We start from the raw sequence: 72,089 nt of genomic DNA on the forward strand, positions 1-72,089 counted from the left end.
ATAAGGTACACCCTTATTTTTGTCTCCAAACGTTTGTGCAGAAAAATATGCATTATACACGGCAACATACAGCAAATCCCTAAACTCCTTGGGACTCAGTTTCTCTCTCTGTGAAATGGGATAGATAGTTTATTCATTTCAGTGAGTCAGTCTAGCAAGAGTAAGAGGATTTCTCACAGCCATTTATGCTCAAAATTAAAGTAAGAATCCGAGTTTTTTGAAGTCGAGATAACAAACCACAGTATGGCTCATTTAGGTGTTTCAGAAACTATTTCACATACTTCTGGTTCCAAAGTGATTAGTTTACCTGGCAATGAACTTCTCACCCCATGCAGTAAATTCCTGCTCATGTCAGAAGTGTGTTGATCACAGAACAAATACATTTAGGTTTTAGAAAGTATCAGACTGTAGTTCGTCAGAAGGTTTTCAGTTTCTTTAAAGGCAATATACTACTGCCTTTACCAATATACCACTGGTAATGTACCATTGTAGGCTTTCAGTCTCTTTAAAGTGCAATGTACCACTGTGGACAAAGTGACACTTTCTATGAGAATTGCAGCATCGAGACTGAAGAGCTTAGACAGTATCTCTAAGAGAGGCTTGAGATACCCCCTGGGAAAAAGGACCAATAGTCATAACACAGAAAGTGAACATTCCATTATTTTCCAGGGGAGGGACAATTGATATATATATATATATATATATATATATATATATATATATATAGGAACAAAATAAAGAGTTTCATAAGACCATCAATTTCTTTTTGGAAAATATTTCAGAATGTTTGACATTCACACATCTGTATTTGTAATATGAGGTATTTTTTAGGTTACTAGAGCATAAATAAATTTCACACATTCACCAGTAAAGACAATTGAACTGTCATAAGCTTGGACATGGATTTTACAAAGCGTAAAACTTGTAGTTGTTTGGGAAACGTACAAATTGAGAAGAAACTTATTAGTTAGCGTAGATTTCACTGATAAGAACTCTTTGAAGGCTGGAAGAAACAGAATGTTCTAATTAAAACAACACAGAATTTAAAAGGTTAATTTCCCTGGGATGATTTTAGAGTGTTTCACCATGAGCTGGAACTGAAACAAAAAGGTTAAAGCCCACTTTTCCAATCATTTGAAAAATCACTCTGTCACTTTTATGATGAGCTGGTTAAACGTTAAAATGTCCACATTCTCATTTACTAACTTAAAAATATTGATAAGTAATTAGTACAATTTCCCATCAACTCACCTTAAACATTCATGAGAATAATGAGTATGGTCTGGTCGTCCCTGGTTGTTGTGGGGGTGGGGATCCCAGGACCCCTGTGGATACCCAACTCCACGGATGCTCCAGTCCCTCATAAAGTGGCATGGTATTTGCATATAACCTATGCGCGTCGTCTCATAGACTGTAAATGGTCCTAGATGACTTATAATACCTAATTCAAGGTAAACGCTATGTCAATAGTTCTTACACTGTTTTGCTTAGGGAATAACAACTAGGAAAAAAGTCGGTACGTGTTTGCTGCAGACACAATGACAATAAACCTAACTATAGAGCACGTGTAAGCAACAACACATCATCATGTGTTTTGATTAATTTACTGCTGTTTGAAGGTGAGGTTGCAGAGCCCGTGGATATGGAAGGCTTACTGTAGACGTGATTTTCTGTCGTTTGTGGCTGATGGTCCTTCTTTAGATGTGGTGTTGGTATGGATATGTGTTTTATCTCTGGTCTGAGTTCCCTCAAAGGTTTTTACCTCTTTCCAACAGTGGTGAGGCGCGCTAGAGGTCTTTAACAGCTATTTCGTGATGTACTTTAAAACTATTTGCCCTACCAAGTCTGTGCAACACAAGCATTTGTCACAAGTTGTATGGAATCGGACATCTAACTAACCAACACGTGGTATCTTGAACCATTTGTTTTGAGTTCATCCATTTACTCAACATTACACTTTGCTGAAATGTTTTGAGTATCTACTGGGTTTCAGGCACTGTGCTAGGTGCTCAGATACAGTGGTGAGCAAACAAGTCTCTAATCTCATGTCTAATGAGGGACACATGTTAATCGAAAAGTGACCCCGAATCACTGAGATGTTCACTGTGCTAGATGATGTTGAAATGTGTAAAAATAAAATAGCAGAAGGTATTGAATACCTGCTCTGTCTGGGTCCTAGTCGACCTTTTATTCCCAAGGACAATCAATTGGCTGGCTACCATTCCCTTCTGAAAGGTCAGTTTAATTATTATTTCCACCTCACATCAAGGCTTAATGTCACTGGTTATAATAGGGAAGGCCATCAGGTTTGAGGGACCAGGGGCAACTTTCCTGAGGAGTAACTGCTTAACGGAGAGCCGAAGAATAAATCTGCAAGTGCCACGGATGCGGCAGAAGGCCAAGAGCTTCGGGCACAGGGCATGGCCCGAGCAAATGTGCGGTCTTCCTGAGAGGGCGCTGGCCCCGCGTGGCCGGGACTTGTTACGCAGTGCACGCCACCCCTGTCCAGACCCAGGCAGTGGCTGCATGCGTGTTCCACACCATCTGTGTTCAGCCCTCCCATACAAACATCAGGAGGGTAAAATGGAGACAGCGTCCAGGTAAATGGAGAGCAGCAAATTAAGAAAATTCCATTACAGTGGACTTGGCAAAAGAGATGACTTAGAAAAGGCTGTCCATTCTGTGATGAATAACATGCAGAAATGATGCATGTTGAAACATGTACCAAATGTGCCCCTGTCCACAACATACAGACACTGGGTTTGTAATAAAGATGAAAAGTGCCATTTTTAAAGAAAATATTCAAAAAAAGAAAATCTTCAATAGAAATTGAACTGCATCATCAAAGAAATAAAAGTACACACGAATTAAAAATCGTGCCTCGAGAACGAATAATGATGGACGTGGAGGTTTGCCACCCAGCTCTTCCCAGCAAGGACGTGCTCCTGCAGCTGCTGAAGGGCAGGTGACCAAGGTCTGTCCATCCGGGATTGCCTCAGTGGCAGAGAGCCATCTGTCTCTCCTGCAGCCCTCCCCAGGGACCAGCATCCACCAGCCAGCGAGAACAGGGCTATGACGGCCTGGCCATTTCGTCCTACACAGGGTGTCACTAATAAATCATGTTCCCTCCAGTGCTCCCCTTGACATTGGTCAGCACTGTCATTTGGAACTATGCCAGAGTGTGACTTTCCTCTGCTTGGACCTGTCTTTTTCCTCTACTTTCACACATGTGGATTCCACGAACACTTTCTAGAAATCAACCTTCACACTAAAGTCCGTCTCGGACTCTGCTTGCTTCTCAAGGAGTCCGACCCGAGACCAGGGCAAGCTATCCTGCAGGAGATGCTGAGTTAAGAGCATGTGATGGAGTGGGAAATGGCAGTGCTAAGGAAAGAAATAAAACACATTACATGGTAGTATTTAAACCACGCCAGAAGCAGCAATGTATAGAATTGACTTGCAAAAAATAGAGTCTGTTATGTGGAAGGCAATTATGAAAAAAACCTACACAATGCAATTGAAATGGGCCAAGGAGAAAGCAATTAAAGATAAAATGAACTATTTGGAAGTTAAGTGCTTATACAAAGATGGGGGTTAATGAACAAAATAACCAAAATAATTATGGAATAGAAAATAGTATTTTTTCTGAAATAGAGGGATATGTGAACCTTTAAGTGTGCATCATGTTGCCCTAGTTGGAGACTAAAATGTGGGTGCTCGTGCTTTAGTGGAGAGGTGATCTCGGGACACAAGAGAAGGAGAAGGGGAAGGGGTCAAACAAAAGGAAAAAGCCAGTAAAAAACGTGTGAAGGGTTTCTACGATAAACCCCTGGGTCAGGACTACAAGGTGTCACATGCCTCCGAATAATTCCACCGTAAAACACGGCACCGGGGCAGCTAGTACTGACTCCCATTCTCCTTAGTGAGGTTGATTGAGGGGCAGGGACTCTGGCCAGGCAGCCGAGAGAGAGCACGCCTGGTGCTGGAGAAAGCCTGCAGGAAGGCAAGAGGCAAATTCGGGTTTCCGGGTGGGAAACTGCAAGCATCCCGGGAACCATCTGCATCTACAGGTAAATTCAGGTGGACATAGAGGATACTGGACAAGGTATCATTGGCTTTTGAAAACAATAGTAAACAATGATCAAGATTGAGACAATTTAGTGAGGTTAATAAAGTTCAAGAATGAATAAAACTTGGACAAGCACACAGAGGAGAAATATTACAAATGGACAAACAGACCGCCATTTGCACAGGAAATGGCAGAAAACGAAGAGGTTTGCAGAGTGTTGTAGGGCCATAAATATGTCCCATAGAATGGCTATTCTATGGGACAGGATCAACCCACTCAAACCAGATCCCCATGGCTGATGGGACTCTGTGCCCTGGAGAGCTACCGGTGCCCCCTGGGTCCACGACGCTCATTATGGTTAATATTTTATCTCCTGCACATTGTATTCTCAATATTTGGTACAGAGAAGGCACATGGGAAAAACTTGTTAAATGAATTAACATGCAGGTGAAGACATTTAACATAAAATAGCATCGGTAATTCTATACACAAAGAGAAGGTAGCTCCAATAATTCTTTCTGTTTAGAAAAATATTTCACAAAAGTTATATATCCCCCAATGAAAGCAGAAATAATTCTATATGAGTGCATACACCTGGGAGAAAGCATGGCCTTCCTGTGTCTGACTCACCAAACGTGACCACCGCCAGGTCATGGCACAGTGACATATTTATGTCTACGTAGATGTGTAATGACTGACGCAAATGTGTGTGTGGGCTCACACGAACAGTAAGGTGCCTGTATGTCTCCAGTCTCTGAAACCCTAACTAGAAAATGAACAAAACTATAGTGCAAATACATGTTAGATTTCATAGATACATTGAATTAAACTGATATATGTGCAAATGTGTAAACATAAAAGTACTGCCAACTAAAGAATACAATAAATTCTAATGTCAAAGAGGAAATTATGACTGCTGTAGGCTTGTGTCTGGATAACAACAATAATGAAAACACTACAAATACTGTACATTAGAGCTGAAACTATATTCAGAGGAAAAATGTATAACAAAAATGTTTTACATTTTATGTAATAAAAATAAATTAATTAAACTTCCAGTAAGAGTTTTATTATAGAATAAAAAAGACTATGTATGGAAAACAAAATGAGGAAATACATAAAGATAAAGCTAAATTAACATATAAAATGATAAAATAATAGACTTGATAAATAAATCATGTAATTAAGAAAACAAATACATAATGTGCAATGAAAGAGGAACTATATAAACTTAAGAGTAAGTAAGAAAATAGCTACGGACACTGAGATTCTCATTGCAAATGGAAAGATTACACAGAATACACAATTTTCATAGGACACAGTAATCAAAACTCATGTTTTCCCTCCAAGTAGCCAAGAAGTGAGCATAGTGTGTGGAGTGCCCGATATCTTCCCTGGTAAATTATTTCAAGAAGATGGTGATTTTAATGACACTTATTCTATTCTGGAGCATTCTATATAAATATGCAAAGTTATGAGTCACGAGTAGGCTTATTACAATAGCAAAAATAGAAACACTACACTACATAGATGTCCTTCGAAAGGGCGTGGGTAACTAAGTCAAGACTCGTCTGCGTAGCATGCACATGGGATGAGGGAGTCGGGACATTATTCTGGAAGGGTACACCAAGAAAGCGTCTCCCACAGGGAATGATACAGTAGTGTATGATGCGCTGTGGATGATGAGGGCCACTAGTCCTCTGAAGCGTGGGCCAAGCTGGGCATGTCGGGGAGGTTGTGGCGTATGTGAAACTGGAGGCAAAATCCGAGTCAGACTGATGGCAAAGATGAAAAACTTGTGTGGATGGGTAAGCCCGGGACGAGCGATGCAGGCAAAAGAATAGGAAGTTAGGAGAATGGGTCTGCATCTTTAAAATCAAAACAAACACATAATCAAAGTAGGACTGATCCAATACCACGAAGGAAGCTGCACTGTGGAAAGCACTGCATTCAATTCACGCACTAAACAGGTAAATTAAACATGGATGCAGGAAAAAGCTTACTGCAAACTTCAATTCTCTGTCCCTAGAAAACTGGCTAAATCACTCACCAAGTATAATATTGGGAAATTAGCTCTTTTTTCATTGCCTTGGCTATTTGATGTCACTGTTTTAATTCTGGGTCCAGTTCGGTCCACATCTCAGGCTGCTGTGTTCTGGAATTGTTACTTTGTACAGAACTGAAAGTTCACTTCGAAAACTATATTCCTCTTTTTGTAGTTGTTTAACATTCCAATTTTTGTATTTATTTTTGTGTACTTCACAGGAAACATTATGAAAGTTGACGTTTCAGGAGGCTCAATGTTATTTAAATACGTATTCTTCAAAGCAACAGGCTTTCCCATTACAGTAGTCCTGAAAGTGGTAACATAAAGTCTCCTGGAGTTTGGCTAAAAGTTTTTGCCTAGGCTGAGTTCTTTTTGAGAAGTCTCCCTCGCCATTCACGAGTGATGGGTCTCTCTGTTTCCCGTGTACACGGTCAAAGACATGGTCCCCTATGAACTTCTGCTCTCACGGTGCCTTTTCAGCCCTGCGCTGCCCTGTTCTAAGCCCCTGTGGCTTGACTGCTTTAGTTCCGAGCTCAAGATCCAGACAGCGCCAGGGGCTGGAAATCAGCATCGTAGCTGGAGGACCCTCATGGGATGCATTCTACTCAGACTCACTGGCCATCCACCGTTGTCCGAGAAAGAAACTAGACTCAGTCCTCTCATTCATGAATTATTCAGCGAATAGTTATTAAAACCCATTACTCATCAAGCACTGAGACAGAAACGAGGGGATCACATATGAACAAGACATAGTTTTTGCCATCAGTGAGCTCACATAAATATGATAATTAAACCGGTAAGAGCCATAAGCTCTGGTGAGAACAATAAAAAAAAGGTTTTAGGAACAGGGAGGAGAGGAATCCTACAATGCGGGGAGGAGACTGGTGGGGATGACTTTCTGGGGCAGGTCACACAGCGTTGCCATGAGGAACTGAAGAGTTAAGTTAGCTGTGGGAAGATGGAGCACGTGTTGGGGCTGGTGGATGGCGATATGAAAGTTGAGACAATAGTGACCAGATCACCAGGTAGTTTCTGTACCCAAAGAAAATGGGGCGAGCTGCTTTGGACACCCAAATAACATGTTAGTGGGACTTGCTGATTTTTTAACTTAAGACCTGGAATTTCCTAAAATTACACTCCTGTATTTTAAGCAATTCAGAAGCAGTTCCGACATGGTGACACGGCTGAAAAACAAATCCTGCGCCTTAGAAATGTTTTTCTTTGGCTTGCCTTTTCACAGAGTCATTTACATGACCAACTTCATTTCCACCTTTAAAACCCTTTGGGCAGAAGAAGCTCTGAGGGCATTTAGAAAAGAGATGAAAGTAAATATTTCTTGGCACGACTCATTTTCTGTTAAGCGTTCAGCCATGCTCCGGAGCGAACAGAGTTAAAGACACGAAGGATCAAAGGCCTGAACATCAGGAAGCAGCCACGCAAACTCCAAAGCTGCCTTTCATTTTCGGAACATATTAACAGTGTCTTTGGTGACCTACAGAAAATTATGTTATGCTCTTGCTCTCAATTCGAAAGAAACTCTTCCTTGCACACCAGGGGCATTCATAATTTGCCGAATGCCTGCCTTGTGCTGCATGAAAAGAAAAATAAAGCCTAACGGATCGCAGAGGAAAGAGAATTCTTAAATGCCTGCACTTGGAAGCCATGTATTCACTTATTTGTTTACTCATGAATTCACCAATGGGCTCTGCGCTTATATTGTCATGGTGTAAGGCACTGCAGGCCCAGGTGGAAAAGACAGGCCTGATCCCTGCCTTCAGAGCCTACATTTTTGTGGAGGAGACACACAATAGTACGGAAGCCCATGAATAAATGCAGACTCTAATAAATGCCATGAAGCCAGCACACTGGCTGATAGGATATGGAATAACCTAGCGATGCCACTTTAGATAAGGCATAAGGGAAAGTCTCTCTTCACAAGCGACATTAAAGTTAAAGATTGACTCGTGGTTTTCTTAAAGTACCAGTTACAGTATGTAAAATGGGATAATAACAGACCCCATGTGATAGGACTTTTGAAAGCATCAGATAAGATAATACATGTAAAGAACAAGGTTCCTGCCTGATAGTTAGTTCTCAATAAATGTTATTATTCAAATAGATATTCTTGTTTATAAAATATACTCCTGCCCATTTTTAAAAATAAAAGTTGCTGGTGCTCACAGAGATATAGCCATGCTGTAATGTAAAGGCTGTGTATTTTAAAAATCTGCTTCTCTCCAGCATTCCAGGATATTGACATGAAATTAAGAAACAGCCAGCCCTGGCTGGGCAGCTCAGTTGGTTAGAGTGTTGTCTAGATACACCAGTGAATGCACAAGTAAGTGGAACAACGAATTGATCTCTCTCTCTCTCATCAATAAATACAAACACATAAAAAGAACTAACATACGGCTTCTGTAAAAAATTGTAAATTAATTTTTATCAGCTTATTTCAAGGCAAGAGCCACATGCGAGAAAGGGACAGAGAGAGGAGAGAGAGAGAGAGAGAGCGCGCGAGCCCAGGAAGCCGAGACAGCAGCACACTGTGTGTGGCTGTTCTGAATCTTCTCTGCTCTCCATCACCTCCCATGCTGGTCAGGGCTCCAAAAGCAAGGAGTTGCCTTCAAAAACCTGCTTTACCAAAGGCCCTGCATCTTCTCACAGAAAGGGGCAGCTGAAGGGTTTGCTGAGATATGTAACATGGGGGTTGCTAGAATTGGGGCTTTGGCAAGCGTGCTAAGGACCTGTGCTGAATCAGAAGTGGATGAGCAAGGCTGGCTCAAATGACCCTTAATGTTCGTGTCAGTCGTGTACGTGTGTCCGTGCCCCTCTGATCCTCCCCATCCACATGCTTTTCGTCGTCGCTGCTAGTGATAACGACGACAGCTGACATCTGTAGAAGACTTTACGGCGCGTAGAGTGCTGCTTGGTACAGTGTCGTGTGGGTCTGATAGTCACCCCCTGAAATGCTACCATTGCCCAGTAGTTTTGAAATGAGGGGTGATTTTCCTAAAAATGCCCAGGTAGTAAGGACAAAAAAAGGGACTGTTTTCGTGTCAAATTACTACCACTCTGGGGATGTAAATTCCCACTTTTGTCTTTTACTTTCACTTAGGGAGACAATGCATTTACTTACCATTGTCATCTTCTAAAGAGAAGGCTGGAGACATGATTGACAGGCCAGACACGCCTTCCTGCCATCTATGGTGGGCAGCCTGGTAGAACAGACTGTGATTAACACTCGACAGAATGCACTTGAGAGACCTGCTTACTACATAGTCAATTCTCTTCCTTGTTTTTCTTTTCTTCTTCTTTTTTTTCATCTTGGCTGCTGGGAGTTCTGAATACATTTCAAATTGGTTTCTGGCACAGCTATCATCTTGTCATAAATTTTCTTCTTTCCCTTTTTCCACTTTAACTTTCCTGTGGGCATGGCTGTAACTACGTCGATAACTACATCTCTATGTTGTTTCCACAACATTCACACATGCGTGTTTGTGGCAAGCTGCCTCTAGTCTAGTTCGGAAGCCATCAAAATGGAAATTATAAATATACAATAGAACTTGAAGCAACCAAGCAAGTTGTGACTCTTGGCATTAGAAAGTAGAGCTGTTTTTTTTTTTTTTTTTTTTTTTAGCATAGTAGCCTAGGTAAAAACGTGAACATATGTCAGTTGGGTTTTGCATTCATTTCATTCAGATCTCCCTATTACAGCCTGTTTGTTCATTCACAGACTCTAAAAAAAGCCACTTCTCTGTGTGAGCCCCTGTGACATTTCAATGAAGAAACTCGTGGACATGTGGGGGCAGAGCTTCTAGCTATTCATTCTTGTTTATATGAAATGTTTACATGATTCATTATTAATTTGTCAAAAACAGAATTACACTGTACACAAATTACTATTACTTTTGATGTACTTTGTTGGCAAAGCAGCAAATATATTATTATGTTTTAAAGTCAATTGTAAATCTGCAAATCAATGATTTTAATAACTTTTTAAATATATAAATAGCAAAAAGTTGAAGTATCTAATGTTAGACTGAAAGTCACAAAAGAATTCTTGTCTGTTAGCTTTGAGACTGGTGTGTGTGTGTAATATTTCTAGACACTGCACTATCAAAGCTTGCTGAGTGCATTACTGGAAAAGACTTTCTGGGTGGGAAGAATACCTCGTCTGTAGAGAGCATAGTTCATTGAACAAAAACCCTCCCCAGGTGAAGAATTTCCTATTGACTTTGCTTGTACTCCAAGGGTTTAGTTAAATAGTATGATCCTTTGCAACAGCATGGATGGACCGGGAGAGGACTATGATAAGTGAAATGAGCCAATCAGAGAGAGACAGGTACCATATGATTTCACTCACGTGTGGAATCTGATGAACGAAATAGACTCACAGACACAGAGAACAGACTGACAGCTATTAGATGGGAAGGAGTTTGGGGAGCTGGGTAAAAAAGGTGGAGGGATTCAGCAAAGAAAATAAACCTCATAGAAACAGACAACAGCACAGTGATGACCAGGGGGAAAGGGGGTGAGGGAGGTTGAAGAGGGTAAAGGAGGGATAAACAGTGATGGAAGGAGACTTGACTTGGGGTGGCGAACACACAGTATAATATGCAGATGGTATGTATAGAATTGTATGCCTGAAACCTCTATAATTTTATTAACCAATGTCACCCCTATAAACTCAGTAAGATTTCAAAAATGCTGGGTGTTATTTTCTTGTAACAGGACCCTTAAACAGATGAATGAGGGAACATATCCTAATTTTGGCTCTTGTGCTGCCAAGGTTCCATGAATTGGAATTTTAGAGGTTTTAGGAGCAGTGGAAGGTGACTCTTGGTTAACAAAACTACATTTAAGGAAAAACAAACAAACAAACAAACAAACAGCAACACTGAGAGTTTTTTAACTTAAGGTCTCATCTTCACTGTTGTCTCTGGGTGCACGTGTGGGTGGCTGTGAGTAGGAAAGGAGACCCGGCGTATTTGTGTCAAGAGCTGGCTAATGTGTGCGGACACCCAGAGAAACACGCGTCCTAGGTGTGGAAACAGCTATTAAACGGGAGCAACGTGGGAGGAGTAGCCAGTCCCAGAGAGAGGCAGTAAAGGTATGTCTTCCGATGGGTGCGAGGGTGAAGAACAATGACAAGGATGCCCTGAAAACTCACGCATGCTCACTTCTGCCTGCCCTTGGAGTCGCTGCTGCTTTCCTGGCAAGAAGGGATTTTTTAAAGAAAATGCGCATTTATGCTTCTGATATTTCTTTACGCTTTAGTCAGTGAGGAGCCAACCTAGAAAAGAAGACTCAAAAAATCTTAGTTTCAGTCACACACACGCACCACACACACACACACACACCAGTTACTGCATTTGAAATGGCAAAGTAAAAAAATCCATGCCCCTCCCCCCCAAAAAAAAGAGCAGGCACACCAAACCAAACAAAACCAAACCAAAACTGCACTTTGGGATTCAAGATATAGGCAGAAAATAACTACTTAGCTGTCGTTTAAATTTCATCTCTGCCGTATTGTGGAGCAGTGATACAGGAACTGAGCTGCTGGTAATACGCCCTTCCTTTTCCTCATTAGGGATTCAAATTCTATACGAAAGACCCTCATTTCCCAGATCGAACACTCTAGTCTGCGCAGTTTCCCTGAGCTGCCTAAGAGTCTAAGAGCTGCCGTGTGACAAAGAGTGCTCCATCCACCCCACTGTAACCCAAAGCACTCCAGTCCGGCGGGTGTCATCACCGCTTTCTCTTCAGACTGCCAGGGGGAGTGAGGCACTTGCCTTGGGCACGAACATTGACGGGACTGCCAAAGGACTCAGTTATTGACATAAATGCTGTTAAATGACAGGTCTTAAAAAGTAATTAAATAGGTGATCTGTGGTCAACATTTACATCTGTCCTGCAAATCAACTTTTATGGGAACTGTGGCTGGCATTAGGGGGAGGCTAGTGAGCGAAGGTACTATAAATATGAGGTTGGGTCATGCCTTTGTTCAAAAATTCAATACTTTGTTAAGCATGCATTTTAATAATTTTCATATTTGAGATATTACATTAAACTATTTCTTAATTACAGAGTTTTGGGCACCTCCTTAAATGTGTTGTTTTCCCCTCTATGAGGACCTCTCTTGTCTTACTCTGATTTGGTTTCTGATATTTTATTCCCAGATTGGAGAATAAAGTTTCTCTCAGATTGCATTTTGAACAAAATATATGCTCGATATTTCGTAAATCACAGTCTTAGAATATAATCGATGTTCCAGAAGGAAAGAAGGAAGGAAGCAAGGGAGGAGGAAGGGAGGTGGAGAGGGAGGAACCATTTCCTTAAGTCCTGGGGTGAAACGCCACCTCCCCCCCCCCCAACCNTTAATAATTTTCATATTTGAGATATTACATTAAACTATTTCTTAATTACAGAGTTTTGGGCACCTCCTTAAATGTGTTGTTTTCCCCTCTATGAGAACCTCTCTTGTCTTACTCTGATTTGGTTTCTGATATTTTATTCCCAGATTGGAGAATAAAGTTTCTCTCAGATTGCATTTTGAACAAAATATATGCTCAGTATTTCGTAAATCACAGTCTTAGAATATAATCGATGTTGCAGAAGGAAAGAAGGAAGGAAGCAAGGGAGGAGGAAGGGAGGAGGAAGGGAGGAGGAAGGGAGGTGGAGAGGGAGGAACCATTTCCTTAAGTCCTGGGGCGAAACGCCACCTCCCCCCCCCCAGCAGTTGGGATTCCCTTGTTCCGTTTATTTCTGACAACACTCAGTACGTGGGTTGTGTGTGTGGCCTAGAGCTTCGACCCGGCTCTGTCATCTAGTAACTATAGGATTTGGGAGTCGTAGTTTCAATTCCCTGACCTTCAGCGTCCTCTTCTGTGAAATCACTACAGCGTTTTGCGGCAGGAGGCAAAGTCAGTGCACGAAGTTCTCGGGCTCAGTTTCTGGCACACACGGCCTTCTTAACAAGTGTTGGCAATTGTTTTTCTTCGTGTTGTTGCCATTGTTGTGTTCAGTGCTAAAGGACAGCATTCAGTGATGTAAGATCAATTGCATGTTGCACAGTGTAGTATAGTATATACATCATCTCAAAGTACATCCAATGTTACATATTTAATATATTTATAATGCAGTTATGTGTTATATGCTATATTATCTTTTATGTATCTTTGTTTGATCAGTATGTGTCACTTCACCTAGCCTGTGTGTACTTAAAATCTGTTGCCTGCAACATCTTCCTTCATGTCTCAAGTTAATCTAAGCTTCATTCCTTTGGTACCGTATTTCCAGAAGGAACATATTCGTCATTTTCACATTTGCTATTTTTTTCAACCTTCACAACAACCTGATGAGACATATATTATTATCTGCATTTGCTAGTTGAAGAAACAGCGCTTAGAGAGTCTACATGACTTGTTCAAGGTCTCATGGCCACCACTAGAACTTTTGTTTGAATACAAGTTAACAGACTTCTGGTTCTGATTTTTTAAACTTGTTTTGTTTTAACTGCACACCTAGGGGTGTGAGCATATTATGGGACCTATTTATGGTTCAATTGATGATTATTTTCTTTCCTGAAAAGCTTGGTTAGGCATCACCAATGTTTCTGAGAAGAACTAGCTAATAGACCCAATCTAGATTAGATGCTACCATAATATCTAGGGGTGTTTTTTTTGTCATTTTAGTGCCTATCGGACACTGTGTGACCATCTGTCAATGTGTTTACCTGCCACCCAGACACTCTGGCCTTCTTGATATTATTAAATGCTCTTTATTTGCTTCTTATTTCCAGAACCTCATTTAATATGTTAATGAATAAATGAGTGTCCATGTATAAATCTAAGTATTCATTTCAGAAGGTCCTCCTGCCAAGATGAAAAAAACTAAACTATTTTGCCTAGCCATGCCTCAATCTGCTGATTAATCAGTAACATTTTTTTCTGGTATCGTCTGCAGTCTTACTTGCAAGTCAATCATTACATGAAATGAGTGAAACTGCTTATTAATTTCAACCTACTCCCCTGCTTCTAATTTTTACATATTGAAATTTCTCATATTTTTGATGTGTGAAGAAATTTCAAATGTGAATGAGTTTTCAGACCAAGCAAGGGAGTTCCGTTTCCTGTTTTCTTCTCCACAAGAAAGAAGACAGCAGAACCATGAAGGCAGCACCAAGGGGGGATGTGTTTTCTTGGCAATGTTATACCAACAGGTTGTTCAAGGTGATTTCATTAGTTTTCTATGAGAAGCTACATTATTATATTTTTCTATTGTGTTTAAACACATTTAGTGTCCTGTAAGTTTTTCCTACAATAAACAGCACTTGGTTTGAAGCAGTAATAGAACATTTGCTGTTATACTACTCTAAGTTTAACATTGGCTGGGAAGTTACCATCAACTTTTAGGAAGTCTTCTATTTGGTAGATATTTCATAACACCTTTTAGGTGGTGACAAGGGCTGTGTCAGGCCTTGGGGATGTATGGGTGAGTATGTCACTATCCTTCCTCAGACGCACCAGCGTCTGTCGAGGAAGACAGGCGTGTCACCAAGTCACCAGGCCCAATCTCAATACGTTCCTTCCTGGGTTCCTTTTGGTATCTACATGCTGAGGTAGAGAGTCCAGGGCAGTTCCAGTTACTTTCTCTGATGAAATTCTCTCTTGCCGCGATTATGGTTAGTGCCATTGGACATAACACTAAAGGAGTCAGTATGTAGAATTCACTGTGCAATCACACAGGGTTCCTGAGAGGAGATGCACTGACTTCCTAGGGTGAGGGCCGAAACAGGGTGCAGTTGGTGCATAAGCTTGGACGAGCAATTTGAAGGAGGATTTGGAGCCGCCAACATTCCACCACAAGGACTTGTTCTTGGTGTAACTTAAGTCGTCCTCTACTGGTGAGGTGCATATTTTGGGCAGCAGGAATAAACTGTGTCGCTGACAAGGACCTCTCTGGCCTTTCCCTAGGACAAATGTGATTTGAACAAGTTAGATTTCTTCCACGTTTGAAATCAAACAAGCCGGGGTACTCGGCCCTGTCTCTCATTCCCATACTGGACTGACTTGAAGACCAAACTAAAGGTGGCAATTAAGAGTTTCAGGTTTTATTACGCAACCCTTGCTGTGAAAATCATCTGTGCAGGAACTTCTCAAAAAAAGTTCACGTCTAAGTCACTGTGAGCAAAAACGGATCTTTCCCTCGGAACTGAAACTGTCTAAAGGACATTGAGACCGTCCACTTGGAACAGGGGATCTCCTGGTCCTGGATTACGGGTATCGGCGGCTGCACGGTCTGCCGCCCTCAGATGGTTGGGTTCCTGAGCTCTGATTCTTTGTGGCATATAAACCGACAGGACATTTGCCTAAGTAGACGAATCTGGTTTCTTCTATACAAACCTCCTGAGTACCTTTTTAAAGCTACATATCAGTTGGAAATCTGAGAAATAAGATATATGAATAGAAAATCAGTATGATGAGTATATACTTAATCTGATTAATCAGAAAAATTCAAATTAGGCTAATGATTTACCATTTTTACTATAGATTGATGAAAAATTTTCGATGGCAATAATAGGTTTAAAGAAACATCTAGAAAGCTGTACACTCATTTTATTCATTGCTGTAATGCAGTTTGGAAATACGTAACAAGGGCTGTAAATTTGTGTATATCTTTTAAGCTAGTAATTCCATTGGTGGGAATTATAAATAAGAATTTATGGATATGAACATAAGCTTAAGTAAAGGTTTTATTTTCAACATTTGCACTCAAAATTGTTAAAAACAAAACTGCATACATATTTTAAAATTAAAAATATTAAATTCAAGGTGATGTCAGTGATTTTCTTTGAGATGGAGCTCTATATACTTTTGGATTTTGTAAGATTCTACAAGGAAAATCAGTTGCTTTTATAATAATAAAAATATGTATATAAAAGATAAAACAAATACTAAGTATTCCCCACTGCCTATACCAATGACAAATTTGAAAGATATCTAACCTTGAAAGACTTGGATAGACACTTTCTGAGACAAAGTAAAAAAAGTAGACTTTGAATCATAACATTAGAAGGCAATTATAAAGGTGTCATTTTTCCGAATTATTGTCTAAATTATTAAACAACAAAATAAATGTCAACATTTCTGGATGTGAGTGGAGGGATATAGCCTTGAAAAAAAATCCCTCGTGCATTCTTTTATCTGTGGGGGAAAATAGGTGGGGAAATAAAGCTTATGCGTTTTGAAACAGAAGTGTGAGGAAGAATTCTTGGTTTCATATTGGAGACACTGTAACACCACAGCAGTTCACACAGGCTGATAATAGTGCTCAGAAAAATGTCTGACCCATTGATGGAAGAGCGTAGGAGCCTGGAGATTTGATGCACCTTTTTGTCAAGGGAGGGTTCACACTATTTTCTCTTTCAAATTCATCCCCACCTCTCCCTTCACGGCCACCACCGTCTTCACTCATGATCTTTCTCTGCTATGATGACGGTTCATGCCAAGTAGTAATTTGCAGTTATTCTGAGAGATGAATTTGAAGAAAGTCTTCTGAGGGTTCCAATCATTTAAAAATGGAGTCTCATGTAAAAAGTGCTTTGTTGCTGTCTTTTCATTGACTAGGACATGTCCTGAATGTGGCCACTTTGTAGAAAAACGTTCACCTTGTGGGAAAACAAAACCTTACTCTGATTGTAAGAGGTGAATGTCTTCCGTTTGTGTGAGAACGTGGACAGGAGGTACGTGAATTCTTGCAACCACGATTTCTGAGAGGGCTCTGAGTTGTACCTACTATGCCATATTGTGTGTCTTGCTTCATATTAAGTCAGTTGGGGAAGGGAATTACCTACTTGGAAAAAAAATCAATATTTAGGTCTATTGAACACTTTACATCAAGTATAATTTTAGATTTCCTTAAGAGCTACCTTGTGAAACATAAATAAAAAGGAAATCTCTCAGAAAAATGAGGGGAGTGTGAATTGGTTTCAGTGTGCAGGGGGTCTTTGCAGTACAAATGAAGTTTTAGGGGAAAAATGGGTACAAATGAGTAAAATCTCTATAAAGCACTAGAATCCTAATTTCAGAATGGGCTAATGATAGGCAAGGCCTTCACAAAAGAAAAGTTAAATATTATTATGCAAAATTATATAAAAATGTTAGCTTGGTCCTGTCCTTGAGGGGTCCCTGTTCCTCTTGCTCTCTGTCTATCTACTTAATCCTGGCCTTCCAGGCTGTCGCAAAGGTGACTTCATCCCTGCCAAGGACAGCTCCCTAAGGAGGCCTGGACGAGCTGGTGCTTTGTTTGTGCAATATCTGTTCTCGAGGTTTATTCGTGATGAAAAATGTAGCTGAAAATCCGTTACATGAATACATGTACACACTATAAAGAATGGTACCATTAATACTTTTCTATGTGTCTTCTCTTGCACATATACGGTCATTTTCTAGATTGAAGATGTTGGTATTATAGGGTGAACGGGCCTTCATCCTTAACTGGTATTGCCAAGGAAGTCTCCCAAGTGTTTGACCCGTTTTTCTCCCCAGAAGTATATATATGATTTAATTACTCTAAGTCCTGGACAACATTTAATATAATCCATGTCATAGGGCATAGTTGTTTAAATAATAGCAATCTTATGGAAGTGAAATTGTGTCTTTTTTCTTTTTAGTTTATATTTACTGATTTAGTCATTTAGACCCTGCTAATCGTGTACCGGCCCAGGCTTTCCCACCTTTCATAGCTATTTTGATATTTTTGTCCATTTGCAATTGAGATGTCTGTATCTTTATAAATGATTTTTAGAAGTTCTTCACATGTCCTGAGCCCTAATATTTTGTTATGTACATATTATTTTGTTCAAGCCTATGACTTTTCTGTTTTATCCACTCTGGTATCTTTTAAGGCAATGTCAGCTTTAATTTTAATTAAGTCAAATGTATTATTTATTCCTTTTTACTTTATACTTTTATTATCTCATATAAGCAATCATAAATTTTTTGGCATATCTCTTTGAAAGTCTTACACTTATAATCTTTCTTTTATATCTTTAATTCACCTAGGATTAATTTTTTAGTAGGGTATGAGTTAGAGATGGAATTTTATTTTATTTTTCATTTAGATAACCGGTTGTCTCAACACCTTTGAATTCTTTCTTCCAGTATCCGCAATATTTTCTATTTTTTAAGTTTCCTTTTTTATGTCAGCCTGCTTTTAGATTTTGTATTCTGCTTTCCTGGTCAAATGTTTCTATTCCTTCCCACTACTAAACCGACTCAATACCTTTACTAGAAATATTATAAAACTTCTTTTGCCTTGTTTTCTGCAGAATCGTCTTATTTATTTTTACTCACTGCTATATAAATGTAATAATGTATATAATTTGCATAATTTAATCATATTTTATATACTTTATATATTTTATTAATCTGTGGATTCTAAACTATATTATGAATTATTAATTATAAACTAATTAATATATTTATTAACTTATATAATTTTATATAAATTGAATTTGCTTTATAAGTTTCCTAAGAATCTCTATTAGAATTTTAAGTGTAATTATGTTGAATTTTTAGATAACTTTGTAAAAGGTAGTAAGTTTAGGTAGAAGTCTGTATTTAATAGTGTATTTCATAAATTTATACTTTATCACTCACCATTCCCTCCTATAGGATTTCTTTATCGTGTCTTGAATGCAGTCCCCTGTGAGCTTGAGAACACTGTGTACGCTCGTGGTATTAGGTGAATGACTCTATAGGTGTCTATTCTATCCAGTCCTTGAGTGTTGTTGAGTTCACCTATGTCCTACTGGCATTTGCCTGCTCCATCTGTTCATTTGTAAGAGAGGGGTTTGATGTCTCCAGTTATGATAGTGAGTTAATCTCTTTCCTCTTGCAGTTCTCCTGGTGTTTGCCTCATGCAGTTTGACACTGTGTTTTTAAGAGTATACACCTTAAGGATTGTTTGTTACTTCATCTTTGGTAGACTTGCAATTTTTTTCCCTTGGTATCCAGACATACTGTACTACCTTAAACAACTGCTATAAATTGAACTCTAAAAATGTGAGATCGAGTTTTAAGGGGAGAGAGAGAGTCCTAAAGTGCTATGATTAGGTTCAGTCTTTTTAGTGAGCCTGTACACCTGCACTGTGAACTTCATAATGTTTCTCAGTGTTTTTTCCTCCTTGAGCTGAGAGGGCGGCTAGAGTGGGCTGTCGTTGGGTGTCTCTTTTCTCCCAGCCTAGTAAGTCTCTGAACCTACCCAGTAGGTTAGGGTCTGGTTAACTAGTTTCTCCTGATCGTGGGCTTGTTCAGAGGAGAATGATGTGGTGTATTTCAAAATGGTTCGTTTTTCTCTCCCCCTGCGGAAGCGCTGGTTGATTTTCTCTAATATTTACTGTGAGAGCCTGGCTGAGCTCTTGGAAGTCATTTTCATGAAACTGTGGCTTGACTTTTTTACTGTTATTTTGCTATAGATTATTTTGTGATTACAAGAGGATTTTATTTTTCATGTTTGTGTGTTCATTCTTTTTGTAATACAGCAGAACCTGGTAAACTGGTGCGACAAAAGTCAACACACACTATGGCTTATTGACTTGGACTCAGTCGTTCCACTTGTTTTGTAAACAAGAAAATATACTTACATTGGATAAAACTCAAAGACAGATATTATCCAAAAGTTATGCCGTAAGGAAAAAATAGACTCCAGCCATTTAGGATAAATTTTAGAATTCAGGACCAGAACTAAAACAAATATTAGAGTCATAGCCTGACTCAACACATTTAACTTAAAAAGAGGGATCTTTGTGATTAGTGTTCTCTTTCGTGGAAAATGACTCTATTTTGGTAAAGCCAGAATAGAGTCAATGTGAAAAAAATACAGTAAAGCAGTTAAAATCGGGAAGCGCTTGCGCCAGTGCAATACAAGGAAAAGTGAAGGTGCGGCGTCCAGTTGGGGATTGCCAGTCGGTGGAACAGCGAGCTGATTGGATTAATTCTACTGCAAGTGTCAATAATGTCGTTCTTTTCTGGGCCCACAAATTTTTTGTCAGCACAGCTCCAATCAAAATCCCTTTTGAATGTCTCCGGTTCCCTCCTGATTAGCAAACACAACGCTAATTCGTCATTTTCCTAGAGCTGCAAGCAGTTCTGAATTGTCCCTCCTCGACATGTTTTCGTCCCTTTGTGCGGACAGCATCTCGGGTCTTCTTTTGGTTACCTTTGTACACTGCTCCCTCCCCACTCGTTCATCCAGCCCTTTGGATTTCAGTAGAGCGTAGTTCTAATGATGCTCACTCCCATTGTATCTCTTAGACAACTTTCCCCTGAAATCTAGTCCCTAAAAAACGACTGCTTAATTGACATTAACTTAATGTGTCCTGAATGGAATCTTGATCCTGAAACTTATTTCTCTAATGCTGCACCATGCGACAGTCTTCTAGCAGTTCTGTCCAAAAACCTTAGAGATACGCTTAACTTCTTTCCTCTCACAATTTCTGTTTAATCCTGACCAATCCCGCTGCACCCCTTTCCTCTTGGCTCATCACCCCCTGTAGTTCATTGGAGTACTCTGTACTTTATCTCCCTCCCTCCTTGACAGCATTTCTTTCTCACAAAATGATCAAAGCCATTTTTAATGTCTAAATATTTTATTATAAAAGTAATGAATATTCATTATAGTAATATTAGAAAATGCATACATATGAGAAGTGGAATTTATTTAGATTTTTTGTATAATTTACACATGGGTAAATGGGCAGATCTTAAGTGCACAGTTTGCTGAGTTTTGAAAAGTGTCCAGACCTGTGTGACCCACATCCCAGTCAAGATGTGAAACATTTCAGCACCCGGGGGCTCCCGGATATCCCTTTCTTGTCCATTCACGTGACCTCCCTCCCCCACCCCAGGCAACATCTGTTCTGATTTCCATCAGGAAGGCAGAATTAGTAACAGAACTCAGGCCCTACCCCTCACTGACAATCACCACTGAACCTGTCAGCAGCTGTTCACACTGTTGAGCGTTTTCTTTGTAGCTCTCCACACCTGGGCTTGACTCTAGAGGCGTGGCACTGTGTCATTTCTGTCACCTAACTCGTTGCTTCTTCTCTGTCTCCTTCACTCAGTTCTCACCTTCCTCATCTCTGATGGAGCAGGACAAGCGCTTGCCTCTCTTCCGTTCCCTGCCTGCACACTCTGCCTATTGGTCCTATCAACTCTCATGGCTTCCAGTGCCATTTATAAGTAGACAGTCCTCACATTTCCATAGCCCTGACCTCTCTCTTATAGCCCTGAACTTGAGTGTTGTATCCAACCATCTAAAACATTCTCACATGAATTTCTAACCAGCCTCTCAAAGGGAACATACCCTAAATCTAAGTTCTGACTCTTTTTTGAGGGTTGTTCTCTTACAGTTGCCCCAGTTTTTCCTGTTGCTCTCCACTGCCCTGCCCAACTCCCCTCCCCACAGTCCATGCCCACCCTCTTGTCCATGCCCATGGGTCATTCATACACGCTCCTCGACTTGACTTTCCCCCTTCTTTCTCCCTTTCTCCCCCTTCCTCTGCCCTGTGGTCACTGTCAGTCTGTTCCTCGTTTCTGTGTCTCTGGTTCTATCTCGCTCCTTGGTTTGTTTTGTCCATTAGGTCCCTGCTATAGGGGAGACCTTGTGGTAGTTGTTACTACTCTCTGCAGAACTCCAAGGGCATGGTGTCTCTGCCAGAGTAAAGTGTCACAGTTTTGACATGGCCCTGCGGGACTGCACAATATGGCCCCCTCTCTGACACCATCGCCTAACGTGTTTCCTCGGGTGCACCCTCCACTACACTGGGCCCCTTGTGGTTTCTCCAAAAATCGAGGGGTACTCTGGTTACTTTGCATTTACTTTTAACTCCTCCTAAAGCGGCTTACCCCAAATATTTATGTACCTCTTTCTCCTGGTCTTCATTATCCTGTTGGTTTAAATGTTCTCTTAGCAGTGAGAGGATCCCTAACAATCCAGTAAAACAATGTGCTCAGTCACATATTTTCTCTACTTTTTTTTTTTAGATTTTATTCATTTATCTTTAAAGGGGAAGGGAAGGAGAGAGAGAGAGAAATATCAATGTGTGGTTGCCTCTCGTGTGTTCCCCGCTGGGAACTGGCCTGCAACCCAAGCATGTGCTGTGACTGGGAATCGAACCTCAGTCATTTGGTTCCCAGGCCTGTGCTCAATCCACTGAGCTACACCAGCCAGGGCTATTTCCTCTACTTTTATTCTCCTTCCACATAACCTGGTTTATTCTGCTTCATGGTTCTCATACCATCTGACCTGTAATGATTTGATTGTTTATTGTCTGCTTTTTTCTCCTCTAGAATGCAAGTTCCATAGAGCAGAAGCCGGATCTTCAGTATGTAGAACAGAACCTGGCCTTACGGTAGGATTTTATTATGTATTTCTTGAGTGAATGGTTGAATATATGAATAAATATTTTCTACTTATGGTATAAGCCATGAGTCAGGAACTGCTTTTATGAGTCAATTCCAGTATATTTGTATCAATGAATTCATTATGGTTTATTATGTTGTTTGTATATCAAATGACTTAATCTATAGGCATTATGAAAGTTCAGTTATGCTTTTTCTGAACTGAAATTTTTGTTCATTTGATTCTGTCTTGGCTTTCTGTAAGACACAGCAGTTCTTTTAAATGGCCATGTGACATTTTGAGTGGCTGTTAGAGAATGTGACGTTGGTTATGCTCTGTCTTTGTTCTGGGTAAGATTTTTAGGGCACCCATGTACGTGTGTTATCTTTGCATTTAGCCTTCCTTTATTTCCCCATTTGTCTTTCCCTTTTTCTTCAACATCCCTAACATTTACTTTTTATTTCATTATATTTCTATATGCCATCCAAATTTTAAAACTAGGAAGAGGCCGAACATACACACCCACCCATACATCAAGACAGAGTTTATAGATACGTTTCATAGTAGCAGTGGATAAAGTATATAGCCACTCTCTTTTGTTTGTAGTTTGTAAATCTGTCAAGGTTATGTGCAATTTCACTCAAGAGGACATATAGTCCCAGCGTAGCTCTAATTTTTATCATTAACCGGAGAACTAATTTGGTAGACATGTAGTATAGTGAATGGAGTGAGTGTTTCGAAATGTTCTGACTTTAAGTCAAACACAACAGTTTTAATGGCGTGCTGCATCCGCTTTTTGACCCCTGTACACAGTATTTGAGTCTAACAGTCAGAAGTGCAGGCACATCTTCAAGTCTGTGAGCTGCTTCAAGGTGGGCTGTGTTCCGTTCATTGCCATTAACCAAATGGTCATGACAGCCGTGTTCAGTTTTAAATGAAAGAACTTTGCAAGAAAAATACTTTCCAAATTTTCTAAGTTATTTTGGAGCCTAGTGATGAAATGACTTGATTGAATTGTGATATTTATAAAGTGGACCTTATGAATACGAAAATTAAGCAATGGGATAGCCTAAGTATTTTTTCTTTTCCTACCAGAGGGTTATGCAGTAGCTCCAATGAATTTTAAGTGTAACATCAATCTGCTTCAAAGTGTGAGTTTTTTTATTAATTGGGGTCTGAAATTCTGATCAGTGAGATGAGAGTTCTTAAAAACTTCTCTATGAATAAGGAGACTGTGTGATTATGTTCAGTGACAAAGATGTACATGTAGTAAAATTACTTAGACATGTGGAGAGATGTTTAGTATGTTACAGAAGGAAAACAAGAAAAAGAGGAGGATTAAATTTTTTTGGAGGGCGATGTTTTAGCTGTCAATAAAGGACATCTAAATATTCATAAAATAATTTTGAGATGAGCTATATCCTTATGACTAGCATGGATGGGATTTTTTGAAAAGCTGTGTTGAAAGAAAGAACAAAAGTCACGTGAGTCTGTCTAAATCTTCTGCACATTAACTTTCAACATTTCCAGTAAATCAGGTAAAAGCCTGTTAGACTTTCTAGTGAAATGTACGCCAAAGTAAAAGGATCTTCTGCCAATTTTGGTTTTCCCAATTTTATAGAAAAAAGAAAGACCATGGTAAAAAATGTGTAGATTTCTCATTCAGAAATGTTTCTTTTTTTCTGTGCACTTCAGTGATTGGAAACATAGAGATTCTCTTTCATACTGTAATTATAGGTGTTTGTCTCACGCACATCGGCACCGTCCTACAATGGTTTTAATAAAAGTCCGTGTTGTCTTGTCAGCACACCTCTTGGGAGAAAGAAGTAAATTTCATGGAGAAACCAAAAGTAAATAGAGCTGGACCCATCATAGCTTTCTAAGTTTTTGGAAACTTAGATACATTTTTAGCTATGACTGAATGTTCAACTAGAATTTGGGTGGTTTGGGGCAACATTAATATTTTCTAAGAACATTGGTCCGGAAGATATTCTTGCCCCTTGACCCCATGGGAGTGATTTGGTTTCTTTGGCTCCTGTTTCCCTGTTCTTCTTCTCTCTTTACTTGATTACCTACTTAAGTACCTGCCACGGAAGCCTAACCTCTAACCATCAAGTAGGGAACTCAGAGGACATTTAGCCAAATGCCTTGTATCAGGTGCATACTCTCTGTATGGAACTTCTGGAATTTCAGCTTCTCCTAAGTTATTGTGAACATCTGTTATGTTAATAATAACAGAGTGAGCTTGTTCATGTATTCATTCTGGAACAGGTAATTACTGAGCATCTGTGGACCGCCAGGTACTGAGTTAGGGCCTGTGGAAGAAGGAGAGCTGCATTAAGAGATAAATCCTGATAAGCTCACTGGCTCCTTCTCTTGGATTTTGCAGATGTTTTCCTTCTGGTGCACAAACATGTTAAATTTTTTTAGTCTAGTTTTATTTTTCATTCAATAGTAAGGTATCTGTATAAAATTATATGTAAATATATAGAGAGTTAAGTGTAGATATCTATAGATATTTTACACAATAATTAAAGATTTCTGTAGAACTTTCCAATCTCCAATACAAGGGGGAACGCCCCCCCAAATAGAATGATTTCTGGAGAGCAGGCCCCTTGTAGTACAGGCTTTCCCCACTAGCTGAGTGTTCTAGGAACCCGTCTGTATCAGTGCACCAGCTGGTGTGGTTAGAAGCTGTGTTCAGCTTCACTGAAGTTCTTCAGAAATCTCTTTCAATGTGTCAGCTCATTTCATAATGGGTGGCTTACGGCTTACCTTGCCCACAGGGCACCGAGTGTTGGGCAGTTTCCAACTGAAAACAGCATGACTCCCGTGCCCTATTCTCTCGAGTCACCCGATCTTGCCCAGAGCTACTTGCTTTTGTTTCTCCGATGGAGAAAGTCCTCAAAGGGAAGCGTTTGGCCGAGGTGGAAGAGGTGAACAAAAAATGGCAGAAACACTACAAAGCGTTAAAATCAACACGTTCAAAACCTGTTTTAAGCAGTGGAGAAAAAGTCTCATTGGTATATGGCATCAAATGGCGAGTACTTTGAAGGTGACTGAGGTTTAAACATATAAAAATAAATATACAATTTTTAATTAAAAAATTCTGTTTGAGGATGTTCTCCTTCTTACCTTGTATTTTCCCTTAGCAGGAGACTTTTCTACTTTAAAAATTAGTATAAAAATGAACATTTTGCTTTCTTTTCCCTTTATTTTAGTGTCTAGAGGTTTTTTGCCAGGCCCTGGAAGAACAGGAAGAGGGTGGTTTCGGTCCCTACTAATTCATAGTCCTCTTCACAACAAATGCTCCTTGTTTTATCTGGCATCCACACATTTTTTTCACGTGACAACTTTATGCAAATGAACAGTGCTTATGTATGTGAAAAGTTTTCCTCTGAGGCCTCCTAGGCTTTTCACACCTACAATGTCATTTAACTTAGGCATAACCTTCTGAAGCTTGCAGATCCATTATCCTGAGTTGAGAGATGGCGAACCTGAAATAGAGACGGGTTCAGGGAATTGCTGTAGGTTACAGGGTAGGCAACATATTCGGGTGAAAAACAGCCTCAGCTCCTGCTAAGTACCTAATTATCTGCCAAAGGAAGGCTGATCCGGAATGCTTTTATCCATCAATCAAATGCTTTTTGAAACTGGAAAACTGAGCTCTCTCCTTTTCAGAGAAGGTATCTTCATTCTAACCTTAGTCTTTAGTATCAATCAAAAGAAAAGTTAATCATGACACTGTCATGAAATGCCTATATGTCTCAGATCCTTTTTTAATTCGATACAGTCTTAAGGAAAAAAAACTCCCTTTTCTCAAGTTGGACTTTTCTTAAAATGTCTTCCCTTAAAATATTTTTCCATATTATTATCAGGGGCCTTGTATTAAGGTTGAGATTCATATTTTAATTTCAATTAAGATATTTTCCTTTGACCAAAGTTCATTTGGAATTATGCTTTTTATTTTTAAACATTGTATTACAATCTAGAGAGGTTTCGCATAATTTTATTATGCTCAGAGAATGTGCTATGTATTATTTTATTTCTTCGAAACCCGTATAAATATTCCATTGCCTCATCACATTGGTTGAGAAAGCTATCCTCAACAACCTTATGGAAAATCAATAGACCACAGATATGTGGATTTATGCCAGCACTCATTTTCCAGTTTTATTTATCTATATATTAATGCTGATGCTGATACTGTATAATTATAATAAATCTTAAAATCAGGTGGTGTGAATCCTCCAACTTATTTCTTGTCTTAAAAACTATTTTGGCTCCTAAGGCTCTTTCCTCATCTGCGTCAATTTCCACAAAGAAGCCTGCTAAGATTTTGATTGAAGTGATAATGAATATAAAGATCAGTCTGGGGACAATTAACTGCATCATATTGAACCTTTTGATCCAGGAACTTGGTATATTGCTCATTTTATTTAGACTGATCAGCAATTATGTGTAATTTTTATTATGTAGAACATGAACATATTTTATTTCATGTATAATTTTTCATTTTTCACTGTGTATTAGATCTAAGTTTTTAATTTGCAGTATTATTTACAAATATTTAGAAGTATAACTGTTTTTTTATAATTTACTTTTCTAATCGCATCCTTGACTCATAGATTATTTAAGAGGATGGAGTTTATTTTCCAAGTATTTGGGAGTTTTTCAGACATTCTTTCACTACTTATTTTTAGCTTAATTCCATTATTTTCAGAGAACATACCATATGATTTCAATCCCTTTTAAATTTATGCTTTATAGTTCAGTGTGCAGTACAAAATAAAGCAATTGAAAAACTCTGCTGATGAAAAATAGCATCATACTAAAAAAGAACTAAGCCAACAAAGAAGATCTGTAACTCCAAAATGTGTGTTTCTACAAACATGACCAAAAATATGTAACACAAAATGAATTTGAACAATAAATGGGCGAGTATGCAACCACAGAGGAAATTTTAATGCAGCCTCTGGTAACTGGTCAAACAGTGCATCACAACATTCTTTAGTCGCTATTCAGGGATCCTGCCGTGTAGCCAAATCGAACTCTTCCCATGTCCGGAACTACACCGTGAGCCTGTCTTTTAGCCCTGTCAATCCTGCTTTTCTTTCTTTAAAATCCTTCCTAATATTCTTGCCTGCCCTTTCTGCCTCAATTGCTTAAAATGCTACAACCTTAAAAGAGGTTTTCTATTCCCTTTTATTCCAAGACCGAACAGCTTACCTGTCTGATTTATCTTCACAACAAACAATCTGATATCATTATGCTCATTCTATACATCATGAGGTTGAGATTTATGCAAGTTAAGAGGCTAAGTTTCAACAGTGATAATACGAAATTTACCCAGTAGTTCCCATTCCAAAGCCCGTGTTCTTGAGTTCTAGGCTAAACTGAATTACACATTTTTTATCTCTGTGGGTGTGAACCACTTTAGTAGCATGTACCAGAGTCTAATTAGGTTTCTTGTGTATAACGATTGACCTGGATATTAGTAATGACCTTTTGGGGGAAAGGACAAAAGCCCAAAACACATTTTCTAGTAGCAAGAATGGATATTTGCGATTTTCACTCTCTCTCTGTAGCTACAACAATATCTATACCTTCTGCCTGTGTACATTTGTGATGGAATCAACTTGAACAAGTGTCCCTACATGTGATATTGCTCAGGGTAGAATGCCTTCGTGGTGATATACATGGTATTTGATTCTCTGCTTACCATCCCAGCAAAAGCGTCATATAAATAACTAGACACTGATGGAGAAATTTAATCTAATGCACAGGTCTTGGGAGGCCTTGCAAATTTACTCTGTGGTGAAGACAGGTATTCTCAGCAGGAAATTAGAAGTCTTCTCACTCAGAATTCCCTTAGGACTCGATGATGCTACCGAAAGATACGTTGGAATTGGCTTTTTCAGACACAAGTTATTAGAGAGAAGAGTGAGGCGAACTGCTCTTAGCTATAGTTATAATGAGAGTGTAAGAGGCATATTCACTTATTAGGGACAAGAAAAGTTTCCACAAAATACTGAGTTCTTGGTTATAAAGTGCCCTGTGGGGTAGCACAGCTGAAAAAAAATAATTAACTCGCAAATTAACTAAATTCTGCTTCAAAGCTTGATTCAAATAAGCATTTAATAAGCATTTACTTTTTTTTCAGTAGCAATTCACTGATATTTTTTCTGAATGAGATTAGGTATTCATTTTAGAAGGATAAAAATGAAACCGACAAATAAGAAGCCTCTTTTTACTCATTTTAACTTATTGTATAAACTTGGTAACAAAAACTATACTGGAAATCAAGTGTTAAAAAGCCAGCTACAGCTGCCTTGTCCTATTATAGCAAATAATTGCATTTTAAACTTTCTCAAGATTGCAGTATTTAAAGAGAAGAGCAAAAATATTGAGTGCTTAGTTTTTCCAAATATTTACACTGAGTGAGAAGAAAACTTAATGGTGTTGAACTTCAGACTAAATAAATATATATCGTCAGACCAATGTCTGGCAGAATTACATGCAATAGTCCTGGAATTTTATAACTGTTAACTGGGCATCATTGTCTCCACTTAGTAAAATAAGACTGAAGGACCCAGAGAGCTGAAATAGTTCCACCTAAGTCTCAAAGTTAGCAAGTGGTAAAGCCAGCATTCAAATTTAGGTCCTACTGACTTTCTAAAACATTTCTTGCTCCAATTGCCACATTGCTCATTTCTGCTGGGCACAAAGAAACAAGGAAATTAGTGCTTCAGTTACTCAGAGGACAGAGATTCAGACTCAACGAAGCAGAGATCTTTCCCAAGAGCCTGGAGTTCCACTTGGGAAATAATGAAACTTCCAAATTGACAGATTAGTTTTCCATTACAGTGATAATTACCAATTATGGTAACTGCCTTCTTTAATGTGACTCTTAATGTCAACCAGCCTATCACCACTTTTTTTATTATCACTTCTCTCCTACGTAAGGCTTTGAGTTGCTTCATGTGAAGTCCATCAGTTTTGGGTATAGACTGTCGGGTCAGATTCTCTGAGTAAACCCAGCTCCGCTGTTTATTCTGTGAAGTTGAGCATCTTTGTATTCTCTTCTGTGCATCAGTTTCCAAAGTGAAAACTAAAGATTGGAACAGCACTTATGTTAAAGTGTTGTGGTAGGAATTTAAGCTCTCAGAACAGCGCTATTCATATCATGTCGTTATATTGGCTTCCAATATTGTGTTTATAGGTAGTGATATCAAAAATGTAATGTAGACAGATGAATTCATTGATAGCTTTCTTTTTCCAGAATGCATAAGTAAATCCCATGAATACGTTCATTTTCAATGCTAGCTGTAAAGTTCAAAGGAATATATACATATATATTCTAAATTCTCAGTACATGTATTTTAAATTCTTATAATAATATTCTGTTTTATTGTCAGAAATATATGGGAAAAATGCCATTATAGACAGTCCTTTTGATATTATAGGAATTCTTAAAGTTACATCTACTGCAACAAAATTACCCATTATTTACACATTGTTATTAAATTAGTTAATTGAGCAAGGCATGTAATTAAATTCGAGGTGGATATTAAATTATTCATGCTGTAAATAAATGAATGCTCAGAGATTTTGCTTTCACTTTTGGAATATTTGATTAATATTTCTTTGCTCTGTCACTTACCTATTTTCATTTCTAATGGGCCATAATTTTCCACAGTCAGGCATGGTGAACCCATAAAAAGTTGGTGTGACTAATCTGAGTTTATCCTGCTTTGTCTTAAATCGTTTTCAGTTGTTCTTTCTAAAGTTCCTAATTGCATCTGATGGACGGATGTAGCACAAATCTGTGAAGTGTGGCTGTGGCTAATGGACCTGCCTTTCCACAGATGCATCAAAATTTAGGCATCAACATTGCCTTTGTGTGTCAAAATTGTTTCCTCGTGAGATAATAAGTCTATCAGATTATGGCCAAATTACAATGGTTGCTGCGCGATTAACTGTGACCACTGTGATGCAGGGGGGATGGTAGGTGACAGAGGACAGAGAGCATGACTCCCAGTACTTACAGTGTCATCCCTGAGTACAGCCCTGTGCACATGTACACGCAGACACACACTCACGCACAAATGGTGTCGTCTCACAGTGCTCTGGACCAATTATGGAGACGAGCTGGTCTCCAAAACAGTTCCGTTCCACTCAGTAAATATTCAGTGGCCTCTTCTGTAAGACCCTGGCACTCTGCTAGGATTTCGGAGGAGAAAGGCCAGGAGTCTTTTTTTCTGCCGCACCATCTGTTTACAAGGAAAACTATTACTTTAAAAAGAAAGACATACCCTGATTGGTGTGGCACAGTGGGTTGAGCATCATGCTGCACACCAGAAAGTTGCCGGTTCGATTCCCAGTCAGGGAACATGTGTGGGCTGCAGGCCAGGTCCCCAGTTAGGGGCGTCGAGGCAACCAGTGAATGTTTCTTTCACATATAAATGATGCCCACCCTCTCTTTCTCCCTCTCTTCTGCTCTCTCTAAAAATAAATAAATAAAATCTTAAGAAAAAAATAAAGACCTATAAGAAGGCAATGGGTTTGTGACATGACATGTGGTCCAGGAGAGGCGAGCTCAGGGTTTTCCCGGAACACAGCAGAAACACTTCTAAAGGGTCAGGGGAAGCTGCCCTGGAAGATGTGGCCCCGGGTGCTGGGTGCTCACGGCGTCGGGTGGGGGGAGTTAAGGAGGCTGTCCAGGCATAGCCATGTCCATGACTTTCACAGAAGTGCCGCCTGGGCTGCGCAGCCTGGGGGCCTCACGAGCCTCTGGCTGATTCTAAAGGGTTAGGAATAAACCTCCCCCTGCTTTAGTCACATGTTTCTTCACTTCTCAATCTGCACAGGGAGGCAAAAGTTGTTCGTGTGGAAAATAATACAATAATTGATAAATAATGGTACAAAATTAAACTGCTTTACATACTCACAACTGTAAACCTACTTTGGCCCATCCCTGTATTTATAATGGCTGTTTAAAGTCTTTGTCTTTTAAATTCAACATCTGGTTGTTTTCATAGGTCATTCCTGTTGCCTGATTTGTGTGTGTGTGTGTGTGAGAGAGAGAGGGAGGGAGAGAGAGGGAGAGAGAGATACTTTCCTGTTTCTTTACGTGTGTCATGAACGGTTGTGAATAACTCAGCATTGCAGATAACATCGTAGCAGCTCCGGGTTCCGGCCCGCCGTGCTGAGCTTGTTCATATGTGCGTGCTCTCTCGTTTGCTGTCGGGCTAGATTAGTTCAGCAGAGTCTCCGCACGCTCCACGCCGGTGCTGTGAAGAGCACGACGGTGCTCTTCAGAGGTGCAGCTCTGGCTTTGCCCACAAATACTGAGAGATGGCAGTGTCGTGGGCAGCGCTTTCCTTGACGGTCTCTCCGTGGCCACACTCAGCCGCTGAACTCTACTAACAGTGGGGTGACGGCTTTCCTGTTTGAAACAATGCTCTGGGCCGGGATTTGTGCGGACCCCCGGGAGGGTGGGGCTGGAGCTCACTGTCTGAGACTTCATGGTAATGAGAATGTGCTGAATGTTGTGGTGTTAGTTGTGAGCCAGAGGCTGAACGGGCTTTCGCCAGGAACGATGTGCAAGGGATTCCTGAACTTCAGGTTTCTGTCCATGGGCATGATAGTATGGTAACAATTGAGGAAAAACTTGGGACTAAATGGGTGATTTTCAGAACTGTGTGCAGAGAAACCACAAAATGCTATAAAGTTGATGGAGAGGGTCAGAGAGGAGAGCGAACATGGGAATGAGCTCTGAGAATGCCATGTTGTTGGGGTTTGTTTGGGGGTTTTTTGCACTCAATTATAAAAATTTATTCCTCTTTTTTTTAAATATTGGAAAGCAATATGGAACTCCTTAGAGGAAAAAAGAAAGAACCACACCATTTAAAAGCATTTTGTGAAGCAATATTCACAGCCTTGAAAGCCACCAGCCCGATGAACTACCAAGCCTCTTAGGTCTTTTAGATTCACTATCGATGAGGCTTCGGGTTGGAAGGTGGGTGGAGGGCAGAGAAGGTTCTCAACCTTGCCTCTTCCGTTCTTTCTGGAATTTTTCTGCATTTGGTCAAAGTTTATCTGATTCATTTCCAGTTTTCTTTTACCTGAGTCATTTCCCAAGTCCAGTTCTTCCGCTGCTTGCTGCATCCCTTTGAGGGTGGATTCTTCCAGGGAGAAATGGCCCTTCAGTGAGGAGGGTGTGGGGGCAGGGGCCAGGGGGGGGTGGCATTGTTGTTACATGAACACTTTGTTCTGTTATCTTCGTCACAGAAAGGGCGGAGGGTGTAACCCGCCGTCACCTTTTCTAGCAAGAGGACACGAGTGCCACGTGGGGCGTGCACTTACCCGTCCTTCTTCTCCGTTCCTCCGCTGGTGGCTGGGGAGTGTGAGGTCAGATGTGCGTCTGACCCCTAGAAACAGAAAGGCTGTAGAGAAACAGGCCACATTGCTCTCATTTCCCATAACACAGGTCCATCCTTATTACTTTTGATTTATAATAGAAAAGACAATTGCAAATATTTCTTCATATGTGTGCAGAATCAACACAGAGCATAAAACTCCCCGAACAACACGGAACCCTACCAGTTAGGTCTAAAACTGAATACTTTTCACGAGTTTAACAACTTAAAAGGCATTCCTCTTGGGGTATTCTCTTGTTCTTTCTCCCCAACCCTGTCTCTCTCTCTCTCTCTTTTTATCTCACACAGAGATACAAACTCATAAATATTTTACTAAATTAATAACCACAGCATAGAATCTACTATGTCTTTATTTGATATCTCAAATTATTTTCCACAGAGGTAAATTAAAATATTTCAAGAGTGTTTCTGGTCATTTAAAATATTTTCACAGTACTTTGTCCCATACCTTAATTTTAACACAATGCTACAGGGTAATATTTCTTTCATTTCTTTTTTCCTTGTAATCTTAATGACTATAAAGATCCCTTCGCCCGGAGCGGTCCTTTTTATCAGGTGAGTGAAAATGTATGTATGCGTGCATTTTTTTTCATATAATTTCATGCCATATACAAAATAGATCCAGGGACATCAGATCAAAGAGGTTTTTCTTTTTAATAAACAAGATAAAAGGGGAGGCTGAATGTGTACCCAGCACCAGCTCAATGCCAGGTGCCACTTAAGGAGTAGCCTCTCACAGAAGCTCAATCATATTTTTGAAATGAGAATATGGAGACTCAATTAATCCAGTCGCACAGTGAGCCCACAGCCCAGCTGGAATTCAGCTGACATTGTCTCTGCACATTTGTCTATTATATCATCTTCGGTGTTAATGAAGAGAGATAATAAAATACTAGTGCGCACATCCTGTTTATTCTCCGTGAGCTAGACAGAGGTCCTGATAAAGCCTCCTGCCCCAACAATTAGTAGCTGGATGAAATTGGTGGACTTGACTTCTCCGTGCCTCAGCGTGCTCATCTGTGAAATGGGGAGACACACAGTAATTGTCCCATGTGGCTCTTGTGGGGAGCAAATGATTTAATCTGGGTAAAGAGCTTAAAAAACGGAATGCCCATAGTCTGTGAGGTGCTTCACGGAGCACAGAAGTCTCCCAGTATATCCTAGTAATCCTTATTATTTCTCTGACCCTGTGGCTTTGGTTTTTTTACCTCCTGCTCAGTGATTATGTGGCTGGGATTATTTTCCCCCAGAAATTACTTTCTTCTTTTTTTTTCCGCTTTCATATAACTTTGTTCTAGGGTTTCTTTAAAAGACAATGCAAATATGTTTGCAAATAAGGTTAAAATGAGCTGGGGGAAATTGAGTGTAGTAACCTATTTTCCTGTCACTGAAGACTTAATTCTCCTGCTAGACAAAGCGTGGCCTCCCCACGCTCTCACGGTGCTCATATGTGGGCCTGGTTCATCTGTGGGAATTCAGCTCCTGACTCACGTACGCAGGATTTAACTCTCTGTTCTGGTGGCATTATTATAAAGCAGGAATTTAAAAGCTGATTGCCTTCTATCACTTCTTTTATATATTTAGACCTTATCTTTATTGCCTAGATCTCACTCCCAGATCACAGGCCTGGATATTCATTTCTCTATTAGATGCCTCTTGGATTTCCAGAAGCAAACTCAGCGTGACCTGAGTCTCTTTCTTTCCTCCAAAGTCCTCCTGCTCATTGTACGGACTCAATTTGCTATATACCTCGGCACACCAGTGTAAACCTTGCAGCCGTCCTGATTCTTCTGTAGTTTTCCATTCAAATTGGTTTAAAAATATTGCAACAGCCTTCCAATTAGTCCTACCAGCTCTGGCCTTTTTCCCTTCCAACCTCAAGACTTTACGTTACTATGAGCCTGTTATTCTCGATGTGTAAATCTGGCCAGGCCTTCCAAATAGCTACCCCTTCCAATAGCCAGCATTTCTAAAGAGACTTCAATGGGTATTTCTTTCCTGTGAGAACAAATAGCAAACTCCTCAACATGCACTTAACACTCTTTGTGGTGGGATGCTCATTCTCTAATCTGATTTCCTTTCATGTTCCCACCGCCATCTCACCAAAACTTATCTGACATTCCAAGAAGTAGTGCAGTTTCCAAAGCACACCACCATGCACTTGCAGCCTCAGAAGCAGTTTTCACGTGTCTGGGTTCCATTTCTCTTCTGGTTATTTAAGACTCGACCAGTACCAGCTCAGTTGTGAGGCCTCTCACAGCTTGGGCAGAGCTGGGAACCCACAGAACCTTGTGAATACCTCATACAAACTTCTAGTAATAGTGGTTTGATAGTAATAATAGTAACTATTACTATTATTACTAGTAATAATAGTACTATTAGTAATAGTAGTAATTTGTGGCCTTCAGGTCCCTATTTATGGCTTGGAATGAGAATGATTCTAAGCAAAAAGGGCAATTAGAAGAATTAAAAGGAGTATAATGAGAGCTTTATATGTGAACTTGGCTAGGCCATAGTGCCCGGTTGCTTGGTCAAACAGCAGTCTACCTATTGCTGATGCAGGCATTTTTTTAGATGTGAAAAACCTTTAAACCTGTGGACTTGAGTAAGGCAGTGTCCCTCCACAATGTGGGTGAACCTCATCTAATCAGTGGAAGTTCTTAAGACAAAAGACTGAGGCCCTCAAAGCAGAAGGAACTTTTTTTTCCAGATTGTCTGACTCAGTGCCGCAACATTGACTCCTGCTGGAATCCCAGCCTTCTGCCAGCCCTGCGCATCTCAGCCTTGCTAGTCACCATAATCACACAGGACAGTTTCCTTAAAATCTCTCTCCTGTTATCTCCCCTCCCAGCTTCTCTCTCTCTCTTCCTCTCCCCCCACCCCGTCTCTCTCTAGATGTCTGGATGCTATCTATTGATTCCGGTTCTCTGGGGAACTCCAAATAATCCAGGAGATCCTGTATTTAGTGTTTAAAGTGGTGCCTGTCTGCAGCAAAATCTGTACAGGGTGCAGTTAGATGTTACTTAAACATTCTCTGTTAGGAGCGCCCAATAGAAATGTTGATCGAACAGCGACTGCCTTAGGTTTGGATCAGAACGAAGAGCTGACAAAACTTCTGTCTGCCTTGTGGGCGCTCACGCCTCTTGATTCCTCGCCATAAAGTTCATCTTTTAGATCCATCTCTGTAATTCTTGAAACACATACTCAAATCAATAGGGTTCAAATTCTAGAGGATATTTGCAGTTTTCATTTTTCCTCTGTCTAGAACCTATTAAGTACACCATTAGAAAACAGTAATGGTGAATTTGTACTGGAAAGGCCCGAGTATGCGTCCTCTGACTTAGCCTGGGATCTGCATAGACCTAGAGCCCTGGATGAATCGACCGCTCTGACCCTCCCAGAACGCTCCCAGACAGAGTCTGCTGGGGAGCGGTTTGTAATGATTTTTGTCAACTGAGAACATATTAACATCAGATCGGGAGGCAGCAGATGGGTGAGAGTCTTCATTGAACGTATAGATTTTATGGTACTTTTCAGCCATCAGGGCAGTACATTAAAAAAAAAGAAAGAAAGAAAGAAAGAACTGGCCCTATCAGACAGAGCTACTTAATGATGATCTCTGGATGTTGGGCACTACACTGATGGGTATATTTAAAACAAAATTACTGTATTTTTGTATTTTCAGGTGATTCTAAAAGATACGCCAGGTTAAACATACCAGGCATCTGATTCGGTGTAGCTTGTTTTTCTTGGCAACTGGAAGGTATAGGAGTTACCAGAGCTGGCATATGACCCGTTCACTTCTTGTGCGGACATTGCATCCTGGAGTAGGGAAAGAAAAAGAAAACAGCCCGTGACCAGGTCTAGTCTCCTGCCCACTGTACCTACAGTTAAATAGGTTCATGGGATTTTGCTTAAAAGAAGAGTCTTTATCTGGTAAATGCCCTCAGCAGGATCTTCCCCGTAAAGGACCACATGTTGTAAATAAACTCAGATGCAAAGAATCGAGGCGAGTATGTGAGTGATACAACTGTTTGGGGGTATGAAGCAGGGATGCTGCATGACCTAAAGACTCTACTTCATCAGGTAATAACCTTAAGTCCTCACCTGAAGATCCTGCCTAGACTCTGGACCAGACAGGGCAGGTCTGATGCAGGCAGACAGAACCAACACTCCGCCTTGTCTGAGCCCTTCTGCTGCCCACAGCCTGGGGATTATTAGAAAAATTTGATGCTAGATGATGTATGTGTTTGAATCTGACCTCACAGTCTTGTCAGTTGTGTTAGCTCAGAGAGCAGTGAGTATTTGGGGCACTCCAGTTTGTCGGCTTGAAGAGCTGCATGGGAGATGGGAAAATGGATGGTATTTAATTTTAGCCTAATGACTAGAGATTCTAAATGTTGGTACCTAGACTGGAACAAGAAGTCAAAGGAACAATTGGCCTGTGAATCAGATCATTCCCCGCCTTCTTATATACAGACACAATCTTACCTATGAGAAGAGAAGGGATAACGTGTGTTCATAATCTCTTTCTCACGAGATTAACGCTGTAGACATCTGCAGTGATGATAGTTCTGTTTTTAAAAACCTGCCCATCGCCAGTGGAACAAGCCTTCAACTTTATGTCCTAAGTCCCAGGAACAGCACTATGGTAATCCCCAGGAAGAAAATTGTCTCAAGAATCTGCGACAATGCCCCCGAGGCTCACGCCAATCAGTGGGAACAATTTAAACACTTCGGTACCTGTTTCCAAATTAGCCAGATAACATCTGCTAATGATCACTTCATCTCATAATAGGTCTGCAGAGATGCCGTAAAATAGTCCATCAGGAAGTCTCACAAGTCCTCTCTGAGTGCTAATGAGAATTCTAAACTTCCCGCCGTGACAGAGGGGAGCAGGAGAGTTCCAGGTCACGAGCTGGGTGATCTGTGTGCACCCCTGGTTTTCCGTCTCAGGGACGGGGAGTGCATTTAAAATACCACTTTTCTTTCATATTATATGTATTTATTTTTTGTTGTGGTGGAACCATTACCATGAGATTTGCCTCCCCCCCACCAATGTATTTTGAAGCGTGCAGTACAGCATTTTAACTATACAACGGTGCACAGCAGGTTTCTAGAACTTATTCAGCTTGCTTAACCGAAACTTCGCCCTTGGTCATCAACTCCTCATCGCCCACCCCACCCCTCCAGCCTCATGCTGCTCTATTTCCATGAGTTTGTTTTTGGTACCTCATCGAGGTGGCATCACTTATCCTTTCTTGTCTGACTTGTTTTACCTAGCGTCACGGCCTCCAGCTTCACCTATTTTGTTAAAGTTGCGGATTTCCTTCTTAAAGCTGAATAGTAATTCATTGTGTGTATAGTCCACATTTTTCTCAGCTCCGCCCTCCCCACCCCCTCCAGTCCCTGGCAGTCACCATTCTGCATTCTGTTTCTACGATGTTGACTATTCTAAGTACGTCATATAATTGGAATCATACTTTTTGTACATTTATGGTGGGCTTATTACACTTAGAATAATATCCTCAATGATCATTTTTTGTTGTTGTAGTGTGTGTCGGAATGTCTTTCTTTTTTAGGCTGAATCATGTCCCATCATTGTATGTGTACACCACATTTTGTTACCCCTTCATCCTTCCATGGACCCTTGGGCTGTTTCCACGTGTTAGCTCCTGGCTGCTGCTGTCCGTATTGGTGTACGAATATCTCTTCGAGACCCTGCTGTCAATCGTTTTCTGTATATTCCAAAAAAAGAAGTTGCTGGGTTTGGGATATGTTCCGAGTAGTGCAGTTGCTGGATCATGATAGTTCTATTTTTTATTTTTTTGAGGAATTGCTGTGCTGTTTTTCACAATAGCTGTGACATTTTACACTCCATCAATAGAGCTCTGGGTTTCAATTTCTCCACATCCTCATGACAACACATTTTTAAAAATTTCTTTTGTTTTTTAGTGGTAGCCACCCCAATGGGTGTGAAGTCTTTCTTTCTCACTATAGGTTTCATTGGAATTATCCTGATGACTAGTGATGTTGAGCATTTTTTCATTATACTTGTGTATCTTCTTTGGAGAAGTGTTTATTCAGATCCTTCGCCCACTCTTTATATCTTGTTGTTTTTAGATTTTAGGAATTCTTCTTGCCCATTTTTAATTAGGCTTTGTGTTTTAATGAGGCTATTAAGTTGTAGAATTCCTTACATATTTTGCATGTAACCTCTTACCAGTTAAGTGGTTTGCAAACATTTTCTCTCAGTTAGTAGGCGCCTTTTTACACCGTTGTTTCCTTTGCTGTACAGAGATGTTTGATAGAATTTCACTTGTCTATTTTTGCTTTTATTATCTGCTCTTTTTGTATCATATCTAAGACATTATTACCAATACTAATATCAAGACGTTTTTCTATGTTTTTTTCCTAGAAGGTTTACGCTGTCAGGTTCTAGGTTTAAATATTTAATCAGGGTTGATTTGATCTTTCCATATAGTGTGAGACAAGGATCCCAAGTAATTTTTTTTTACATGTGTACATCCAATTTTTCCAAAACTATTAAAGAAACTGTCTGCTCACTATTGTGGATTCCTGGTACCTCTGTTCAAGAGCAGTTGGATGTATATGTGTGAGTTTATTCCTGGGCTCTCTATTCTGTTCCACTGGTCTATATGTCTGCCTATGTCAGGACTATGTTGCTTTAATTACCATAGCTTCTAGCTTCTTCATAATATATTTTGAGATCAGGTTTTGATAGAGATTGCCTTGAATCTATAGATTATGTTATATAGTATGGGCATCTTAACAGTATTAAGTCTACCAATCCATAAACACAGGACATCTTTCCATTTTTCTTTCTTCCTTCTTCAATTTATTTCATCAGTGCCTTATAGTTTTCAGTATACAGATCTTTCCTGGTTAAGTTTTTTCATAGGCATTTTATTCTGTTTGGGGCTATCTTAAAAGAGATTATCTTTAAGACAATGTCTTTAAGAGACATGCCTTTAAGACATGGACAAAACCAAGAGGGGGGGTGGAAGCAAGGGAGGGAGGTGGCTTTGGATGGGGGGGGAGGGGAGGGGTGGGGGAAAATGCAGGCAGCTGTAACTAAACAACAATAAAGTAATTTAAAAAAAGAGATTGTCGCCCTGGCTGGTGTAGCTCAGTGGATTGAGCATGGGCCTGCGAACCAGAGGATCGAGGTTCGATTCCCAGTCAGGGCACATGCCTGGGTTGCAGGCCGGTTCCCTGCAGGCCAACTACCAGCAGGGGATGCACAAAAGGCAACCATACATTGTTGTTTCTCTCCCTCTCTCCTTCCCCTTTAAACATAAATAAATAAAATCTTTAAAAAAAAAAGAGATTGTCTTCATTTCCCTTTAGGGGTAGTTCATTGTCAATGTATAGAAATGCAGCTGATTTTTAGTGTTGATTTTGTTTCTGGGAACTTAAATGAATACGTCTGTCCTTTCACGTTTTAAGTGTTCCTCATTGAGTCACTAACCTGCCGTGATACAGGACAGAAAGAATGGCTGAGGGAAGTGCCTTTTCTTTCTCTGAAAGAAGTGTTGGTAAGAAGCTTAACTGGGTGTGACAAGCCTGAAGGTCAGTCAGCTGCTGGAGATAATTTAAAGGGTGACGGCTTGTGAGTTTGGAGAGCTGACCTCTGAGCCTTGACTCGGGAACTTGCTAGCTATTTACACACAAGAAGTCAATAATAGTGCTGAATATACTTTCTGCTTTCTATTAATTATGGAGATTTAGATATTACACTTCAAAAATAGGAAATCTAATTCAAATTTCATTCTAATTTTTCCAAGCATCTCCATCAAAGTGCCCAAAAGGTTAAAGGAGACCCTCGGAGACTATTTCAAACAGCAGCAAGGGAGAACTTGCCTGAAGTTAAAAATTGATTCCATGTGGTTAGTCTGTGCCATGATTTATTCCATGGTTTTGCATAAAGAGATATGCTTTCCCCACTCAGTTATGATTCTTTAAGTAAGAATGATGTTCTGACTGCATTGCCCATTATGGCACCCTCTAGGCTGCACGTGACTTCTCTAAATTTACATACGAGATACTTAAAATTAAACACAGCTAAAAATTCATCCTCAGGTAGACTNAACTTAACTGAATAGGTCTGTCCTTTCACGTTTCAAGTGTTCCTCATTGAGTCACTAACCTGCCGAGATACAGGACAGAAAGAATGACCGAGGGAAGTGCCTTTTCTTTCTCTGAAAGAAGTGTTGGTAGGAAGCTTAACTGGGTGTGACAAGCCTGAAGGTCAGTCCGGTGCTGGGGATAATTTAAAGGGTGACGGCTTGTGAGTTTGGAGAGCTGACCTCTGAGCCTTGACTCTGGAACTTGCTAGCTATTTACACACAAGAAATCAATAATAGTGCTGAATATACTTTCTGCTTTCTATTAATTATGGGGATTTAGATATTACACTTCAAAAATAGGAAATCTAATTCAAATTTCATTCTAATTTTTCCAAGCATCTCCATCAAAGTGCCCAAAAGGTTAAAGGAGACCCTCGGAGACTATTTCAAACAGCAGCAAGGGAGAACTTGCCTGAAGTTAAAAATTGATTCCATGTGGTTAGTCTGTGCCATGATTTATTCCATGGTTTTGCATAAAGAGATATGCTTTCCCCACTCAGTTATGATTCTTTAAGTAAGAATGATGTTCTGACTGCATTGCCCATTATGGCACCCTCTAGGCTGCACGTGACTTCTCTAAATTTACATACGAGATACTTAAAATTAAACACAGCTAAAAATTCATCCTCAGGTAGACTAGCCACATTGCAAATGCTCATTGTCCACGTGTCCCTGTCTGATACTGTATTTGACAACGCAAATATGGAGCATCTCTATCATCACAAAATGAGTTACCCAATATTGCTAGTTTAGAAAATGACCAGGAATTCTGGGCACATTCTGAAATATAGAAACACAGGGTGAGAATTACGGCTCCGTGGGTGGTGGTGTTGAAGTATGTCAGTTGAAACAGTAGAAATAAAGTGCAAATTTGAAGTTGGAATGGAAGATCCATTATCAAGTTCTACAACTTAGGAAGCGAGATGTGGGGTTTAGGAAACTTGCTTACATTCCGAATATGTCTAGACATGGTTGCCTTATCTCTATTGTGTTATGTTAACAAAAATAAATGCACTTCCTACCTCACAGGATTGTTCTGTGGTTAAACTGATACAGTGCATAAAGACAAGCATTGTATCTCATTAATATTTATATATTCTGAAGCTAGCCCTGTGACAGACTTATCTAGGCATTCAAAAATATTGCATTCCTGGTGGACTGGACTCTGTGATGCATTGGTATGGACAATTTGAAAATGAACTTGTCTATGAAATTTTATAAAAACAATTTTGGTCATTAAGAAAAAAATATTTTCACTGGATTTCTTCTCATTCTCAGAGACGTATCCCTCAATGTAATCTGTTGAAGGAAACGGATTAGCAGATCAGCATGACGTTTTGGTCAATATTTGTATTTACTTTAAGGTTCAAGAGACGACTGCACTTTTTCTCCCAACCAAATCACCTCGGAACATTTTCCATTCATGATCCTTTTTTTTTTTTAATGCCAGTCGATCTTTAGGGTGGGGCATTTGCTGTTCTGCAGGTGTGTTTGCAGACTCCTCACTGTTGCAGAGAATTGAACCAAGAAGTTGTAGACCAAGGTCTGTGAGAGAAAGACAGAAGTCGGGGTTAGCACCTTGGCTCCTCCTGAATCCCCCAATTTGTAGAGAATTCTGTGTCTGGGACCCGGGTTTCATGTACAGCAGATTATCACTCCTGGATTTGGATATAGTTCAGTGGAGGAGTTGTTTGTGGAGCAGAGGTGATTTCTGGCAGTCTGGTATTAAGGAAAATAACAAAACGTCTGTGAGAAAAAGGACCAAGAAATTTTTAAAAATCAAAGCAGGTTTTTTTTGTTTTTTTTTTTAATTACACACGTAGCTCTAAATTTACTGGCGTCTCCAAAGGCATGTTTGCAACTCGGTCTCACATTAGATGGGAGTCATTGACTGAAATAAGATAAAGCTTAATTTAGAGTTCAAGGGTGGAATTCTAATCTGGGCTTTGTGATAAACATTGGCAAATACTTCCCTTGCAATGTTAATCTCTCAAACGAAGGATTGAAGTGCTATGATCACTTGAATTACTTTTGTTTTCAGCTTTATGATTTAGTCTGTAACACTGTATTCATTATGATGCTTCTGCAATTTTTGAAGACCATGTTCATTCATCATGTGTTCTTAACATGAGTGCACATGTGTGCATATATCACTCAGTTACTGATTTGATCCCAGGCTCCAGACAGTAACATGAGGAACACGTAAGGCCTTGGAGCCTCACTTGTCAGGTTCCAGGTCGTAGCTTTAATAATCCTTGGGTGAGTGACTTGTGTCCACTATTGTATGTGATTTAGGAGAACTGTAGTTGCCTTCATTGTAAAATGAGATGCATTTGTACACATTTTGAATCTTTGCCATGGGTAAAAAAGGCACAAGGACTAAGTACAAATTGCCAGTTATAAAAATACTCATGGGATGTAAAGTGCAGCTCAAGGGATATAGTCTGATACTGTGATCACTACGTATGGTGCCAGGTGGGAAGGAGGCTTATTGGGGGGTCACTTTATAAGGTATGTAAGTGTCTAATCGCTATGTTGTATACATGAAACTAATAATATTGTATACCAACTTTAATTTAAAAAATTGAAAAGCAGAAAAAAATAATCAAGAATGTATACATTATCAAGTTTTGTTTCTGTGCTTAATGTGAGCAATTAGGTCTCAATAAAAAGTGCTTGTTACTGTTTGTATCTGCCCTCTCTCTTTCAAATTCCCACTGCCTCACTGAGGGATAATTCGGTTAGGAAATATTTGTTGTTTATAATTCTAAAATGTTAAGTAATTTAGAATAACATGGGGAAATTGCTAAAGTGTCACTTTAAAGAGAGCCAGGCATTAATAAACCTAATTAGGCTTAAATAAAATAATAGTTATAAGAAATATTTTATGTAAGTTTCTTGATTTTTTCTGCAATTTCTTCTGGCTTTTTTTAGTTAGACTATTCAAAGACTTTTATTTTATGTTATTGCTTTTGATTTTGCATTTGTGTTTTCAGGAATATTTATTTGCCTAATTTACAAAGCTCAGGAACTAACAATTCATACAAACACATGAAAAATTTCAGTCTCCCAAAACATATGTGTGCTGTCCTTTCTCCCTTTATGCATCATAAATGAATCAGGTTTAATATTATTTTTCTTTTCTATGCTAGTAAATTCTGGCAAATGTTCTATAATTTTGGCAGGTGAAAATGAAATGATTTTTTATTTATTAAATAGTATTTTGACCAACTACATATCAATAATCAATGACATTTGGTACCTTGTTTTGTTGTTGAACAAATCATTTCAAACTATACACTCCGGACAGGAAAATAATCAGAAGTATTTCCATGTTTATGCGCATGGCCACAAAGCATTATTTACTTATATTTACTGAAATATAGGTTAACTTCTGACATTTTTCTTCCTGTTTGTCTCATCGTATTTTACACATAGTCCACATGGACTGTTGCAGGAATTGGACTTGCAGGTATCGCTTACCTGCAGAAACCCACTCTTGGGACGTGTAGCAAGATATGGACTGCTGTTGCTTCATGTATGTGTTCAACTGTTAAAATACTTCAATAAATTATGTTAAGTTCAGGTTAAAAAATATTTCAGGTATCAAATAAGCTGCATATTTATTGAAGTACTTACACTTTTTAACGCACAGAGCTGCATGTTTGTGGCATGCATTCTAACAGGTGCAGTATCACCTCCCAGGGAGTAAAAATGGGTTACTCCAATGATGTGGAGTAAACACACTATGTGGGAAAACATGCACACATGGGTAGGTAGGTAGATAAATGCACATATGTGGATACATGTTCATATACAATATATAAACAGATAAGTATGATGTTTTATGATATTAAGTTTTATGATATTAAAATTCTATCAGCCAACCACTAGGAAAAAAATAATGGTGGAGTAACACTGATTTACAATATAATCTAAATACCAGTACCAGAAACACTGTACACATTTGTCAATTAAATATGTTCAAATGTACACATATGTAAAATGCACACCCACATTCTCACACAGAACAAAACCAAAACCACACAGGAATGAAATGTATATTATCATGAGATATTTCACCTACTAACAAAATTTAATTTATTTTTTTGGTTTTTATAATTTATTTATAAGATACATAATATATTTCAAATCATTATTTTAAAAACCTGTGACTACCACAAAGTACATTTCAGCCCAGCATCAGACAGCATAAGGAATTGATTGCTGTCAAAGTACAGACTTGAAATAGTTCAAGTTCAGTGTGTGAGTAGGGGTAAAATTACACATGAAAAATACCTAACAGTACAAAGAGTTCTTCTCGTGCCAAAAGAAAGATTTGAACAATAATAAGCTATGGTTCAGAAGGAAAATGGTGCTGTTAATCTGTGTGCTCATGGAAGCATTCAAGGAAGAGGGAGAGCTTGAGCTTGGCATTGAATATAAGACGACCACTGGGACACGGTTTAGTTTATCTAGCTAAATGTGGGAGGGCAAAGTGGATTAAGCAAGATGGAAATTTACGTCTTTCTCTCACATGAAAGCTTGTCAGGCGCAGGCAGTCAGCATCTGCGTGGGGCTCCGTTGACTTCAGCACACCAGCTTGCTTCCCCCTTGCTGCCGCACCGTCTGAGTGCTTCATCTCTGTCCCCACGGTGTCCTCAGGGGGTATAAGTGATGCGAAACGTCTAGCTTTGATTCCAAAAGCCAGAAATCCAAAAGGAAAGAAGAAAAGACAATCTTTTTCCCCCCTCTGAAAAGCCCCTTAGAAAGACCCACAGAATGGTTCCTTTAACTCACTGGACAGATTGCAGGCATTTCATGGCCATACCTAGTTCCCAGCAGGATGGATGAAAACATTCTTATTCCAGGAGGCAATGTTCTTCCCCCAAGTTTGGGTGTTGCTAAAGAAATAAAAGGAGAATAAATATGTATCGCCCCCTGGCTATTTCAGTCACAGTACTGCGTTTACAGTCTGAAGCCCTGTACAGCATCTCTCATGCATCTCCTGCGCAGAGCACCACCTCCTCCCTGCCTTCCTGTGCAGACCACCACCTCCTCCCTGCCTTTGGAAGAAAATATTCCTGTGGTCTCCTCCATTTACTCAGTCCACTCGAAGTTCATTGTCTCTGGGTGAGATCCATTTCTTCCTGAGGTCCAGAAGTGTCATCCAGCATTACGCAAATTGGAAACAATCTATTTCCCTAATTAGGACCACAGCACAAAACATCTTAAGATTGCTGTTCAGAAAATAAAACAATATTATAGTGAGAGGTGATAGATAAGACGTATGGAGTGCGATGGGAGCTTAGAATAAAGAGCAATTATTTGGAACTGGGAAGATCTGGAAGTACTTTATAGGGAAAATGTTTATCTGCACCCCAATGAATGGATATACCCCAACAGAAAAGAATTATTACTCAAATGATAATGATAATATTAATGATAGTAATGAAACTATTAACTAATATTTGCTAAGTATTTGCTTCATGCATCCTTATTTCCCTCCACATACCAACCTATTTATTTATTGTTACAATCTGCAATACCAAATATGTATCCCCATTTCACAGAGAGGGTGAGTATTACGCGTATGTCCACCCAGCAAGGCAGTGGCAACACTGTGACTTGAATCTGCTCAATGGTTGCTTGTGGGGCCCCTAAGGCTATTCGATTTCTTATTTGGCTGTTGACGTGAGTCAAGAGAACTCTCAACAAGAGTCTTGGAGGCATTGCCAAGAATCAAATAGAAACTAGCAGGTGGTTTTAGTGTTGGCTGTGGCACCAGAGTGACTGCCCAACCCCCTGTGTGTGAGCGGATGTTTGCACAGTGTTTTTATTTTATTGTCTTTGAACAGTGTGTTCTAATGCTGATGAGAGGATTCTAATCTTTAGATCAATACTTACGTTTACAGGTATAACAGAGAAAGGATCGTATCCTTCAGACATGCGTACATGCCGGTGCTTAAGGGCAATGTGAGTTTGTTGGAGATTGCCTAGACGGGGGAAGAGGACCATGTTTCGGTGCCTTCGACAGAAGCTGGTGTAGAAAGAAAATGAGAGATGGAGAGCTAAAAGTACTCCAACTTTGCAGCCACTTTATTTATTTACCATGTTTTGTTCAAGGTTACAATACCAATTGATTAAGGAAGAATATTCTGAAGTGACAATTGAGGAACACTTTGTTTATGCTTTTCTTTTCAATGTTGCATTGCTCGGAAGAATGGGTAATGCTAGCAAAACAAAGCTTTGGCATTCATCACAGATGAATTTACAGTTGTAGTTCTTGGCACATTGGACGATGGATACCTTCCAGTTAAATGTAAATCCTACATTATGTAAGGTCTAGTGGAGTACTCATCACCTAGAATATAGAACTTTCTAGTCACAGGTGGCCAGAGAAAATGAGGAGCTGCATTTTAAATTTACTTTTTAGTTAATTTAGATTTAAATAGCTACACATGACAATTCAACAAACTAATTCAATAATGATCATCTCCTTGCTCTTATTTGATTACTGAGGGACCATCGTGCCTGGTGATTTTAAATATTTAAATGTGTATCATTTTTAGGTATTGGGTCTGCCTTGAAAGTATTCAGTCACATAATAGGAAAAAGAGACATTTATTGAAGAAGATACAGGATACATGAAATATTGTACATAGGACAATGATGACCCAGTCCCTTCAAATAGACACCTTGGGACTTCACACAGGTTTTTCAGTTGCCATCAGCTGACCGATTTTATTTTCCTAAATCTCAATGATGGTCTGAAATCTCTTCTCTTTCAAAGATGATTTTAGTTTTGGGAAAAGACAGAAGTTGCAGGATGCCGAATCTGGGCTGTGGGGAACCTGAGTTGCCTGGGTGGCTTGATATTTCACCAAAAAACTGCATGAGACATGATGCATGGGTGGGCATGTTGTGATGAAGCTGCCAATCACCAGTTTGCATAGCTGTGGTCTTCTGACTCATCCAAATGGTTTTCACAGAGGAATGTTTAAACAATGCAAAATGTGATGCAGATTCATTGCTCTACTTGCTCAGTCATTTTGAATGCAACAGCCACACAGTACACATGCTCACTCAGTGGTGTCTACTGACTCTACTGACCAGTACAGTGAAGTTGTCATTGCTCATGTATGCACGCTCCAGTCCACTCTCCTTGGCTGCCAGGCCACACTGATATTGCGCAAACCATTCTCCTTACATTGACTATGGCTGGACTTTTTCTGGATAGACCTGGTATACCTTATTTAACTGAATTTTTTATTTCTTGATTGCAACCCTTACAGATCTTGGGGGAAGTGTGTTCTAGATAACAACAAAGCAAGTGATGAAATACCACCAGATAAGCATGGACTCAGAATGACATAAGACAGTGATTTTCAACCGGGTGCCACCAGAATTTTTAAAACATACAGTACCTATTTAGTCAGGGGCACTGATCTCCTTTCTCTCAGATTGTCCAGTAAAAAGATGACAGCAGCCCAGATGATAATAGTCATCTGCTGTGAGTGAATCCAAGTTACACCTATTTTTGTCAAGTTGGCAAAACTATAAAATTTTTTATTGTGCTGCAGAATTTTAGTCATTAGTTTGTGTGTGTCATGAGATGAAAAAGATTGAAAATTGCTGCTGAAGGCAACAAAAGAATTTTTTAACAGTTTAATTGATTATTTTTAAAAAACCCAGCTTTTGGATTTCTTAAAGTTTGAAATTTGTCTTTTCTCTATTTTTTGTTTCTTTTTGACCTTATTATTTCTTGTCTTTTATTTATCTTGGCTGCACTTACCTTGGGTTTGCTTTTCTTTTTTCACTGTCTCTGTAAAAATGAAAACCAAGACCATTGGTTTTAGACCTATATTCTTTTCTAATACAACAATAAAATGCTGTTTCCTTCCGTGCATGATTTTAGCTGCATTCTGTTGTATTGTTGTTATCATTCTGCTAGAAATATTTCTAATTACTCTTGTTTTTTTAAAATTCATGACTTATTTCAATGTGTTAATTTAAAAATATTTGAAGTTGTCCTAGTAGCTTATTTCAGTCAACTTATACTTTAGTTCCACGGAGGTCAGAGAATATATTCTCTATATTTTAATCTTTCAGTCTTTTGAAATGCACGAACGGACATATTTCTACTGGCTTCGTCAATGGTCTGTCTTGGCAAATGGACCACAAATGATTGTAAAGAATGTGTGTTTTGCTGTCATTGATGTAATCCAGGTATAATAATTAGATCAAGGAGATTGATATTGTTGTCCAAATGATTTCTTTTGTTTCATGTTTAAACAATTGTTAAGAGAAGAGTGTTAAAATCTCTTCCTCCGTGGTGGCATGGTTTAGTCCACCTTTTAAAATGATCACTTTTGCTTCGTATATTTTTGGACTCTATTCTTATCAGGCGCACAGGGACTGGGCATTGTGCTGTCTTCCTGCTGAATTGCTCCTTTCAGCATGAGGAAAAGAACAGTCTGCTCTGCAAACAGCTGAGGCAAGGCTGCAGATCCAGGGCAGGTAGAGTGGAGACCAGCGTTGCTACTAGTAGGAACTAGATTCTCAGAATATTTCACCCTCACGCCTACTTCTTGGTTTGGCTGAGGTAAATCAGGCTACTAGTAGAAATTATTTTATTTTATTTAATAATAGTTACTGAATACCTACTATGTGTCAGCTAATGGTTTAAGTGATGTGGACACATCAGTGAACTTTCACAAAATACTTGCCTTTGAAGAATGTAAAACATCTCACCATTTATTTATCAATTATATACCAATTACTTAGTAGTATATAAAATTATCTGTTGATATTTTATGTATTCATGTATGTATATATATGTGTATATTTTCATATGAGAAAACACACAGCCACAAACACATGTACTTTGTATGTACAGCCACAAACACATGTACTTTGCTGAATTTATTGCTCATTCATTTTTCTCTCCTTTTTTATGTTGAATTCTGACTCATATGTCTGATTAGAAGCCTCTGGATATTTTTTCTTCAGTATGCGTTGTGGGCGATATATTCTTAAGTATCAGTGGATGGCATAGACTGTGCTAGTCAGCCTGGGACTAGGGTAAGCTTAGATAATTGTAGTTTGTCTAAGTTAATTGAATGCTTTAGAGAAGTTAGGGTCTCCTACTTTATGTCTCATCTCTAAGCTACTAAAACCACTCATGAAAATGACTTCTCTGGGTCCTGCGTAAAGGCAAATGGAGACGGCACCCCAAATGCCTAACCGTTGAGAAGGCCTCTGATGGAACGTCCAGTGGAGAAGAAAACTAAGACCCAAAAAGGGCCCGTGGCTAGAGCAAAACTCTATAGCATCATAGTGCTCAATGTGGTTTCACAATGCAGCGCACGGATGATCAGTGCAGTGCTCTTTCCTCTGACATTTGAGATATATTTTGGGATCTATTCATTCTTGCTGATGTGAGGTTTAACTTGTTGTTCTTAACATTGCTTTTCATTTTTCCCCATTATAGTATGTTTCATAGGTTGGATCTATGTCTTTCGACCTGGTCAAAACAATTTATCTCAAATTGGTTTTGATTGACAGATACACTTGGACCTTTAGCTCCTCTAAAAATGTTCAATTACATGTTTCATCGGAGCTGGCTTTATCTGCTATAACGATAGATAAATCTAGCTTTAAAAAATGTGGACACATCCCTAAGGCAGTGTTTCAGCTAGAAAATGATGTCTTTGTTTTCAGCCTCCTATCACTGTTAACGGTCTACATTCCTATTCAGAAGACTTATGAGAGAGTTTGAATTCAGGGCCGTTTAAATTTTTATGCAATTAAAATCCCATTTCATTATCAGTGTCAAAGGAAGACAGAATATACTTTCTAAGGATGTATTATCCACAAATCAATTTCTTGCCACTGCCAAATGTATAAAATAAGAATGTTTTTAAAAGACAGTGCATGCTGCAGGTGGGACTCGCTTCCCCCGGGCATCTGATAGCCCTTCACTGGCTGAGTGTGGTGAGGGTGCAGTGCATGCAGTCTGTGGAATAGCTAGTCTAGGGCGAGAGAGATACGGAAAAAAGCAGTCCTCTTCCATTTCCTTCTCACTCATCTAAAAACTTCCACTATTTATTCACTGGTACCTCTCATACTTTTCAGATTGGAAAATATTATATATAATGTGATTTAATAGCCACCTGACCAAGGAACGCCACTGGTAATTCTGTGTCCGTTCCTGGCTATCTCTAGTCTTGGGTAAAAATCATAGGGATAGTGGGGTGGGGCTTATCAGGGTAGCACATTGCTTCATAATCATCCATTTGACAAATTTTCATTTAGTTCTTACCATGAACCAGGCTCTAGGCCAGCCAGCTCCTGGAGACACCCAGAGCTCATACGCGGGATATTGGAGGTCACTACCGAGTTGACCTTTAAGGATATTAATTGTACCATACGTGTCCACTATCTCTTTTATGTATGCATTTCTTTAGTTTTTATTTCAAACACTTGCTACACTGATAACTGAACAGTAAGGTTTTCACAATCAAAATTCAGAGCAGTCTGAGATTTTATGTGCCCTCGCACGGCTGTGTGGCCAGAGTCTTGAGAGGTGTGTGTGAGGCCTGCCATCCTGCCCTGCCCCGCTCCATAACACAAGCTGCCTTTCTGTAACAGTTTTAAGGGTTACCTTGAAGAAAATAGAACTACCAAAGGCCCCCAACACATTGTTCCCTGTTCAGGTCTACGGTAGTAAGAATGAGAGAGAGATTGCCTTCTGGAGCCCTCTGGTAGAGCCTCCACCATCGGCATGGGTCTCCGCTCTGAAGCTAATGAAGACCTGGAGTGTGTGCCTCCACGGACCATGCTCCGTGGGCAGCGTGGGGTGGGGCTGCTGTCCTTCCTGCCCGCCTGCTCAGCATTCCCATGGGCCGTATATATCCAACTGCCCCCACAGAACATCTCCCCAGCTCCAGTCTTTGCTCCAGGCTTATGGAATCCTGAAGCTCACTCTGGGAGATGAGTCCCGGTGGATGAGTAATCGTGTAAGTTGTCCAGGAGAGACCACTATCAGCGGATGTGTCTCTTCTTCCTTCCCACGCGTGTAGGTCAGTATTGCAGAAGCCTACAGTCAAAGACCATATGCATGGGATTGGGTGAGCTCCGAACTTGGCATGCAGCTTTTGTTGTTCTGTTATATCTTATTTATTGAGCTTTTCCAAAGTACTTCAATCAATTTTAAGAAAAGGAAGAGGAAAAGAGAGGAGGGAAAGGGGAGGGAATAGAAGAGGAGGAAGAAGAGAAAGCAGGCGTGTGTGTTAGATTTTTCAGACCATCTCCACATCTTTGGGTATCGGACGTTGAATTCTAAGTATTTCAAAATGACCCTGGGAGGCTCCATGTCTGTCTGAACCCCTGATTTCGGCTTTTACATGAATGGATATGAATGGATGAGTGGTTTCCTGGGATTAATGTTGGCATTACCATTGTTGGTGTGAATGAGTGGATGACTAGATTAGATAGACAGCTAGATAGACAGACACGTGAACAGATAGATGGAAGTTAGGTAGGTATGATGGCACTTTTTGGGAAGGCGCACCTTCACTGTACAGGCGGTTGACTGCCTGCTGTGTTATCAGTGATCTGGAGGGGAGTTCTGCCTCGTCTTCTGTGCAACCGTCTCTCTCAGTGACGCTCCTTAGAGACCACCTCAGGAAGGGGCAAAGCCTCTCATTCTCTCCTTACAACAGGGTAACAGGAGAAGGAGAAAAACTACGTTTTCCATGTGTTAAGTAAGCATCTTAATTTCTATTGAAGTGTTACAATGACCCTGCAAGGACATTTTTATCATTTCCCTTTCATAGATGAAGAAAGTAATGCTGAAAAATGTCTATCTCACCGTCGAGGTTTAGAATACGCATGTCTGTCTTATTCCAACATTGTATTTTTTATTCAGTTTCATATCTTATTCCCATTGACAGCTCAGGTGCCTGCATGTTTTTTGGACAGAGAAAAAAACACATGTTATTTAGTTTACTTTTTTTTACTTGACCTACTTGTTTATAAAGTTTCTTCTGATCATTTCAGAATCCCAAATTTGCGGACTACGGAAATGTCAAACTGAGTTAGGTCAATTATACTACTTGATTCCAAGAAAAGCACCTTCCCTTCTCAGATTAGAAAGGAAAGAAATGAGAAAGAAGTTAAAGAAACAAAGACAAGCTTGTGAAAGAGCCATCATCCAAGCCTTTTCTCCCCTCTCCCTTGCATACAGAGAAAAAGGACCCTTTGCAAAACACGTGAAGTCCCTCTTTCTGTGAGATGTGCTCATGCTCAGGAAGCTTGGGTCCAACTTGCACTGTTTCCCCTGTCCCTCCTCCTCCAGGCCTCCAGCCGGGAGGCCTGGGAAGCTCCGCTCCTCTTAGCCCAATTCCCCATCTGCATCTGCCTGTGTGCCCAGCACAGCTGGACAGAAACCAGGCTTGTTTCCAGTCCTCTCCAACCTGCCCAGGCTTCACAAGGGCAGCGGGGACACCCGAACTTTCCCGGGAATTTCCCAGCCGCCAGCTTAGATACTGTATCCTTTTTTTTTTTTTTTGGCAGAGCTAAAATGATTAAAGATTGGCAAAGATAAATTAGCTACCAGTCTGGAAGTATTGCCTGTGTCATCCAAACATTTGCCCAACACTGATTCCAAGTAGCGTTCCACTGTGTTTGTAACTCTCTAACAGATGTGGGCATTTCAGAGCGAGTTAATGTGGCGTCATGCACGAAGCTGGGGCTGGGCGAGTTTTCCCTCTAAGAGATGTTTCGGAACAACAGCGTAGAAAATGTCATTCTTCTTGGACAATTGGCTTGAGAGAAAATTGCACACGTTTCCTTTTTTCCTTTTCGTGGGTTCGTCTCCCAGGGCTGGATGATTTTCTAGCTTTTGGTTATGTGCAGACAGCAAGGGGGCTGCCATGTTGTGCCATTTCTAGCACACAGCTTTGGGAAAATGCATCTGTGCCTGGTCTGAGGTCTATTGTCTAGGGCTGACCACCCACAGCTGCAAAGTCTGGCTCTGGGGGAGGAGCTGAGTAGCAGGATCTCCTCATAGATCTCTCTGCGTGGAACTTGGTCTCCTGTTTATTTGTAGACCTTGCGGGCTATGGCAGGAGCCTGCTATGTACTGAGAACCTCTTCCTTTCTGACTGGCACATCACACTATGATCTCACTTATGGTAATTTTCACATCAAGTTGTAGAGAGAAGAAGAAGAATAATAGTAAAAATTTTTACTGACATTTGTTGAGCACTTAATGTGGGCTGCAAATTGTGCTTAAATATTATATGTATTTTCCTTTTATATTTAATTGCTCTGATATTCTGCACTGCAAATTCTTACAGTGCAGAATTTGCCCCTTTATCAAAAAATGTCAGTAAGATAAATGTACAGCATGGAGACTATAATTAGTAGTAGCGTATTGCATACTTGAAATTTGCTCAGAGAGTAGATTTTATGTATCCTCACCACCAAACAGGGGGAGTCAGGTGATGAATATGTATAAAAGTGTTAATTGGCTGGATTGTGGTCATTATTTCACAATGTCTGTGCATATCAACACACCATGTTGTATACCTTAAAGAGATATACAACTTTTCTAATTGACTTTATTTTTTGGAGCAGTTTGAAGTTCACAGACAGATTGAGAGGAGGGCACAGAGGTTTCCTGAGCACTCCCTGCCCCTCATGGCTGCTTTGCCTCTGCTGTTATCTATTCTCTTCTGTCCTCGCTTCGCCCACCCAGTGGTATAGTTGTTACAACCGAGGAGCCTCCACTGATGCATCATAATCACCCAAAGTCTTTCGTTTACATTGAGGTTCACTCTTGGTTTGTACATTCTGTGGGTTTGGACAAATATATGATGACATCTGCCACAATTTTTGCATCATACAGGACAGTCATTCTCCAAACGCTCACTGTGCTCCAACTGTTCCTCTCTCCTTCCCCTGCCACCGCCCCCCCCCGCCCAATTCTTGCAAAACCGCTAATCTCTTTACTGTCTTCCTTGTTTTTCTTTTTCTAGAATGTCACATAGTTGGAATCATGTCGCATTTTTATCTTGGCATCTTTTGCTTAGTAATATGCACTCAGGGTTTCTCCATGTTTTTTCATGGCTTCATAGCTCTTTTTTTTAGCGCCGAATAATACGCCAGTATCTGGATGCACCCCAGTTTACCTGTTCACCCAATGAAAGATGCCGTGGTTGTTGCCACGTTTGGGCAGTTATGGATGAAGAAGCTATAAACACGTATGTGCAGATTTCCCTATGGATATAAGTTTTTGATTGGTTTGGGTAAATACCACAGTGCATGATTTCTGGATAATATGCTGAGTCCTCCAAAGTGACTATAAGTGTATGCAATTTTTTATTTGTCAATTATACCTCATTAAAGCTTGGAGTAGCATATGCATTTTATCACAACACAATCTGTGACATAGAGTCTATAATGCATAAGAAGAAAACGAAACCCAGAGGACTTACGTGATTTCCAAGTGCACTCAGCTAGTAGGTGAAGGGGCAGGTGTCAAACCTAACCTTCGGCGAAGCAGAGAGGAAGTGTGCTGGCTTCAGAGGCAGGTGGGTAGAAGTTTGACCCCTGCTCTGATGACCTGCAGCGCCAGCTGCTTGGCAGGTTGCTTAACTTCCCTGAAGTTCAGGTGCATCATCAGGGGGTGAGGTGAGCGCTGTAACTACCCGCCAGGATTAGAGGTCAGGTGCCTGTCATTTGGTAGCCAATCAATAAATGAGGTCGTACTAGCCTTTCCATGATGACCCTTTGGGGACAGGGCAGGAAGATTCTTTTTTGGTGCCATCTGTCCCATCTTGAGACTGGTCTAAGGTCTAGGCTTGGAGTGGCAATTTAGGTTGGATATTTAATGGATCCAGGGATAGGAAATGGAGCAGAAGGAAATGAAAGAACACGGAGAGCTTGCAGCCCCACCCCCTTGGTGTGCCATTAAGTTTGCTGTTTTAACGACGTGATAAGGGGCCTCTGTGCCTGAAGGTTTGGATACTCGCTTAGCTCCAAATTTGATTTTCTTATTCTTATGTTCTTAATCTTTTGTACATCGTGGACGTGTAGATGGTGTGAACGTTCTTGATGTTCAATGTGGAAGAAAAGAGTTCACGATACTGAATTTTGGAGGGTGGAACTTCTAGGAAGAAAAACCTTCAGAGGGAATAGTGATAGATCTACGAGATAAAAACTTCGGGTGAAGTTGGCCGTGTGGTGTGGAACACGAGGTTCTCTACTGATTTGTAATGTTGTATTTTATCCTGACATGATTTCTTTGGGGGAAGAAATAATGTGGCATATTCTTCTCCTTCAGTGCTCACTGTTTGAGAAGAAATGGTTAAACTGAATACTCTTTACCCCTTGGAGAGGAAGCTGTTTATATTAATATTTCAAGTTCAGATTTGGTGGATCTAAACCACTGCCAAGGTTAGAAAAAGGGCTGGAGTTTAGCTGGATTATTTGCTTTACCTGTGACCATGTGGCTGGTGAAAGTTGAGGCACAAGTCACTGCATTTTAGGCTTCAGCCCAAAGAAGATTATCTTCTGGGTGGAAATATGTTCTTTGTTTGTTATGAAATATATTTAAATTGATTAAAATACATTTCAATTGAAAAATTATAATGCAGTGGAGAAAAATTTTTAAACTTTTATCTTGCTGAAATATAACTAATAATAAAAATAAACTCACTGCATGCCAATGCCAATAACATGTTCTTTATGAAAAATAACTCTATTTCCAAAACAGTGAATTTGGTGCCTTTTTCCTTATTGCTCACCCCTACCCTGTCCCCCAGTCAGAAAATTTAAGGTGAAGGACAAAAGTATTTATTTTTCTTGAGTGTTGTTTTGACATTTGAAGCGTGTCTCCACAGGCCCTGATGTTTTGGGTCCTGTGCTCTTTTTTCTCTGTGGGACCTCTGAAGTGAAGGTCTATTGTCCTCTGCCATTTCACATGGAAAAATAGAACAGTCTGATTTTTTTTAGCCTTATGTATCACTTTTGAGATTTCCTATTTTATTCTGGAAATTCAGTAGCTTTCTCAAAATAAGCTTTGGAGTTGAGAATTTTGCATCAGAATTTTCTAGAATAAGATGCATCCATTCGTTTCTCAGAGTCAAAAACCTTAATTTGAGTTTGTTTCATTCCATTTGTTATTTTATTTATGTATGTCATGGATCTTCTTTTGCCTTACTTCCGTTTTTGTCTAATTTTTGTTAAGCTCTCGTTGCATGTCAGGCATTGGGATAAATTCCACATATTCACTGTCTCAGGGGCTGTGTGTAGAACCAATATAAGAGGTAAATTTATCACGGCTCCCCCTTTATGGGTGGAGATTTAAGATGCAAGAGGGTGACATAATTTGTTCAAGGGCACCTGGCTGAGAAGCAGCAGATGTGTGGTCTGATCTGACCACAGACCGTTCGACTTCCATCCGTGTAGTGCGACCCCCTGTATCATCTGTTACCTTCACCATCTTTGTGTTATTTTCTTCAACTTGTACCCTTTCCTCTTGATTGATGTGAGCTGGCTTTATTTTAAGTTTATTGTTCTAATGTGGCTTTCATCTCTATATTTCTTTTACTTTTCTGTTCAGTTTCCTGAACTATGCCACCAAAAAAAAAAAACCACCTATCTTTCTCTTACTTTATTTTTGATTTTTTCCCTCAGTTAAGTGATTTCCTTTTTAATAACTGCAAAACCATGTAAAACACTTTGCATGAACTCTACTTTTTGTTTCATTTCTTTCTGATGTATTGTAGCTATCTTGTCTTCGTTTCCTTTACTTTGCTCATTTCCTGCGTTATTTTCACGCATGAGTTTTATGCTGTAACATGTCGGGTCATTTCTTATTTTAAGTGGCATTTCCATTTGAGTGCATTCTTTTTTGAAGAATGCTATGGGGAGTGAAATGGAGACAATCCATGATTTTAGTTTATACTTGTAGCTTTAATATTTTTCAAGACATATGCATTTTGTACGCCTTAGGAATACACCTGGAATCCAACCTTTTGTTGCTATTTACAATAAGACCCTGAAGTCCCAGGATGTCTATAGAAACCCAAACTAATTGTCTTTAGATGACATGTTCTTTTCACTGGGCAGATCAGCCACACACACCTGTCCCATTGTCTCTGTGTGTGTCTGGAATCATCAGCCTGCAAGTCCATCTTGCAGGTGGTAATGTTGACGGTGGCATGAGTGGGCTCTGTAGAAAGAAGTCATAGAAACTTATCGAAGGCTGCCAGCCGCCTGTGGTGACATCGACAATTAGCATCCAGAATGCATAAAGGGGTGATTGTTGGAAGGAGGGTAATGCAGAGGAGGTCAGAGAGATAGGGATCAATACCAGTGCGATCTTTCTGAACCCCATGGCTAGAAATTAGTTAGCTATGAGAAAGTAGAGTGCTAATAGAAGAAAATATTTGCCCATTCACCATTTACCATAGTTTTAGCAAATCTACAACTCTGCAATGGGGGCAGTTTTTCCTGCGGTGGAAATAAGGCATCTAAAAGAGGTCTACCCCAGAGGGTGAAATACCCCAGAGGGCTTCTTTTGGGAGGGGCTTCTCTTCCTTACCTAGGACAAATCCAAAGGATTCTATGGTCTTCTGTGTAGGAAGCGACTCTATAATTTCATTTCAATGTTCACATTCCCAACAACAGACTATTCATTCACAGTAATAAGAGAATGAAAAGGAGACAGCTGGCGCCTGTGTTTCTGATGGGGATAAAAGACAGAGGAGTCCGTGGTAATCATAGGTTATTATGTATTTACATCGTTAGAGGGTCCTGCCGTCATTGCACATTTAGAAACTATTCAAATGAAAAGCTTGTCACCTTGGAGTCCCAGTGGTCTGTCCCTGCAGCTCCTGCACCGTCAGATGTGGCCCTACCAGCTGCTTGTCAGGAGCCGTAGAAGGAGAAAGGCACACAGTAGGCCCTCTTTATGACTTTTCAATGACAGTTCAGAGTTTTTCACTTACTGGGTGACATTTTTCACTCAGGCATGTACATATTTGCATGCAACACCCTAGGAGTCTATCTCACATTTACTCTAGATTCACAGTAAATGCAATCTTAAATGTAATATTTCACGGGGCGCCCTCCTATGAAAAGCACTCCAGGGTAAAAGGCAAGACAATTCCTTTGTTCCTTGATTTTTGTTTTTCTTGCTGCGCTAAATCCATAGTTTATATTGAGAGCCTGTTTTTTTTTTAACAGCACATAATTAGCACATTTAAAACACTTTGCCCCTTTCAGGCTTCATCGGGTTAAAGCACATAAGCAAATACAGGTTGCAGAGTGCAGGTTCCTTTCTGATTCAATTAGTGCTGCTGTATTGTAAACGCTTCCTGGATGCACGGTCCCCTTCTTGGCTCAAAGGAAGAAAGTAAACCGTCATTGGGCTATTAGAGGGGCCCGTGGAGGGCTCATTAACGGGGTTCTAATTGGGTTCTTTCAAGGATCTGTCACTCAGGAAGGGAGGAGAAGCTGATGCCGATGGCAAATGAGTGCACAGGGGCCTGGAGTGGAGTGGCTGAGCGCACTTCAGGGCCACGCCAGCCGTGAAATGAATTCGGGACAAATGAAATGCGCTTTTAATATGGGCGCGAGGTAGGGGGTAAAATAGAGTGAGGCCGTAGGAAGCTGGTGTTAGGAAAGACTGATACCCTTTGACTCTCCGGAGCTTCTCCTTTGCTTTCGTTATTGGGAAAAGCAGTTGTTTAAACTTGCAGTGCTCTGGGGGCGGGGGGTGGTGCCCATCACATGGACGCCCCCCCGCCCCCGAAGGTCAGCGTTTGCGTCCTCACATGCAGCCAGCTGCACCTTCATTAGTCTGTCACTCCTTCCTCATGTCATGGGACATGCCTGGCAGCAGGGTTCGTCTCTCCAAGAGCTACCTTGCACACATTCAGCCCAAAGGAAGTAATAGGGTAATGTTTATTGAATCAATCAACCGATTGATCGATTGGAATGGCATCCATACACAGTAAGAGCATATTATGTACTATACACAGTGCTTTGAACTTGAAGCATATGATTTTACCTAATTCTTATCACAAGGCTGGCTATCTATATACTATTTTTAAAATGCAGTTGAATTAATAAAAGCGTACAGAGGTTAAGTTAAATTCCCAAGACCATGAACCTTGACAAGTTGAAGTCAGGATTCAAATCTAGGGCTACGTGGCTCTTAAAAACATAAAGTTTAATATTAAATAATGATCGGTGAAGTCATCTTTATTTTGCATTTAGTTAATGGCTTCTAAACATCCACTTTTATAATATTTGCTATCTAGGCAAGCATAATTAGGGCTTAAAATTCATAGTAATGACTGATAAATCAATGAACTATTTTACATACAAGGAAACTCAAGTAAGCACTGATTTTAAAATATCAGGCTGAGCTGGATGATAAAAGTTTTAAGTGTACGCACACAATTACCACTATTAAAGTGAAATCCACAAGTTATGATTTTTTTCTGGTAATTGAAGCATGAGTATTTGGCACTAATTTTTAACTATACATAGTGTGTCAAATTTTGGTGTAAGTTATAATAACATTTAGGGATATGATACAATATTTTTTGTCATTTTTTACTTTTTAATTTCAGTTAATATTCAACATTATACTAGTTTCAGGTACAAAGCATAGTGGCCAAATTGGCAGTTAAAAAAGTGCTATGGGAACGTAAAGTACAGTATATGGGAGTACAGTCAGTAACGGATGGAGTCAGGAAGGTACTAGACTTATCAAGGGGACACTTTGTAAGTTACGTAAATGTCTCGCTACTGTGAGGTCCACAACTTTTATACCAGTTCATCAGAACATACATTGTATGAACCAGGTATAGTTGGTGTGTATTCCCAGCTAGCTACATTCTACATTCTACATTCTACATTCTCTGTGCGTTTAGTGTGGGAGTGTGGAAAGAAGAGGCAACGTGCTTAAATTCTTTCCAGTGCTTGAACAAGTCACCTATTGAGGTTCTAAAGGGCGTCATCTGAGTCTGTAGGAATTTAATTGAATAAGCTTACAGTGAGGTGGGAAAGTGTTAAACTTCACTTAATGGGATATTCCCCTCTGTTTGTCTACTTTGTAAAGTGGTGTTTAAGAAACCACACCAAGCATCAACAAGCCAGAAATGTAGCGCTTGCATTGCGGGAACAGGACTGCTTGGGAACAACTAAAATAAAACTGTAGTGATGTCTCTTACAAACCAATGATTCCCTGCCTCAAGGGCACGCGCAGAGCTGAACTTCCCCGTTTGGGAGATAGTTGAGAAACCGCTGTCTGCAAATGACTGCTAACTATTATTCTAGAGATGAATGCTGTTAACCATCTGGTCTATTGAAGAAGCCTCCTGAATATCGACTTCCTGCAAGAAAAAGAGATGAATGTTGAGCCAGGTCCTGGAAGGTGGAATGATTTGTTGTCTAGCAAAATGCAATGATCAGATCGCCTATAATCCCAGAGTGGGGCTGCAGTTACCTCTTTTCTGTCCTCTTTTCACAATGAACAAACAGAAACATTATAGCACAGTCTCGAAACAGGAAATAAAGATGCCAGAAGCAAAGAGATCAGGTGGGGGGCTTCCTTAGCCTTGCTTTTCTGTCTTCCATTTTCTCCCCTTCATCCGCCTCTCTTGGGTTTGGGTTTTCCTTACCACTTGAGAATGGGGCCATGTGTAACACTGACGGGAGCAGGATCTTGGGGATGATTCAGACGTCTTTTCCAGGACAGAGTGTGATAAAGAGAACTTCAGTATTTTTTATTTGGTTGTATGTCTCAGTTACCTAGGGCAGAAAAGGTGGTAAAAATAAGAAATAAGATACGTGTCACTGACTGGAACTTTCCTGTGTCTTGTCTCCTGGGAACTTAGGTTGTTGAACTGTGTGCTGAATGATGAGCAGTAGCATATAAAATGACCTTAATGTCTGCTTCCAGCCTAGAGAGGGAGACACCCTGGAAAAGCCATCAAATTGCCCTATTAGACCGTGTTCCATAGAAGTTTTAGACTCACCTGTATAATTTTTCATTTTCCATGTTACATTTTGAGGAAATATAACCTCTTCAAACTTGTCAAACGTGCTTTGGATCTGGGCTCCGTGGGATGTCATATCACCCAGCAGTCATAACTATACAACGGGATGAGCTTGACAATATGTCACCCATGTAGTAGCCTCAACCAAACTATTATTGAAGAAAGAAAAAATCGAGCAGGACAGGCAAAGGACAGGTACCTGTGGAGTTTAACCCTTCTTTGTTCTTCTTTTAAAAATATATTTTATTGATTATACCATTACAGTTGTCCCATTTCCCCCCTTCACTCCCCTCTACCCTGCACACTCCTCCCCCACCATCCCCCCTTCTTTATGTCCGTATGTCTCAAGTTCTTTAGATTCTGTATTTCCCATACTATTCTTGCCCTCCCCCCATCTATTTTCTACCTACCGTCTATGCTACTTATTCTCTGTACCTTCTCCCCCCTTCTCTNGCGCCATCTTTTGGGCTGTTTGTGCCTGTTCCATAGCATGATCGGAGCCCTAGGTTTTCAACAGAGCAGGGCAACTCAGTTGCTGGGTTATGACCTGATATGTGGGGGCGGGGTCAAAGAGGAACAATGGCATCCCATCTGACACCTCCAGCCACCGCAGCCATGGGTGCCGCAGCTGCCACCTTCACCGGGCCCACGCGTTTCATCCCACTGCACTTTAGTGTGCCACCGCCATCAGCCCTTGCCCCCTGGGGCCTGCGTGGTCTGTCTCACTGTGTGCAAATGTGCAACCGCGGTCAGTCTGCCCCACACCCTGACTGGGTCCAGGCCACTTGTGCACCTAGGTTGGGGGATCTGTCCTGCCCAGCCCTGTTCTGCTGCTGGCTCCGCCCGTCTTACTCTCCCAGTAGCACGGTTAGTTGTAGTCGGACTTCCGTATAATTCAATTTTCTGTCCTTTGGCTGTGTCTTTGTTCTCCAAACCTTTGTTGTATTCAAACTTGGTTGTGGGAGAAGGCACAGTGTTTCCACCTATGCCTCCATCTTGGCAGAAGTCATCCTTTTATCTTCTTTTTCTTAGATAAGTCCCTTTAACATTTCATATAATAAGGGTTTGGTGATGATGAACTCCTTGAACTTGACCTTATCTGAGAAGTACTTTATCTGCCCTTCCATTCTAAATGAAAGCTTTCCTGGATGTAAGTCTTTGGATTTCATGACTTGGAATATTTCTTTCCAGCTCCTTCTTGCCTGTAAGGTCTCTTTTGAGAAATCTGCTGACAGTCTGATGGGAACTCCTTTGTAGGTGACTGTCCCCTTATCTCTTGCTGCTTCTAGGATTCTCTCCTTCATTTTCATCTTGGCTAATGTAATTATGATGTGCCTTGGTGTGTTTCTTCTTGGGTCCACCTTCTTTGGGACTCTCTGAGCTTCCTGGATTTCCTGGAAGTCTATTTCCTTTGCCAGACTGGAGAAGTTCTCCTTTATTATTTGTTCAAATAAGTTTTCCACTCATGGCTGTTCCTCTTCCCCTTCTGGTATCCCTATAATTCAGATGTTGGAATGTTTAAAGATGTCCTGGAGGTTCCTAAGCCTGTCCTCATTTTTTTTGAATTCTTGTTTCTTCATTCTTTTCTGTTTGGTTGTTTCTTTCTTCCTTCTGGTCCACTCCCTTGATTTGAGTCCCAGTTTCCTTTCCATCACTATTGGTTTCCTGTGCATTTCTCCTCATTTCAATTAGTTTAGCCTTCATATGTTCCTCTAATTTGTTACTAAAATCAACCAGTTCTGTGAGCATCTGGATCATCAGTGTTTTGAACTGTGCATCTGAGAGGCTGCCTATTTCTTGGTCACTTAGAATTATAGGCTTTGAGCTGTTCTTGAGTCATAATGTTTAGTCTGTTTGCACCTGTTATGTGTGAGGGGTGGGGCCTTAGGTGTTCACCAGGGCCGGGCGACCCAGTCGCTGGGTTGTGAGGCTGTATGTGGGGGCGGGGTCAAGAGGGGAAAAAATGGCGCTTTGCTCCGCTCCTCTCTCTCTCAGATTTCTGTCCCCTCTGTGGCTTCCCACAAGCAAATTGGGCCTCTCTGGTGCTGGTTCCCAGGTGTGTGGGCCCGTGTACTCTCCAGGACCCTGTGGGTCTCTCCAATGAACTCTCTGAACCTGGGAGCCTCTCCCGGCCCCTCGCCCCCAGAAAGTCTTTCCAGTTGGTGCTTTCAGGCTCTAATTCATGTCGCTGGGGCCCCAGCCCAAGCAGTCTGTCTCACTGTTCACTCCTTTGCTTGGTTTATCCATCTAGCTGAATGGTTCATTGTTGTCAGACTTCCGTACAATTCAATTTTCACTGTTTTGGCTGTGTTTTTGTTTCTAAAACTTCACTGTATTTAAATTTAGTTGTGGGAGGGGGCACAGTATTTTCACCTATGCCTCCATCTTGGCCAGAAGTAAATTGCAGTATTTCTATACAATGAAGTATTACTAGACAAAAAAAAGAAAAGAATGAACCAAAGAGGAGATGGATACACTTCTCCATATACTTCCCACTAAGTACAGCTAAACCCATGAACATTATATATAAAGCAAACATAAGAAGGCTGAGCATGGAAATCAGAAGACAGACCAGTTAGGGACCCTGAGACCTGAAGAATAACATGACAATAATTTCCTTGGTTTTTATTTTTTGCTAGTATATCTGGATCTGGATGCTGGAGAAGCTGTCAATCTGGAAACCCCAATGGGCACAAATGAAAAAAATCCCCAAGAAATCTCTCTGGCCAAAGGTAGAAGAAATGGGCCAACTAGCAAGACAGAAAACTTTCAGGCATAATTGCTCTATCCAAGCCAAACATCACAGAAAGAACCACAGCCCTGTCACCACCTATATGAGCAAATGCTGAATGGGGAGCTTAGACTTCTATTCTTGCCTGTCTCTAACAGGCACCTCTAACATCCCCCTCCTAGGGTGGTATCAAGAAGATTGGGTAGAGATCTGGACTTTCATCCCCACTTGGTGTTGCTGAGGTCTCCTTTCCAAAATGTAAGGGGAGACCACATGGAAATCCTAGACTTCCATCCCACCCAGATAAGAAGGTGCCACTCTCCCTCCCCATCCACAGTTAGACGAGGCCAAGTGGATTGGCAGAGTTGATTTAAAAACATGACCCAACTATAGGGGGGAAAAGCCTATCTCAAAGGTCACAAGCTGTATGATTCCATTTATATAATATTCTAGAAATGACAAAATTATGGAGATGGAGAATAGGTTAGTAATTGCTAGCTAGGGGTTAGGGATGGTGAAGGGAGGAGAAAGAATGTGAAACCAGGAACACCTTTGTGTTAATGTGATAGTTCTGTATCTGAATTGCAACGTGAGATGACAAATCTACACAGGATAGGGCACTGAATGATATATACTCTTTGTACCCCTGTCAATTTCCTGGTTTAAATATTGTACTACAGTTAATATTAAGATGTCCATGGGACCTCTTTGTCCTATCTTTGCAATTTCCTGAGAATCTATAAATATTTCAAAAAGTTTTTAAAAGGAATGAAACACTCATACCCATAACAACATGGATAGATCACAGACATTATGCCAAATGGATAAAGCTAGATGCAAAAAGAGTATATGATACACAATTCCATTTATATATAACTCTAGAAAAGACAATTCTAACCTATGGTGACAGAAAGCAAACCCATGGTTGCCTGGGGTTAGGGAGGTTGACTGATATGAGGAACAAAGAAACATTTGGGGGCAATGAAAATTTTTCATATATAAGGATGTATAAATCTGTCAAAACTCATGGAAATGTACATTTAAAATGAATGCACTGTATTGTACATAAACTTTACCTCACTAAAGTTGATTTTAAATCACTTCTTAGTAAAACAAAAATCATCAAATCATGTTTTATAAATAAAGAACAATAATATTTTCATAAATAGTAAAATACTTAATTGTATTTTGGTATAAAATATGGCCTCCTTGGCCATATTGGGTATAAATGGCTTTCATTTGGGTATAAAATAACTGAGCAAGTCAAGTCTACTTGTAATACTCAATACATATGCAAAAGTCTCTCTAACATTGACACTTTGTATATACCCCCCAAAGTAAAATTCACAAATTGCATACCCTCATAATGTCCTCAAAGACTGCTCAGTGGAACCATCAAGGCCCATTTGTGTTGATCAATTACTTCACTATCTGGTAGTAGCATATCCCACCAGAAATCAGAAAATGACCATAACTGCACAACACAAATACAACAAAGGGGAAATGATCCTTCAATATCATTTTCTTGATATAATCCACTCAGATTACAAGAAAGCCTGAGGTGCAGCCGGAAATATTCTGCTTGGCCAGTATACAGAAGAGAAGGTCACTATTACATAACACCACAAAAAACCCAAACCTAAAAATTTTCAAACAAATTTCAAAATGTTGGTTACAAATTCTCTACACTATCTTCACAATTTTCCTATAAGTCTAAAACTATTGTAAAATTTAAAGTTTAAGAAAACTTACTCCTTTGTCAAATAAATCACTAAATCTTTTCTTTGAATGTTGGTGACACTGTGGCCTAAGCGTGAATTGTGACATTTCTGGAACACACTTTGATGAAATCTTAATGATGTCACTGGTTTTACATTTTGATAGAGACCACAGATTAATGCTTTAGAGTGGATTTGTGGAAGGAAGCTTTAGACAACTGCCCCCAAAACACCCCCCCAAACATATTGGTTGGGTTAACTATTGCTGCTGCTCACAGAAATACTTCCAAATGTCAGAAACTATGGAAAAGGTAAGGACTTCCACCAAGATGGAGGCATAGGTGAAAACACTGTGCCGTCTCCCATAACCAAGTTTAAAGACAACAAAATTTTAGTAAACAAAAATGCAGCCAAAACACAGAAAATTGAACTGTACAGAAGTCCGACAACAACGAACCATTCATCCAGACCGCATCACAACACAGCAACTGGGTCGCCCGGCCCTGGTGAACACCTAAGGCTCCACCCCTCACACATAACAGGTGCGAACAGACCAAACATTTTGACGCAAGAACAGCTCAAAGTCCCAGAGCCTATAATTCTAAGTGACCAAGAAATAGCCAACCTATCAGATGCACAGTTCAAAATACTGGTGATCAGGATGCTCACAGAATTGGTTGATTTTAGCCACAAATTAGAGGAACATATGAAGGCTAAACTGATTGAAATGAAGAGAAATGCACAGGAAACCAATAGTGATGGAAAGAAAACTGGGACTCAAATCAAGGGAGTGGACCAGAAGGAAGAAAGAAACAACCAAACAGGTAAGAATGAAGAAACAAGAATTAAAAAAATTGAGGAGAGGCTTAGGAGCCTCCAGGACATCTTTAAATGCTCCAACATCCGGATTATAGGGGTACCAGAAGGGGAAGCAAAAGAGCAAGTGGAAAACTTATTTGAACAAATAATAAAGGAGAACTTCTCCAGTCTGGCAAAGGAAATAGACTTCCAGGAAATCCAGGAAGCTCAGAGAGTCCCAAAGAAGGTGGACCCAAGAAGAAACACGCCAAGGTACATCATAATTACATTAGTCAAGATGAAAATGAAGGAGAGAATCCTAGAAGCATCAAGAGATAAGGGGACAGTCACCTACAAAGAAGTTCCAATCAGACTGTCAGCAGATTTCTCAAAAGAGACCTTACAGGCAAGAAGGAGCTGGAAAGAAGTATTCCAAGTTGTGAAATCCAAAGACCTACAACCAAGATTGCTTTATCCAGCAAAGCTTTCATTTAGAATGGAAGGACAGATAAAGTGCTTCTCAGATAAGGTCAAGTTCAAGGAGTTCATCATCACCAAGCCCTTATTATATGAAATGTTAAAGGGACTTATCTAAGAAAAAGAAGATAAAAAATAGGAACAGTGAAAGGACAGCAAACTCAGTTATTAACAACTACACCTAAAACAAAAGCAATGTAAGAGGAAAGCTAGATCAGGAGTGGAACCACAGAAATGAAGATCACATGGAGGGTTAGCAACAGGGGAGTGGGAGGAGGAGGAGGGGGGAGAAGGTACAGAGAATAAGTAGCATAGATGGTAGGTAGAAAATAGACAGGGGAAGGGCAAGAATAGTATGGGAAATGTAGAAGCTAACGAACTTACGACACATGGACGTGAACTGAAGGGGGGGAATTGTGGGGGAGGGAGTATGCAGGGTGAAGGGAATAGAACAACTGTAATGGCATAATCAATAAAATATATTTAAAAAAAGAAAAAGAAAAGGCAAGTAGTATGATAAAATTAACATAAGCGAGTTGTCCAGCGGACAGGTGCTCCCTATTAGTGATGGAAAGATTGGGAATATTATCTGTGAACAAATACAAGTTGAGTAGGAGAAGCCAAATTGAGATGACCTACTCAGATAGCTCCTCTAGGAGAATTGGTGGACAGAACAGTCTTGCCACCCCTCTACGCTTCATACACAGGCACCAACACAAAACCTGACCTCAAAATAAACAATTCTCCAGAAAACAATCCTGACTATATAAGGGAAAAAAAGAAATATTAAATAGTGAGTCAAAGTGAAAAGATGAAGCCAATTGCCAGGCAATCTTCCCACACATACTCAAATGTAGTTCCCTTTAAACTGGCTGACCCAGAAGAGTGCTAGAAATAGAAAAAAGCCAGGAGATGCCAAATTCCCACCCCTGAGGGAAATTTCCAGCAATTAAGAGATGTACTCATTAATCCCTGGAGAGGGATCTGAGGAAGATAGTGAGAAATTCACACCCCATCCAAGCCCACACAGATCCCGGGCTGCCTGGGAGAACGTGGCTTACAGGTTGGCACGTTGTTTTAAGCCACTCTCTTGGACCCAGACAACAGTTGCTCAGGTGCTCCTCAAGACTGCCACTGCTTTACCCCTTGCCTTATTCATGATTCTTCATTCACGTGTAATAGAAAATCAATTCAAAGTGGCTTTTTAAAAAGAAAAGACATTTATTGGCTCCTATGAATTATTTTATTTTTATTTTTAATTTAATTTATTGGGGTGACATTGGTCTACAAAACGATACAGGTTTCAAGTGTAAAACTCAACAAAACATCATCTGCACACCACATTGCGTGCCCATTGCCTCAAGCAAAGCCTCTTTCCGTCCCCCTTTTACCCCCTTTTGCCCACCTCTACCTGCCCCATCCTCTTTTCCCTCTGGCTATCACCACACTGTTGTCTGGGTTTCTGTGTGATTTATATGTTTTCTTTTTGCTTAACCCCTTCATATTATTTCATCCAGCCCCCCCCCAACATCCCTCCCCTTTGGCAGCTGTTTGTTCCATGTATCCATGCCCTGGTTCTATTTTGCTCATTAGTTTATTTCATTCATTAGATACCACATATCAGTGAGATTATATGGTATTTGTTTCTCTCTGACTGACTTATTTCCCTTAGCATAACAGCCTCCACGCTGTCAAAAAATATGCTCCTTTGCCCCTTGCACTACTTATGATTTTTTGTTCACATGTAACAGAAAATCAACTCCAAGTGGCTTTTTAGAAAGAAAAGACATTTATTGGCTCCAATAATTTAAAAAATCAGGAGTTGTGTGACCTCAAGTATGGCTGGACCAAGGGGTTCAAACAATACCATCAGGACTCAGTCTCTCTCTCTTGGTCCATGACACAACTTTGTTTTCCTCTATGTTAGCTTTATTCTCTGATAACCTTCCTCCACATGCAAGCATTAGAGTCAATAGGTCTATGTAGGCATACCTCAGAGATGTTGCAGGTGTGGTTCCAGATGACCACAACAAAGCAAGTGCTGCAATAAAGAGAGTTACAATCCTTTTGCTGGTGGGGAGTCATATTTTCAATTTGCAAAAAAACATAACATCTGTGAAGCACAATAAACTGAAGTGCAATAAAATCAGGTGTGTCTGTAGCAGACTTGGCAACCAGGATGGAAACACAAAGACTTCATTCTCCCTGTTTTCATCAAAGTTCCAGAAGAGCCTCTTTGACTTTTCATTAGTTTGCCCTGGGCCATGCATTCACCTCCTGATCAGCCACTGTCCGAGATGACGTAACACTTTCACTGGTCAGATTTTATTGAACAATTAATCAGGGAACAAGGAGCAAAATCATTAGGTAGCTTGAGATTCACCGGCAATAGCATACATGAATAAAAGCAACAAAAGTTAAAAAAAAAGGAATTTGTGGAAGATGAAGTGGGTTTTCAGATTTTGTTCTCCTCAAGGTAATAATAACAAGTACTAACCCATTAAACTTAATAAACTTTCCTGAGAAGTCTGGAGTTATTATAAGTTAATATATGTAAAAAGCACTTTGAAGAATGGCCCAAAGAAAGAACAATAGAACTGTTAACTATCATAACTATCATCGTGGAAGAAGGACCCTGGAAGAGGAACAAGAATATATACTAATAGGCAGGATGGAGAATAGTTTGTTTAATCTAAATATTGAAAGGAGTGTAACTGAATTTTATAATAAACTGGTGAAATAGGCTCAATTACTTTTTGCCTCTTTGATTCATAGTTTGAGAATGACAAGCCTTTTAAAAGTATCTTTTCAGTCACCAATACAAAGGAATTTGATATGGAATAAATAGCCAATAATCATTACAAGATGTTGGACTGATAGATATTGGAGTATACCCTCGTATACCAAACTCTAACTGTAGAAACAATGGGAAGTATATTATAAACAAATTAATATTCTCCAAAAGTAAAAAGTGAATGCTTGCTAGGGTAGAAAGAGAGAACTAAAAATAATAAATAAATACTTGCTAAAAGTAGAAATCATACTAGACTAAATGAAAAGGGGAAACTGTGGCCCAGACCATCAGCAGGCATATACATAGTGGACTATTCCTCTCCCTCAGAAGGAAACAAAACCAATGATCTGAGGTGTGACAGCCACAAGGAAACCATCCAAGGCGAATATGGAGCAATCACACTCTGTATTCCATCTTCCCATGTACCTTACCAGCGACACATCCACCCACTTCCAACTTCAGTAAAAATAGACTGCAACCCTGACAGCATGCCAGCCCCTCTCCCCAGTTGAGTTGCGAAAGTCAAGACAGAAGAGAGTCTTTCCAAAGGAATGGGCAGAAATCTGCAGAAGGGCTCGGGAATTGGAGCCAATTTAATTGGCTGAAGGTAGGGGTGCAAGTGAGACTGAACACAGTAGAATTGACAGAAAAGCAACTGGCCCCCATACTCCTATGTCAACCCACTCAGGCAATTCCCCCTCCTCACTAACAAAAGACTAAAAATTTATCCTCTGACAGAGCAAGAGGACTCTGGACTTGGGACATCAGATGGATGTGTCCTATTGAAAGCAGAAAATGTAAGTAAAAGCCAACACACATTAAATAATAATTTCCCAGTTCTCTGTCTCCAGGTGCTACCAAGAATGCTAATGGTCAGGCTTTTATACCCCAAACAGGACAATGGAATGTCAGTCTCTGGAGAAACCAAACAACACAATAGGAAAGACCTAAAGATACCAATGCTGAGGCTGCTGTCCTAAATGGCCAGATCTCTGCCTGTTCCTTTGAAAACTGGCCCCCAATGGGCACAACCACCTTATTTAGTGCCTCTTTAAAATTTTTTTCAGTTACAGTTTTTTTTCAATTTCTTTATTTTTCAAGTACAGTTTTCTGTCTATTACTCCCATCCCATCCCACCCCCCGTGCTCCCCCCTCCCATTTCCACCCTTCTCAGTTGTTGTCCATGTATTCTTTACATATGCTCCTCTAAATCCCTCCCCTATTTCCCCTGAAATTCCCTCCCCTCTTCCCTCTGGTCACTGTCAGCCTGTTCTCTATTTCAGTTAAAGAGGTTATATTTTGCTTGCTTGTTTGTTTTGTTGTTTAGCTTCCTGTTAAAGGTGAGATCATATGGTATTTGTCCTTCAACA

The sequence above is a fragment of the Sturnira hondurensis genome, unplaced genomic scaffold, assembly GCF_014824575.4.
Source record: "Sturnira hondurensis isolate 20B ecotype Veracruz unplaced genomic scaffold, ASM1482457v3 Scaffold0022319, whole genome shotgun sequence".
Classification (NCBI taxonomy): domain Eukaryota; kingdom Metazoa; phylum Chordata; class Mammalia; order Chiroptera; family Phyllostomidae; genus Sturnira; species Sturnira hondurensis.